The sequence below is a fragment of the Myotis lucifugus genome, unplaced genomic scaffold, assembly GCF_000147115.1.
Source record: "Myotis lucifugus unplaced genomic scaffold, Myoluc2.0 scaffold_539, whole genome shotgun sequence".
Lineage (NCBI taxonomy): Eukaryota > Metazoa > Chordata > Mammalia > Chiroptera > Vespertilionidae > Myotis > Myotis lucifugus.
Window position 1 is genome coordinate 97,909 of NW_005871587.1, and position 69,007 is coordinate 166,915.

At 52.4% G+C, this 69,007-nt stretch overlaps 4 protein-coding genes and 1 pseudogene across 15 annotated transcripts in view; all 5 read left to right on the top strand.

Moving 5' to 3' along the window:
• Positions 1-7,677: 7,677 nt before the first annotated feature.
• Positions 7,678-18,439, top strand: CDC37 (cell division cycle 37). The gene is made up of 8 exons (XM_006104048.2): positions 7,678-7,906; positions 13,837-14,118; positions 14,472-14,580; positions 14,689-14,804; positions 14,887-15,009; positions 16,069-16,251; positions 16,335-16,406; positions 17,909-18,439. The coding sequence occupies exons 1-8, from the start codon at positions 7,805-7,807 to the stop codon at positions 18,056-18,058; spliced, it is 1,137 nt and encodes a 378-aa protein (XP_006104110.2). The 5' UTR covers positions 7,678-7,804; the 3' UTR covers positions 18,059-18,439.
• A 15,417-nt stretch (positions 18,440-33,856) lies between these two features.
• TYK2 (tyrosine kinase 2) lies at positions 33,857-53,951 on the top strand. 12 transcript variants are annotated; one of them, XM_014446433.2, is made up of 26 exons: positions 33,875-34,099; positions 34,783-34,956; positions 35,278-35,493; positions 38,593-38,716; positions 38,837-38,984; positions 39,329-39,492; positions 41,354-41,720; positions 42,161-42,379; positions 42,465-42,622; positions 44,623-44,731; positions 44,821-45,010; positions 45,091-45,194; positions 45,290-45,472; positions 45,542-45,629; positions 46,504-46,631; positions 47,685-47,820; positions 47,904-48,058; positions 49,182-49,332; positions 50,020-50,117; positions 50,225-50,417; positions 50,674-50,792; positions 51,211-51,383; positions 51,577-51,694; positions 52,567-52,677; positions 52,768-52,938; positions 53,124-53,951. In XM_014446433.2, the coding sequence occupies exons 3-25, from the start codon at positions 35,298-35,300 to the stop codon at positions 52,900-52,902; spliced, it is 3,567 nt and encodes a 1,188-aa protein (XP_014301919.1). In that variant the 5' UTR covers positions 33,875-34,099; positions 34,783-34,956; positions 35,278-35,297; the 3' UTR covers positions 52,903-52,938; positions 53,124-53,951. The 12 variants fall into 12 exon arrangements, with proteins under 12 accessions (XP_014301917.1, XP_014301919.1, XP_014301920.1 ...); XM_014446434.2 differs by having other exon boundaries at positions 53,579-53,951; XM_014446431.2 differs by having other exon boundaries at positions 33,857-33,961; positions 52,768-53,951.
• Positions 53,952-54,867: 916 nt separating this feature from the next.
• Positions 54,868-56,788, top strand: LOC102434138 (annotated as a pseudogene).
• Positions 56,789-61,281: 4,493 nt separating this feature from the next.
• Positions 61,282-67,929, top strand: ICAM3 (intercellular adhesion molecule 3). Its single transcript, XM_006104050.3, is given in 9 exon segments — positions 61,282-61,570; positions 62,167-62,433; positions 65,807-65,847; positions 65,850-65,900; positions 65,903-66,104; positions 66,436-66,723; positions 67,015-67,269; positions 67,381-67,629; positions 67,713-67,929. Coding segments are annotated over 9 exon segments (1,632 nt in total). The 5' UTR covers positions 61,282-61,485; the 3' UTR covers positions 67,907-67,929.
• Positions 67,930-68,430: 501 nt separating this feature from the next.
• The window catches only part of RAVER1 (ribonucleoprotein, PTB binding 1), a 16,553-nt gene continuing 15,976 nt past the window's right edge, over positions 68,431-69,007 (top strand). The window contains exon 1 of the mRNA XM_006104052.3: positions 68,431-68,715. Coding sequence (XP_006104114.1) covers positions 68,446-68,715 — 270 coding nt within the window. The 5' untranslated portion in view covers positions 68,431-68,445. The remainder of the gene's footprint in view (positions 68,716-69,007) is intronic.

Below are 69,007 nucleotides of genomic sequence, written 5' to 3' on the forward strand. Positions count from 1 at the left end.
GAGTAAGTGCGGGGGTAATTGCTGAGACCACAAACAAGAGAGGACGCATGGAAATTTGTAAAAAGACATCCCCAGCTCTCGAAAAAGACAAAAAAAAAAAACATTCATCATCATTCCTATTTAAAAAAAAAAAAAAAAAAAAAAAAAAAAAAAAAAAATTGACGATATAGCTTCATTTTTTTTTTTTTTTTTTTTTTATTTTGGTGGGAGAGGAAAGGCTGGCGGAAGCGTCGCCTCCGAGCTGTTGGGCCTTTAAGCCTAAACCCGAAATAGCTCCGATGTGCGGGGGCCGGGCGCAGAGAGACGCCGGCTTGGGCACAGATGGGGGACGCGCAGGCAGAGGCGCACGGAGACAGACAGGGACGCGTGGAAATAGAAACAGACAGGGACACAGACGCAGCTCCGGATGCTGAGTGAGCTCTGCTGCAGGCGATCCTTGGCTAAAAGCTTGGGGGAGGGAAAGGCTAGCTCATTTCTTACCCGAAGGCTGCAAATTGCTGCTGGGTGTGTGGCTATGGCTCAGTGACTTAAACACTCAGAGCCTCACTTTCTCCTCTGTGAAATGGAATGATAACTTCTACGGGGTCCATGTGAGAATGAAATGAGATCAGACTATATTGAATTCTCAGAAAACAGTGTCTGCACCCAGTAGGTGCTTAATAAATGCTGGCAACATCTGAACTTGTGGGAGCATGTTAGAACCCAAATCAGATCATGTCCCACTCTGCTCAGAGCTCTCCATGGCTTTCACCTCACTCAGGGGAAAAAGGCCAAGTTCTCACTCAACAGGAGGCCCGCGAAGTCCTGTAGGATGTGCCCAATCCCCTTCCTGCCCTCACACTCCTCCCACTCTCCCTCTGGCTCACTCTCATCCGTCCACCCTGGCCTCTTGGCTATTTCTGGACACACCAGACACTGTCCAGCTTCAGGGCCTTTGCACTTACTGTTTCCTCTGCCTGGAACTCTCTACCCTTGAATAATCACAGGCCCCTCACATCCTTCAGGTCTTTGTTCATAGCTCACCTTTTCAGGCGTCTCTCTACTGCACCTCTGTTTAAAGTTGCTCTGCCCTCGGGATTCCTAACCCCCTTATCTTGCTCTATTTTCCACAGCACTGTCACCTCACAACATACTATGTAATTAATTTATTACATCTATTGTCTGTCTCTTCCCAAAATAGAATATCAGCTGCAATAGGACAAGAATATTTTCTTTTGCCTGGCTGGTGGGGCTCGGTGGTTAGGCGTCGACCTGTGAACCAGGAGGTCGTGGTTAATTCCGGGTCAGGGCACATGCCTGGGTTACAGGCTCCATCCCCATTGTGGGGCGTGCATGAGGCAGCCAATCAATGATTCTCTCTCATCATTGATGTTTCTCTCTCTCCCTCTCCCTTCCTCTCTGAAATCAATAAAGATATGTTTTTTAAAGAATGTTTTATTTTATTCATTACTGTATCCCCAGTGCCTCGAACTGAATCTGGAACATAGTGGGCTCTTGGTAAGTATTTGTTCAATGTCTGGTTGTTACTTGAGGACTCAGTAACATATTTATAAAGCTCCTAGTATACCTATTAGGACTAGCTACTTACCCCCTATTTTGGCTCTCATTTCTTTTTTCTTACTTTATTGCATTAGCTAGCATTTCAGTTCAATGTGAACTAGTAGAAGTGAATGTAAACATCATCTCACCGGCCCAGTATTTAGCATGAGGCAAGCCTGCAACGGACAGTTGTTGAACAAATAAACTAATGTATAAAGATAGCTTAAAGGTACCCCCCCCCCTTCTCAGCCAGACTGAATCAGTCCCCATTCTGGGTTCCCATTGCTGCCTATTCTGCCCCTATTAAAGCACTCATCATTTTGGGGTCATTATCTATAGTCCCTATTAGAACTTTGTGAGAGCAAGAAATGCTACCTATTTCATCATCTAGCTCCCCACACAGAGTCTCAATGAAAGCTGGATGAATAAGAGACACAGGAAGAGAAAGGCGCCCTCTCTATATGCGGTCAGTTAGATGTGCAGAGACAGGCAGAGAAAGGGCTATGCAGCAAGGGCCATGCTCAGGTTCCAGAATTACACTGACGGAGCTGCATTCAAATGCCGGCGCTGCTACTTATTAGATGGATACCCTTGGGAAGGTTGCCCAGCCTGAGTCCCACTTACCTACTTGAGGGGGTTGTTGTGAAGATGAAGTGAAGCCATGCATAGGAGGCTCTGAACACAGTGCCTGGTAAACAGTAGGCTCTCACAAAACAGTAGCCACTGTTTCATATAGTAATAACAACAACTAGCACTGTTGTTGAATCCCATGAGGCTAACATGGGAGACGGCAACACATTCACAGAGACCTCACTTCCTCCCCTCCTCCCCTCCCCACACCAGTCTCCTTGCTGTTTCTCAAACACTCCAAGCATATTCAGACTGGAGGGCTGTTGCCTCCATCCAGAAAACCATCCTCAGATAGCCTGCGCTCCTCCCACCGCCCCGGTCTCCCTGACTCTTGTTTTAAATGTGTATTTTGATTTCAGAGAGAAAAGGAGAGAGAAAAACAAAGACCCATCAATGATGAGAATCATTAATTGGCTGCCTCCCGCAAGCCCTCTCCTGGGGATTGAAGCCCTCTACTGGGAATTGAGCTCACAACCCAAGCATGTGCCCTGACCAGGAATCAAACTGTGACCTCCTGGTTCAGAGGCCCACGCTCAACCACTGAGCCACACCGGCTGGGCTTATTTTGCTTGTTTTAGGCTTATAACATTCTAACAAGACATCGAATTTACCTCCTATGTATTTTTTTAATTTACCTTCTATTTTTATTAGCTTTTGCCTGTCCTTTGATTAGTGCATGAGGTCAGATGTTGGTCAGATGCTGCTAGGACAATACTAGCATACAGTAGGTACTCAACAAATAGCACCTGAGCCCTAGACGGTGTTTCTAAGTGGTTGGAGCATAGGCCCACACACCGAAGCATCACAGGTTCCATACCCTGTGATGTACCCTTGCAGCTTCACTCCCCGGCCACAGCCAGGGTACATGCAGGAGACAACTGATCAATGTCTCTCTCCTACAGACATTGATTCCCCCCCTCTCTCCCCCCCTTCCCTCCCTCCCACTCTCTCAAAAAATCAATTGAAAAATATCCTCGCATGAGGATTGACAAAAAAAAATAACTCTTAAATGAATGAATCTGGTTGATTCCATCTTCTTTGGGTCTCTGCTCAAAGTCATCTCCTTCCAGACCCTTCCCTGACAGATGCCTCCCTCAAAACCATTGCTCTTTTGCCCCTCGCTCAGCCTTTTCTTCTTGGCTCTCATCATCCCTGACATCTCTTCATGTTTCTGCTTTCCCCAACCCCTGAGTTTCACGAGGGCAGGGGATTTTTCTGTCTTGTTACAGCTTTATCGAATATCAGTCCATGGACATGTAAACTGTGCAGTCCCACGAGGCCTTACACTTAGAACGTTTAAGGCTCTGCTGGCATCTTGACATTCTTCATAATTTTGAACAGGGACCCTGCATTTTCATTTTTCCCTGGGCTCTGCAAATTTTGTAGCCAGTCCTGGAAATATCCCCAGTGCAAGGAACAGCCCATGGTAGGTGCTCAAGGACTTGTGGAATGAAGGAAGGAAAGGAGGAGTGGACAGCCAGAGGAGCCCCACAGGCCAGGGACGAGAGGGGAAGACATTCAGGCCACCATTGTCTGGATACCTGTGCCCATTTGAAGAAACCAGTCCTGGCAGAAAGCTGGACATGGGAGGCAGGACCTCAGCCTCTAAGCCTGCTTTCCCCTCCCCCGGGCAGCAGGCAGTCTGGGGATGGGGCGGGAGGGGGAGGCCAGATGGCAGAGCAGGCCACTCTGGGCCGCTGGCACCAGGCTCAGGCTGAGAGGCCTTTTCCCCCACCTGACCTGTCAGCGCCAATCAGCAGCAGTCCAGCCTGGGAGAAGAGAGCTGGCTCCACCCAGCCTGATATCCCACCCCCACCCCCACCCCCACCTCCCTCCCTCGGCAGGATATGGGGATGGTGGCCAACCAGGAGGGAAGGCAGTGAGGATCAAGGCCTTGTCCAAACCTTGGCCTGAGCATCCGGGCCAGACAAGCTCTATGCTTGGTGTGGAAGTGGGGCTGGGAAAAACTTAGAGGCCATGAGTATGTGTGTGCATGAGACTTTGTGCACAGCGGTGCCTGAGCAACTAGATGGGCGGGATTTTTTACGAGTTTGAGATTGTGTAGTTGAGACCAGACCATACCTGCAGGAGTGTTGGTGACCAGGTGGTGCCACATCAGTCTATGTGGGCATGAGGTTGGATGTATATCTGTGTGATTGTGATGAGTGCATGTGTGTGGGGGTGGGTGGGAGGTGGGGAGTACGTGCATGTGGATGCAACAGGAAGCAGCTTTTCACAGTGGCTTGAAATCTAGAATTTGGGTTCAAATCTTTGCTCAGCCACTCACCAGCTATGTGGCCTCAGGCACATTATTCAGGTTCTCAGTCTAGGGTGTTAGTACGACTACGTTTGTCTGGGGGTGTGTGTATGTGTACAGAGTAATTCTATTATCTTCATGGATATCCAACCTGAAGGGGACTCTTTCGTTTTTCTTTCCTGTCCCAAGCTGTCCTAATCACAATTTGTGGTTATCCATTTATTTCTGTTTCTCCCACTAAACGTGAGCTCATAGAGGCAGGGAGCTTTGTTCTGTTCACTACTGTGTCCCAGCACCTGACATACAATAGGCGCTGAATAATTGTTGGATAAATGCAGGGCTGTGTCTGTGTAGTACGGAGAGAGAGGTGGATGCTGGCTGGGCATCATGGGTTCCTAGAGGGCCCTGTGCCCAAGTCTGATCTCTGTCTTCCTTTCTCAGCTATTGACAACCATCCTTTCAGCCATCCTCACGTTTATGGGAATGATGACACGTCATCAACTCCCTATATCACCTTTGACAACATCTTTCCCTTCTCTGGGCCTTAGGGACTTCATTCACCTCATTTGTAAAATGGGAGGGTGGATGGACTGACGGGTTCATGTTAAGCCTCCTTCCTGACCTAAATTGCTATGGGAATAGTCTCAGTCTAATTTCCTCTTTAATTCATTCAATATTTATTGAGCACTGATCTGAAGCTGGACCTGCCCTCATACGTAGAGCTGAAGTGAAAAAGGAAAGAAGATACAAACCAGAAATCTCGTATATCTCCAGCACCACCCCACCTCAGCCACGCTCTCCGCCTGATGGAATTTTAGTCTTCGCAGTCTGAAATCACGGTGGGGATTTCTGTTGACACAGTGATCTTGCTCCCTTACCAGTCTTGAGAGTCAGTAGAGCAGGGACCCAGCTAGTCTCGTTGCTACAGCCCCACAGGCTGATTGCAGTGCCCTGGCACATAGTAAGCACTTGGAAAATAGCTGTGAAATGAGCTAATAAATGATGGAGCAGGAGCAGGCTCGCATGCATGACCTAGCGGATACCTCGATGTGTCGTTACCCATTTTGCAGATGGGAAAACTGAGGCTCAGGAAGGCAAGCCATTTGCTGGGTCCCACTGCAGCTAAGAGTGTGTGGCTGTGGGATGCAGCAAAGGAAACTTGGATAGCCCAGAGGGGCATTCCCAATCCCCCCTCCCCATCCCGGTCTTTCCTCATAGGTACAAGACACAGACCCCGGGATTGCGCTGATTTGGGGGGAGGGGAGAGGGCAGGACAGTGCAAAACACTATCTCCAGAGCTGGCGATGCTATGTTGGCAGATTAGAAACAGCTTGGCGCTGATGGGGGAGCTTCCGGCGCCCGCTCCCCAATTCTATGAGCAGGGGCACCTGGGACCCTATTTAACTGGGGCCAGTCAGCCACAGTTTCCGCAGCCAGGGAGAGATCCCCGCACCTACCCGGGAATCCCCAGCGTAAGGGGACCTCCCCACACAGCTCCAGCCCGAAGGCAGGCCTGAAGCCCTCAAAGGGCGTACTGGGGGCCCTGACTTTCCGGTGGGACCGGGGAAGCCCCCAACATCCTGGCCCCCTCCCTCGGGGCGCCTGGTACCCCTCTCCGCCGCAGCACGCAGCAGGAAGCTTACCTTGTAGGAGGGGTCTGGGGAAGGGATGCCCGCCCTCTCCAGCCAGGAGGTGGGGTGGCGGGGGGGAAACGGGGATGTCCACACCTTTTGTTTGCGTGTGTGTGTGTGTGTGTGTGTGTGTGTGTGTGTGTGTGTGTGAGCGATTAGGAGACCCGCTGGGGTATGAGTCCGTGCGCGCGCGTGCCCGGGCGGTGGCGGCCGAAGAGATGCTGGACTGCCCCAGCTGAGGGGGGAGGGGAAGGAGAGGGGGACTCCCGCGCCCGCCCGCCCGCCCTCCCACTCCCGGGTTGAATGGAGCTCGAGGTGGAGGGGCGGTAGCTTTCGTCTGGATGGCTCCACCCCCTCCCGAGCCGGGGAATCCCCCCAATTTGGAGACCCTTATTCCATTCCCTCCAGCTTCCTCGCTCCAAAAGCTCGATCTGGGGGAGTCTGGGAAGAGGCGCCTTGCATCCGAGGGGCTGGCGCTCCTCCCACCCCACCGGTCCCCACGAAGTGCCCTTTAATCGGAGATAATCCTGGCCTTAGGCTACAGCACGACCTTTTATCCCGGTTTCAAAGCGAGGGTTGGGATTGACGAAGGTGTGCGGCTGAGGTCGCCCAAGCGCAGAGTAATGGAGTCCTTGGAGCTGGCAGAGGAAGAGGGCCCCCACGCGAAGGGGAGAGGCTATGAGCGGTCCTTGAGTACCCGGCGAGGAAAGCCCATGCACACCTCCACCACTCCCCCCGCCCCATCACCACCGGCGTGGGGCCTGGGGCACTGGCCGCTGGACAGACACTAGCGACACCCAGCGGCCGCACAGGGACACGCCGCCGCGTACCCGCTCGGCAGACACGCGGTGGGGTTGGGGCGGGAGGCGTCCGGGTGATTCTACAGTGGGTGCACGCGAGTCCCGCTCCTAAGCGGCAGAAGATAGGAGTGGGACCAGGAGGCTCTGATCCGAACCGGGAAACACCAGCCCCCAAAGCAGGGCCACATCACGGCCAGCCAAGGGCAGGGTCATAGCCCTCCTCCCAGCGGTTCTCAACCTGTGGGTCGCGACCCCTTTGGCGGGCAAACGACCCTTTCACAGGGGTCGCCTAAGAGCATCCTGCATATCAGATATTTACATTACGATTCATCACAGTAGCATCATTACAGTTATGAAGTAGCACCGAAAATAATTTTATGGTTGGGTCACAACATGAAATGTATTTAAAGGGCCAGAAGGTTGAGAACCTTAGACCCTCCCAAGGCAAGATCCTGCACCCCTCGTTTTGGTAAGTCCCCTCAGATCACACCTCACCCCGATTCACAATGGACAGGGGGCAGGTCTCCTCGCCGAGGCCCCGCCCCTGCAGTGGGTTCAGGCGGTCACTGTGGGTGGCTAGGAGGACAATTCTCTCGCTCAGTCTCACCAACTGCCCCCGACCTGCGGCTGCCGTAAATTCCCACTGTGAGGCAGCGGGAGATGAGGGGGGCGCGAGGTTGGGGCGCCCTCAGGTATACCCCTCGGAGGTGCCTAGCGGGGACCCCGGAGGCCGGAACACGCGCTCAAGTCCCTTTAAGACCAGCTCGGTCGCCAGCGCCGCCGCCGCAGTTACTAGAGATATGGCGTCATCTGCGGGTGGGGCTTACGCGCCCGACCGGAAGCGGAAGGGGCGGGGCTCCGCGGACCCAAGTTCCCGTGCTGTCGCTGTCGCTGCCGCCACCGCCAGTGCCCCTTCGGAACCGGAGCGGGCTGGGCCACAGCGCAAGATGGTGGACTACAGCGTGTGGGACCACATCGAGGTGTCTGACGATGAAGATGAGACGCACCCCAACATCGACACGGCCAGTCTCTTCCGCTGGCGGCACCAGGTAGAGCGCGCGTGCCCAGCACCTTCCCCCCTCCCGGGACTCCGCTCCAGAGTTCTGATCCCCTATACCTCCGGGGACCCGCCATTGACACCTGGGATCCCACCGCACAGTCTGGGCCTTTAATATCTTCCGGGGCTCAATTTCGTGACCCCAGAACTGCCGGGACCCCTAGGGCACCTTCCTCATAGTCTAGACTCCCAAGACAAGCTTTGGGGGTGCCCCCTAGCCCTGTCTGGGACCTTCGACTTATACCCAGAACTCTGCCACAGAGTCTGGACCCTGATCCTATTCCGGTACCCACTTCTGATCTTGGATATCCCATTCGCCCCTCCCCTCCCCAGTTCCTAGAGTCCCTAATCCTTGAATGAATCTATTCTGTGATATGACTCCCTGGGTTTGAGGATGATTCCCATTCAGATCCAGAGATCCCACGCCTCCAAATAGAACAGGGAACTCTGCTTCCCCTGGGATTTCTGTTCCTGGCCTGGACGCCAACCCACACCCGGGGCCCCTTCCCTATCATTCTGTCCTTTGCCCTACCGGGGTCCTCAGTCCCATCTAGACTGGAGTTTGGGAACCCGGTTCCCCTCCAGACGGAATTACCAGCTCTACCCTGCTGGAGCCTCCAATTCTGTCTGCTCCGCTTTAGTCTCACCTGCTGTAGACCGCATATCCCACGACATCAGGAAACCCTACCTTAGTAGCTTCCCTCCCAGAGCCCCTGCTGCTTGCTTGGTATTGCAGACCCAGGCACCACCCACACCCCAAGACCAGCTTCCTGTAGCACCTCTGCCAGCATTGGAACACCTCATCCAAACCCACCCTGTCTTCCTCCTAACCCCAGCGTAGTCTGCTGCTCTCAGACACCCAAATTGTCTCTACTCTCACCAGGAACCCTCCCCCAGCCTGATTCCAATTTTATCTATTTGCCCCTAAATCCAGATCCCAGAATCCCAAGTCTGAGAGTACCCCTGCCTTTCTCCCTGTCCAACAGTGCTCAAAGACCAATAGAATAGCTCTCATAAGACCTAATGTTCTAGCCCTAGCTGGTGGCTCAGTGGATAGAGCATCAGCCTGCGGACTGAAGGGTCCCAGGTTCAATTCCAGTCAAGGGCACATGCCTGGGTTTCGGGCTCCATCCCCAGTGGGGGGCATGCAGGAGGCAGCCCATCGATGATTCTCTCTCATCATTGATGTTTCTCTCTCTCCCTCTCCCTTCCTCTCTGAAACAATAAAAACATATTTAAAAATAAAAGACCTAATGTTCTAACCTCCTGCTCCCCCATATCATAGCTACTGTATCCACATGCCTGTGCCTGTTACACTTTTAAACTGAGGGTGTGTACCTGTCAGAACCTTCCAGTTACGAATGCTTCACCCCACCCTCCCTTATGGCAACTCCCAATCACTTATCCAGAAACTCCTAGAAGGCCCCTTCCCATCCTGCCAAGGCATTATTAGTTCCTACATCTGGCCCCCGTCCCATTTTCAGCCCATTCCTTAAAACAGCAGGCTCTTACGGTGTATCTGCTGGGCAAGCTGCTAGAGAGCAGGGGTGGGGAACGTCCGGCCTGTGGGCCATATAAGGTCCGTGAAGTCATTTGGTCTGGCCCTGCCAAGGCATTAGGGGTGAGTTAATTAAATGTTTGACCAAATATAGCAGGCTAATTTTTAAGTTGATAATTTTGAATGCCCCTCGACTGATGTTATAAATATCCAAATGGCCCTTGAAAAAAGGTTCCCCACCCCTGTCCTAGAGTGTAAGAAAGTTCTAGCACCTCCATTTCCTGTTGTGTGTAACATTTATTATTTTGACATATTTAAGACACCCACAGAGCTCTAAAGACAATAAACTTGGGAACGCCAGTTTCTGTCACACAAAGAGGTTAATCTGTACTGCTGTATGGAGACCGCTTTGGTCCTGCTGGGTGGGACGACCCCTCTATCCTGTAGCGGCTTCCTCCCGCCACGCCCTCTGCCTCCCCCCTCCCCCCACCTCCCACAGAACCTTTTCCTGTCCTGCCGCAAGAGCCCTGAGGCTGTAGTGGAGACAGGGGGCCTCAGTGTCTCCTGCACTGGGCAAGCTTGGGTTCTATCCCAGTCAGTTGAAATGAGATTAGATCTGAAAAGAACTTGGCTCAGGCCCTGGGAGGAGAGGTGGGATTGGTAGAATGGTAGCCTGGTGAGCTTCTTCTTTTTTTTTTTTTAAATATATTTTATTGATTTTTTACAGAGAGGAAGGGAGAGGGATAGAGAGTTAGAAACATCGATGAGAGAGAAACATGGATCAGCTGCCTCCTGCACACCTCCCACTGGGGATGTGCCCGCAACCAAGGTACATGCCCTTGACCGGAATCGAACCTGGGACCTTTCAGTCTGCAGGCTGACGCTCTATCCACTGAGCCAAACCGGTCAGGGCGCCTGGTGAGCTTCTGAACACAGACTTCCCCACCTGGGTTCAAATCTTGGCTCCTGAATCACTAACTTGCTGCATGGCCTCCAGCAAAGGGTTTGATCTCTCGGTGCCTCAGTTTCCCCAGTTGGGACTATTAATAGTATCCACTCCGTAGGGTTGTTATGAAGGTTGCTTTATTTACTTAATGGATGTAATGCTTTTGGGACAGCACCTGGCATGTAATAGCTCTTTTTAAACTTTAGCCACTACTTTCATCCTTATTATTTAGGTAACTCGCTCACATGGTAAAAAACAAAAAAACCTCCAAAGATTCCAGAAGGGGACAGGCGAGGCTCCCTTGCTCAGACAGCCACCACTGGTTTCCTGCGGCTCCTTCCAGTGAGTTGTGCCACCTTAAGATGCCATGAGCCTTGGTTTCCCTCTCTGGAAGGCAGGAGGGCAGCCCCACCCACTGCCTTGGCTTCTGCCCTGCCCAGCCCCTCATGGAGGTGGAAAGCCAGGCCTGGCGGGCAGCCACCCCTGCCAGTTCTGGGAGGCCTTTATTTAGCTTTGGCCTCCCTGGCGGCCACTCAAAGGACACTGGGAAAAGCTTGGTAGCTGCCCAGCAGGGTGGTAGGTTTCTGCTGCCACCCAAGGCCAGCGTGATGCCCACCTGGGAGAGAGCCCCTCACACGTCAGCAAGAAGGCTCCAGGGTGACACAGGCCCTTGTGGAGAAAGGGAGGTTGCAGAGGCCAGGCCTGTGTTGTTTTTTCATCCCTCCGTGAGGCAAGGGCCTTCTCGATCCCTGTCCACGTGGTGGAAGTGAGGCTCAGGACTGGTGTGTCAATCCAGGGGAGCGCCAGTCCTTTCGAGGCCCAGGGCTCTCGATTCTCACCCACTGTGCGCCTGGCCCTGTGCTTGAACCTGAACAGACAGCCCCAAATAAGGCATAAAAGCAAGTTAACAGACCAGTCTGGTGGTGGTAGTTATGACAGTGATGATAACAGTAAGATACTGAGTGCTGTGTTGCAAGCAGTTGCCATGGAATCATATTTGGTCCTCACAGCAACCCTGTGAGGCCTCATTTCACAGAGGGGAAAACCAAGGCAGGGAGCAGGTTAAGGGACTTGGCCAAGGACACGTCACCAGTAAGTGGTGGAGCTGGGTGCTGTGATGATGCAGTAACAACCATTCCCAGTCAGTGAGCCCTAACTCAGGGGCAGAAATAAAACTGAGCCCCCAAAGTGCATTTCCTTGTTTGAGCCCGAAAATGTTCCCCAGAGAGAGCGATTGTCCCCTTGGACAGACAGTAACGACAGGAACCAGTGTGGGGATGGTGCTTGCTGGGCGCCCATGCCCTGGACCGTCTGCTTTACTTTATAACCTTCTTTGCTTCTCCTAGTGCAATCCCATGAGTTTGGTGGTGGTGTCTGCATTTGACAGACGAGGAAACAGATTGGGAGAGGTTAGGGGATCGGCCCCGGGGCCCCCAGGCAGTACACCGTGACCATGGAATGTGACCCCAGCTCTGGGGCCTGAGGCTGCCCTCCAGCATCTTCTCACATTATCTGATGATCACAGAGGGGCTTTGGGGACGCAGTGACGCTTAGGAGGACACTGGGGAAGGCTCTGTTGAAACTGAGACTTGGCAAATCAAATGGAGTAAGAGGAAGAGAATTCCAGGTGGAAGGAACAGCATGTGCAGAAGCTAAGAGGCAGGAGAACTGGTGTATTCGGGGAACCACAAGGGCCAACATCTGCCTGGGACCCAGAGTTGGCAGAGGAGGGCAGGACCCAGCCCTACACAGGGCCTTGGCGCCCGGTTGGCAGCTGGGGGCAGGGTCAGAGGGTCCCATCTGAACCCACACACTAGGATGGAGTAGTGGGAAAAGATGTATATGTTCCAAAGACTCCTCTGTCAGCGTCTGAGCCTGGATTGGAGAGAGCAGCCGTTGAAGGCAATGACATCTCTTGGGGTTTTGTCAATGGCTCTGGATTGAATGGGCACAGCCAGGAGCCAGGGAAGATGATGGTGGAGCCCAGCAGGGCTGGAGAGCAGACAGGGCCGAGCAATCTGATAGGGGTCTGAATGGGGGGACTGAGCGAGGGGGACGGTGAGATGGGCACCATCACTGAGCTTAGGGCACAGTGGAAGTGGACATTTGGGGTGTAACACCCAGGAGGCTACTGGGCACGAAGCTGGGGGCCTTGGCAATGGTCCAGGCTCAAAGACTTGCAGTGGAGTGAATTAGAGAATCATTTAATAGTGAAAACCGTCAGGACCTGGTGCCAGAGCAGGAGGGCAGGGCAGGATCAGTGAGCAGGCCTCAACTGGGGGCAGGAGGTGGGGTAGGGTGGCTTCACTGAGGGAGGACACGGCAGGAGACTGGGTTTTGGGGGGTAAATGGTGGGTTCAGTTTTGGACATGGAGTTGGAGATGCCTACAGGACACCCAGGCAGAGGTGGATTGAGAGGGTTGCTGGGCAGAGGATGGTGCTCTGGTGTTGCAGAGAGACTCTGAGGGAGAAGGGGAGCCTATGACCTTGGTGAGGGGTGTCTTTTTATTTTATTTCATTTTTTTTTGTTAATCCTCACCCAAGGATATTTTTTTCCATTGATTTTTAGAGAGAGTGGGAGGAGGGGGGTGGAGAGAAACATCGATGTGAGAGAGACACATCGATTGGTTGTCTCCTGCACACACCCAGACCGGAACTAGGGATTGAACCTGCAACCTAGGTACATGGCCTTGACTGGGAATCAAACCCGAGACCCTTTGTTCTTTGGGCCGACACTCTATCCACTGAGCTACACCAGCCAGGGTAGGGGGTGTCCTGACTCATCCAGCTTGCAATTCCTGAGCCCCTGCTATGTGCCAGTGTGTGTGTGACCCCAGTAAACAGATGTATCCCCACTTCTGGGGAGCCAGTATCCTTGGAGAGGGACAGTGCCCAAAACATGGTAAATAATTGTCACTGGATGTTAGCAGGTGACGTGTGCTGAGGAGGAAGATAATGCAGGACAGGAGTGAGGGGAGGTCCTGCTCTTCAGTGAGGTGCTCGGGGAAGGCTTCACCTATAAGTCAACATGTGAGCCAAGATGCTAGGGATGCGAGAGAGTAACCTGGGGGGAGGAGGATCCGGGCACAGAGCCTTCCAGGCCGAGGGAACAGCCAGTGCAAAGCCTCTGAGGTTGGAGCGCATTCAGGAAAGGTTGAGGCAGCCAGGTGGCTGTGGGGCAGGGGAGTTGGAGGAGGTGAAGGCATGGAGGTAGCAGGGCCTTGTGGACTATGGGGAGGACTTGGGCTTTTGCTGTGAGTGAGGTGGGAGCCATGAGGAGTTCTGAGCAGAGGAGGGACCTGACTCAAGTGTGTGTAGGTATCTCGGGGTGAGGGTAGAAGCTGGGCACCCAGGACACATGTTGGTGCAGACATTCCTTGTGACCATCCCAGGTATATCCCGGAAGCCCTTGGCTGGGATGGGGCCAGGGTCAAGGGGCAGGCTGTTCCCCAGAGTGATGGGCCATCTCTGCCCACAGGCCCGGGTGGAGCGCATGGAACAGTTCCAGAAGGAGAAAGAGGAGCTGGACAGGAGCTGCCGCGAGTGCAAGCGCAAGGTGGTGGAGTGCCAGCGGAAGCTGAAGGAGCTGGAGGTGGCTGAGGACGAGGGCAGCAAGGTGGAGCTGGAGCGGCTGCAGGCCGAGGCTCAGCAGCTGCGCAAGGAGGAGCGGAGCTGGGAGCAGAAGCTGGAGGAGATGCGCAAGAAGGAGAAGAGCATGCCCTGGAATGTGGACACGCTCAGCAAGGACGGCTTCAGCAAGGTCTGCGGGGGCTGGCGGGCACTCGCACCCCCTGGATGGGCTCCGTGGCCATTGGAGGTTGGGGGGGGGGGTGAGGGCTGCACAGGTTAAGGGAGAGATGGATGGGGGCAGCGGGGGGAACAGGGACGCCAAGTGGATGGAGCACCCCACTGGTCCCCTCCTGATCGGCCCGAAGGCCCTCGTCCGAGGCCACAGGTGCCATGCTCATGCTCCTGCCACATTGATGTTCATGGCGCCATCCCTGCCTCCGCGGTGGATGGGATGGGCACGGCGGCCTCGGCCCACCGGCCATGTTCGAGGCACTCCGAGGCCTCACCCCAGCCCACTCCCTCTCCCCCTCCCCCCACACACAGAGCATGGTCAATACCAAGCCCGAGCAGGTGGAGGAGGAGTCAGAAGAGGTGAGAGAACAGAAACACAAGACCTTTGTGGAGAAGTATGAGAAACAGATAAAGCACTTTGGTGAGTTGGGTGCGGGGCGCCAGCAGTGGGGGCCTGAGGGGGTTGCGTGTGACGGGGGCTGGCCCTGCCTCTGGGTCCGTCCAGCACCCTGCCAACACCTTGTCGTAGGCATGCTCCACCGCTGGGATGACAGTCAGAAGTACCTGTCAGACAACGCCCACCTGGTGTGCGAGGAGACAGCCAACTACCTGGTCATCTGGTGCATTGACCTAGAGGTGGAGGAGGTGAGTGGAGCAGGCCCTGGGCTGGGGAAAGGCTCTACCCTCAGGCTGCCACTTGGTGACACTGCTGGTTCTCCTTGGGCAGAAATGTGCACTCATGGAGCAGGTGGCGCACCAGACCATTGTCATGCAGTTCATCCTGGAGCTGGCCAAGAGCCTGAAGGTGGACCCCCGTGCCTGCTTCCGGCAGTTCTTCACTAAGATCAAGGTAGGGGCCCTGAGCAGCTGGGGCAAGGTGGGGGTGGTCCTCAGGGAACCAGCCTACGGTCGTCGGTGGGAGGCAAACACATGTCCACTGGGGCCCGGGCCTCTATGATTAGAACCTTATACATCAGGAGAGGGCTGAGCCATGGAGGAGGTGAGAATTTGTTGGCTTCCAGACAGATTTTGAAAAGAGGGTGAGGGACAGAGTCAAGGACACCTCCAGGTTTCTTACCTTGAGCACCTGGAAGAACAAAGCTCCGTGTGCTGAGCTGGGGAGCTTGAGGGCAGGGCAGATTTGGGGGCGGGGCTGTGTGATCCAGAGCTCAGGTGTGGCCGTGTGGAGTTGGAGGTGTCTACGAAAATCCCCGCAGGGGGACGTCAAGGAGTGGCTGAGGGGTCTGTGGTGCAGGGGGCGTGCAGGCAGGTGGCATCAGCGTACAGGCACACTTCGTTTGATTGCACTTCACCTTATTGAACTTCGCAGGTGTTGTGTGTTTTTACAAATTGAAGGTTTTTGACAACCCTGTGCTAAAGTCTATCGGCATCATTTTTCATGTCTCTGTGTCACATTTTGGTAATATTTTCAGTTTTTCAGACTTTTTCGTTATTACTATATTCATTGTGGTGATCTGTGATCAGTGATCTTTGATGTTACTAGGGCAAGACCAGCAAAAAGATTACGACTCGCTGAAGGCTCAGATGATGGTTAGCATTTTTTAGCAATAAAGTATCTTTTAATTAAGGTAGGTACATTTTTTAGACATAATGCTATTGCATACTTAGACTACAGTATATTGTAAACATAACTTTTATGTGCACTGAGGAACCAGATATTCGTGTGACTTGCTTTATTGCGATGTTTACTTGCTTGCGGTGGTCTGGAACCGACCCGCAGTACCTTCGAGGTTTGCCTGTGTAGGTGGTACAGTCTGAGCTTAGAGGCGGAGACTAGATGGAATAGAGAAGAGGCTCAGCCCCAGGGTGTCTCTGAGGACTGGCACAGGAGGGTCTTGGATCCCTCAGTCCTGCCTGGCAAACCCCTCTTGCCTCCCGCTCCCCACAGACAGCCGACCGCCAGTACATGGAGGGTTTCAACGATGAGCTGGAGGCCTTCAAGGAGCGCGTGCGGGGCCGCGCCAAGCTGCGCATCGAGAAGGCCATGAAGGAGTACGAGGAGGAGGAACGCAAGAAGCGGCTTGGCCCTGGTGGCCTGGACCCCGTGGAAGTCTACGAGTCTCTCCCTGAGGTCCGGAGCCCCAGCCCCAGGCGGGCAGGACTTGCGGAGTCCCAGGGGCCCAAGCCCTGACCTCAGCCCCTCTGCCTCCACAGGAACTCCAGAAATGCTTCGACGTGAAGGACGTGCAGATGCTCCAAGACGCCATTAGCAAGATGGACCCCAGTGTAAGTAACTGCATCCCCGGCCCACCCGCTAGCCAGCAGTGTGTCCCTCAGCTCCCCTGCCCCCAGCTCTCCATGTTGCTGATAGAAGGGTCTCCTGGGCTTCTGGGAGGAATACGGAGGCTGGGTCACTGTGGCCAGGGCAGCCAGGTTTTTGTACCACAGGCACCTACTGTGTCCTCGGCATCCAGACTGAGTATCACTTCACTGTGGGCTGTTTGTGAGCACAGCCAGCACACCCCACTGACCCCAGCTGGCCAGTGATTCAAGGTGGCCCAAGGAGGGGGTTCCTCCCCAGCGTCAGATACCCCATCAAACCACAGCTTCTCTCTCTCTCTCTTTTTTAAATATATATATATATTTATCTATTTCAGAGAGGAAGGGACAGAGAGAGAAAGAAACATCAATGATGAGAGAGAATCACTGATCGGCCACCTCCTGCACACCCCCCACTGGGGTTTGAGCCCGCAACCCTGGCATGTGCCCTTGACCGGAATCGAACCCGGAACCCTTCAGTCCATAGGCCAACGCTCTACCCACTGAGCCAAACCAGCTAGGGCCACAGATTCTCTTTTGATATAAACTGGCCAAATGCATGGGAATGGCTGGGCACATGGTAGATGCTGGTAAACCTCAGCTGTCATTATTGTTAGGAGCAGTAGCAGTGCTGAGAGATGAGTCTTAATAGAGCTTGGTTTGACCCCATTTCTGACAGCTGGCTTAATGGTTGGCCATACTGGTTTCCTCATATGTAAATTGGGTCCATTCAGAGGATCTGTGCTGGGGTTTCTAGATCTTCAAACTCCGGCTTGAGGTTCACTGCCTGTCTTTGGTACACAGAGGTCATGCTCTTTTTTTTTTTTTTTTTTTTTTTTTAATATATTTTATTGATTTTTCACAGAGAGGAAGGGAGAGGGATAGAGAGTTAGAAACATTGATGAGAGAGAAACATCGATCAGCTGCCTCCTGCACATCTCCTACTGGGTATGTGCCCGCAACCAAGGTACATGCCCTTGGCCAGAATCGAACCCGGGACCCTTCAGTCCGCAGGCCGACGCTATCCACTGAGACAAACCAGTTAGGGCTTTTTTTTTTTTTTTTAATTTTATTGATTTAAGAGAGGAAGGGAGAGAGGGATAGAAACATCGATGATGAGAGAGAACCATTTATCAGCTGCCTCCTGCATGCCCAGTATTGGGGATGGAGCCCACAACCTGGGCATGTGCCCTGACTGGGAATCGAACGATGACCTCCTGTTTCATAGGTCAACACTCAACCACTGAGCCGGGCTGCACTAGCCACATTGGACTTACTTGATAGCCACATGTGGCTGGTGGCCACCATGTTGGACAGCACAGATTATGGCTCCTTTCCATCACTGCAGACAGCCCTTTGGATAGCTCTGCTCTAGAGTGAGCAGTAAGCAGGCTTTAGGATGTGCAGGAGACAGGTGCTCCTCCTGGAGGGGGCAGCTTGGCCTCACCTGTCTGTCTTTCTCCCCACAGGATGCAAAGTACCACATGCAGCGCTGCATCGATTCAGGCCTCTGGGTCCCCAACTCCAAGTCCAGTGAGGCCAAGGAGGGAGAGGAGGCAGGGCCCGGGGACCCTTTGCTGGAAGCTGTCAAGCCAGATGAGAAGGATGTCAGCGCGTGACCCGCCCAGCTGCCGCCCGCCTGCCTGCAGGCTTCCGTGCCCCCCTTTTCAGAAAATGAAAATAGATGCCATTGCCCTAGCTCCTGGCTTCCTTCACTTCCCCCCACCCTCCAGCCTGGGAGACCTGCCCATGCCCTACCCCCCGCACTCATCCAAGTCTTGCTTTGAGTCAAGGGCCTTCACTGCCTGAGCTCCCCCATCAGCATTATGCCAAAGGCCCTGGGGTGCAGGAAGGAGCAGAGGTGGTTAAGCCGATCCACAGGAGCGGGGGAGGGTCCCCAGCCGAGGGGCCTGCTCCAGGCAGTGTCCACTGTCAGCTGTCGAGTCTCCTCTATGGTAAACAGCAGTGATCTTCCAATAAAGGATTTCAGATGCTCTGTACAGCGTCGCGCGGGCTGTTGGCACAGCTCTTCTCGGGGGTGGGAAGGGGGAGCCTGGTGAGTGTTGGTGACCAGACCTGTGAGTCCCACGCTTTGCCCTCCATCTGTCTGGGCAACTCTTGTACTCACTCCAGACACACTGTTCCATCTCTCCCATCAAGGTTCTCACCTGCCTCTCGCCTCTCAGGCTTTGACTTGTCTTATTCCTCTAAGTCTCCTGCACCATGTCTCGCCTTCCATGTGGGCAGCTCTGCCTCCAAAACATCTTTTTATTCACAGGCCTCCACCCTGGTCCAGGTCCCCAGCACCTGTGGCCTGGACACCGGCCCCACACCAGACCCCAACGGCCAGTGGCCAGAAGATGCACATGAACACGAGTCAGGGCACGCTCCTCCCTCAGAGCAGTGGCTAAAGCCCTCCCGAGGCTCACCAGGCCCAGAACCATCACCCAGTCACCTCCCTGCCCTCACCTTGTGGCCCTTTGCCCACTCCCTCTATGCCAGGAGTCCTCAAACTTTTTAAACAGGGGGCCAGTTCACTGTCCCTCAGACCGTTGGAGGGCCGGACTATAGTTTAAAAAAAAACTATGAACAAATTCCTATGCACACTGCACATATCTTATTTTGAAGTAAAAAACACAAAACGGGAACAAATACAATATTTGTATTTGCATGTGGCCCACGGGCTGTAGTTTGAGGACCCCTGCTCTATGCCCTGTTGATCTGAGAGCACTTGAAATTTTACATCAGTGTGAGTTTGGACAACTTAGTGTCCCCCTCTGTACAATGAGAATAATGGTAATGCCCTCCTCCCACAGTTGTGAAAGGAGATAATGCTACTGGCAAGCAGGTGCCTGGCACGTGCTCAGGATGTGGGCCTTGGTGCATGCCTGCCCCTCTGCCTGAACACCCCTATAGGTCCTCAAGTGGGGCTCCTGTTAAAAAGTAACGAAATATTTGGGCCCCAGAAAGGGCTTTAAAGAATAGTATAATAAGCATGGACACATTAGCCTAAGAGATGAAATATCAAACCAGTGGAGCCCTCTGCCCGCCCCTTTTGGGGGATACCACCCCAGCATGCTTGTCACTAAGACCAGAGCTCAGTGCCACCTCCCAGAGGCCCTCCACCAGCCTTCTGAGTTGCCCCTCCTGACCCCAGGCAGCTTGCCTCACCTACCCAAGTGCCTGGCTTTGCCGACCTGTGTATTGTCTCTGTTATGCTGTGAGTGCCAGCAGGGCACAGATGGAGTCTTACCTGGTCCTGAGATATTCACAGCGCCACAGGGGGTCCTAGCATACAGGGGGCTCTAAGCAAACATTTGCCAAAACTAAGGGTTCCAGAATTCTGTTGTGCACAAGCTGATCACCACCAGGGGGCAATAGTGAGCTCCATCTCCTAGTGCTTTTCATATAGATGAGAAAGACAGGTGGTGGATCTGGAGGGCAGGGTGGGGGAAGGCAGCCTAAGGCCCTGGGTAAACTTCACTCATCCAGGGTTGTCAACTGCTTAATTCTTTTTTTAAAAAAATATTTTTTTTTTGTTGATTTCCAAGAGGAAGGGAGAGGGAAAGATAGAAACATAAATGATGAGAGAGAACCTTTGATTGGCTGTCTCCTGCACGCCCCCTACTGGGGAAGGAGCTGGAAACCCAGGCATGTGCCTTGACTGGAATTGAACCCCAGGTCTCCATAGGCCGAAGTTCCATCCACTGAGTCACACCGGCTAGGGCAACTTCTTTTTTTTTTTTTTTAAATATATTTTATTGATTTTTTAAAGAGAGGAAGGGAGAGGAATAGAGTTAGAAACATCGATGAGAGAGAAACATCCATCAGCTGCCTCCTGCACACCCCCTACTGGGGATGTTCCCGAAACCAAGGTACATGCCCTTGACCAAATCAAACCTGGGACCCTTTAGTCCGCAGGCCGACGCTCTATCCACTGAGCCAAACCGGTTAGGGCAGGGCAACTTCTTAATTCTTTACTGTGAAAACTTTCAAAGACAATCCATATTCCTGATTTTTCCTTTTGCCTCAGGCTCCACTATAACTGAGCACTCTAGTTCCTAAAATTTCGATATTTTGTTTATCATGGGCATTTTTTTATGTTCATTGTGCTGTTTGAAAATATTGCACTAAAGTATTTTTTTTAAATATATTTTATTGATTTCTTACAGAGAGGAAGGGAGAGGGATAGAGAGTTAGAAACATCGATGAGAGAGAAACATCGATCAGCTGCCTCCTGCACACCCCCTACTGGGTATGTGCCTGTAACCAAGGTACATGCCCTTGACTGGAATCGAACCTGGGACCCTTGAGTCTGCAGGCCGACGCTTTATCCATTGAGCCAAACCAGCTAGGGCTGCACTAAAGTATTTAAGTATTTATCTTAGTTACAGAGTTTTTGTCTTGTTTCTTGTTAATCTTAATCCAGTATATATTTTTTCCTTTTTTTATAGAAAGTGAAAAGGAGAGGGAGAGCCGAAACCGGTTTGGCTCAGTGGATAGAGCGTCAGCCTGCGGACTGAAGGGTCCCAGGTTCGATTCCGGTCAGGGGCATGTGCCTGGGTTGCGGGCACAGGAGAGGGAGAGACAGAGAGAAACATTTGTGTAAGAGAGACACATTGGTTGCCTCCTGCACGCACCCCTTCCAGGCCAGGGATTGAGCCTGCAACCGAGATATGTGCCCTTCACTGGAATCGAACCCATGGTCCTTCAGTCCGTGGGCCAATGTTCTAAGCCAGAGGTTCTCAACCTGTGGGTCGCGACCCCTTTGGCGGTCGAACGACCCTTTCACAGGGGTCGCCTAAGACCATCCTGCATATCAGATATTTACATTATGATTCATAACAGTAGCAACATTACAGTTATGAAGTAGCAACGAAAATAATTTTATGGTTAGGTCACAGCATGAAGAACTGTATTTAAAGGGCCAGAAGGTTGAGAACCACTGCCGCCCTAAGCCAATGTGAGCCAAGCCGACTAGGGCAGTTACAGAGGGTTTTGTTTTGTTTAATATATTTTTTAATTGATTTCAGAGAGGAAGAGAGAGGAAAAGAGGGATAGAAACATCAATGATGAGAAAGAATCATTGATTGGCTGCCTCCTGCACGCCCCACACTGGGAATCAAACCCGTGACCCAGGTATGTGCCCTGACCCGGAATCAAACCCTGACCTGGTTCATAGGTTGGCGCTCAACCACTGAGCCACGCTGGCTGGGCCACTTCCCTTTCTTTTTACACAAAACGTAGCCCACTCTACAGTCTGAAACATCTTGCTTTTTTCAATGAACAATATGATCTGCAGATCTTTCCTTAACGGTCCGTCAGCACTTCCTCATTCTGTCTCCCCAGCCTGGAAAGCACCAGTATGTGCACATCTCAGCATTTACTTCACCAGTCCTTTTTTTTTTTTTTAATTACAGATTAGAATTTTAAAAAAATATATTTTATTGATTTTTTACAGAGAGGAATAGAGTTAGAAACATCGATGAGAGAGAAACATCAATCAGTTGCCTCCTGCACACTCCCTACTGGGGATGTGCCCGCGACCGGAATCGAACCTGGGACCCTTCAGTTCTCAGGCCAACGCTCTATCCACTGAGCCAAACCGGGTAGGGCTCACCAGTCCTTTTTGACAAACACTTGGTTTTTTCTAATCTCCACTTTTTCAAGCACTGCCTCAAGAAATACCCTTGGATGCCATTTACTATGAGTACAGGCTGCCCACCGGTGGGAAAAATTCCCAGAAGCAGGACTGCTTAGTGGGAAACACTAAGAATTCCACTCAGAAGAGTGGAGGGACTGGTATCGGTGATGTGAGCGGGGTTGGAAAACAAACACACATATGTTGAGTGTATTAGTTCTCTATGGCCGCTGTAACAAAGTGCCACAAACTCAGTAGCTACAAATGCATTATCTTCTAGTTCTGCAGGTCAGAAGTCTTACCGAAATGAAGACATTGGCCAGGCCGTGATCCTTCTGGAAGCTACTCTGGGTGGGACCACTTCCTTGCCTTTTCCAGCTTCTAGGGAAGGCCTGCATTCCTTGGCTTGTGGCCCCTTCCTCCATCTTCAAAGATGGTAAATATGAGTCCTTGAATCGCATCACTCCTATCTCTTTTCCCCCCTCTCACTTCCACTTTTTTTAAAATAAATTTTTTAAAAATATTTTTATTGATTTCAGAGAGGAAGTGAGGAGAGAGAGATATTAACATCACTCATGAGAGAGAATCATTGATCAGCTGCCTCCTGCATGCCCCCCACACTGGGGATCGAGTCCACACCCGGGGCATGTGCCCTGACCGGGAATCAAACTATGACCTCCTGGGTCATAGGTCAACGCTCAACCACTGAGCCATGCTGGCCAGGCTCCCTTCCACTTTTAAGCACCACTGTGACAACATTGAGCCCCCCAGACTCATCTCCCTATTTTAAATATATATTTTATTGATCTTTTACAGAGAGGAAGGGAGAGGGATAGAGAGTTAGAAACATTGATGAGAGAGAAACATCAATCAGCTGCCTCTTGCACACCCCCTACTGGGGATGTGCCCGCAACCAAGGTACATGCTCTTGACCAGAATCGAACCTGGGACTTTTTAGTCCGCAGACCAAAGCTCTATCCACTGAGCCAAACCGGTTAGGGCTCATCTCCCTATTTTAAAATCAGCTGATTAGCATCCATTCCCCCTCTTTTATTGATTGATTGATTGATTGATTGATTAGCACCCTTGATTCCATCTGCAACCTTAATTCTCCCTTGCTCTGTAGCATAACATATTCACAGGTTCTTTGGGGATGGGGTATGTTATTCTGCTAAGGGAGGCGCCCCAGAACTAGCAGCATCAGAGAGCTATGAATAAGTCCAGGACTAAGGGGTGTGGGGAGGGAACTCCCTGCAGGATGTGTGGTCATAGAGAGACACAGCCACTGCCTGAACTGTGGCCGAGTCAGGAGGTGGTGGGGGAACAGATACCCCTTGTTGCTTTGTCTCCCACCTCTGGTCCGCCAGGCTTCCCACCGGCAGAACCCAACAGAAACCAGGACATGGAAGCTAGGCAATACAACTTGCTTATTTTGTGGCCACCAGAGGGAGCCCTCAATCCATAGCTACTCATTGGCAACAAATATTTGGGACTCCTGCTAGGTGCCTGGAATGGTGCTGGGTGCATAGAACAGGGTAGACTCTGTACCAAGTACCCCTATGTGCCCAGCTTCTTTCATTCCTAGCACTTAAAATCATCCAACCCCACACCCTAAATCCCATTTCTTAGCATTTATTTGGTTTATGTCGGATCCTCCAAGGCAGGGATTCCTGTTTTATTCATGGCCAGATTCCAGGGCCTAGAACTCAGCACACAGTAGAAAGTGCATAAGTCTGTTTTTTTTTTTTGTGGTAAAATGTATATACCATACAATTGACCATTTTAACCACTTTGTAAAATCCTCACCAGAGGTTATTTTTTCCATTGCTTTTTCAGAGAGAGCGGAAGGGAAAGAGAAAGGGGAGAGAGAGAGCGGAAGGGGGGGGGGGGGAAGAGAGAGAGAGAGAGAGAGAGAGAGAGAGAGAGAGAGACATCAACTGGCTGCCTCCTGCACCAGCCCCAACTGGGCAGGGAGCGAACCTGCAACCCAGGTATGTGCCCTTGACTGTGAATTGAGCCTGAGACCCTTCAGTGTGTGGGCCAACCTCTAACTACTGAACTATGCTGGCCAAATCTATTTTTAATTTTTTGAGGAATCACTAAACCATAAGCATTTTAAAAATTGATTTGAGAGAGAGAGAAAAACATTGATTTGTTATTCCACTCCACTTATTTATGCATTCATTGGTTGTTTCTTGTATGTGCCCTGACCAGGGATTGAACCTACGACCTTAGTGTACGGGGACGATGCTCTAACCAACTGAGCTACCTGGCCAGGGCCCATAAGTGTGTTTTGAATTCAGTAATTCAATGTCAGAGGCAGAGTGGAGGCTTGTCCTCAAAACCCTTTTGTGCCTTTTCAATTTGAAATCATGTGAATGAATTACTTATTTAAAAATAAATATAAGAAAATAACATTAAAAAGAAAAGAATGGTGGTAGAAGGATGCTTCTTGGAGCCACTGAAGCCATAAAACTGGAAACCACATAACCGTCTACCCTGGGGATAAGGGACAAGTAAATTGTAACGTATTGATGTGTAAGATGCTGCACAATAGAGCCACGAAACCAAGTGAATTCGCGCAATTTGCATCCATATGGATACAATTCGTGAACAGAAATATGGACGGCATATCTCAATTTTTAAAAAAGGCAAATCCACCCATGTTTTCCAGTGTGACTTCACTTTTTACACTTACGCTCATGGGGAACTTCTAATCACATGAAAAAAATGCTCAGGTGAATGTTAATTAGTAAGGAAACAAAACTGTATGTTCTGTATGATGTCAAATTTCTGAAAATAGAATGTTATATATTTAAAGAGAAACAAGCCTGGACAGAGCTGGCAAGTTGCAGAGTCCAGCAGGTGGGTGGGAATGACAAAAAGTCCCAGACAGGCTCTCCCTCGGGGCCTTCTCCCGGGCAGTGCCCCCGGCTTGGCGCACCCTTCCCCGCACATCCCTGTGGCTTCACCTCCGGCCAGGAAGGCGGCTCGGGCGACTCAGTCTCATCTCCTGGCTTTGCTTTTTCCATATTGTGTCGCCGTCTGCTGCCCTAGATATGTAAACGGTTTCTCAGCTGTCTTTCCACCTAGAAGGTCCACGTCACTAGGGGAGGGCGTTTTATCTGTCTTCTCGGCTGTGCCCCAGGGCCACGCGCACCACAGGTGTTCAAGGGATGTGTACTTATTGACTAGGGCCGTGGTCGGCAAACTGCGGCTCGCGAGCCACATGCGGCTCTTTGGCCCCTTGAGTGTGGCTCTTCCTAAGCCTTAGGAGCACCCTAATTAAGTGAATAACAATGGACCTACCTATATAGTTTAAGTTTAAAAAATTTGGCTCTCAAAAGAAATTTCAATCGTTGTACTGTTGATATTTGGCTCTGTTGACTAATGAGTTTGCCAACCACTGGGATAGATGGTTAGAAACATCAATGAGAGTGAAACATCGATCAGCTGCCTCCTGCACGCCCCCTACTGGGGATCGAGCCCACAACCAAGGTACATGACCTTGACCCAAGACCCTTCAGTCCGCAGGCCAACGCTCTATCCACTGAGCCAAACCGGTTAGGGCCCCTTGATTTTTTTTTTTTACGTGTGATAAAATACACATAATATAAATAAAATTACCCATTTCTACTAGTTTTTAAGTGTCCAGGTCTGTGGCATTCACACTGTTGTGCAACCATCCCCACCATCCATCTCCAGAACTTTCCCATCTTCCCAAAGTGACACTCTGTGCCTATTACTTACTCACTCCCCACCCCTCTCCCCCAGCCCCTGGCAGCCACCATCTACTTTCTCTCTATGAATGTCACGCCTCCAGAGATCTCATGTCAGTGGGATCACATATATTTGTCCTTATGGCTTCTTGCACTTAATGTTTTCAAGGTTCATCCACTTTGTAGCATGTGTCAGAACTCCATTCCTTGTTATGACTGACTAGTATTCCCTTGTGTGTGTGTGTGTGTGTGTGTGTGTGTGTGTGTATATATTTAATATTTTGTTTATTCCTTCGTCTCTTGATGAACACCTGGGTTGTTTCCACCTTTTGCCTAGATGATGTTTTTATTTATTTCTGCACCTTTCTGAATGCCTGGAGTACTTCATCATAAAACATTCCCACAAAATAGATCTATACAGAGTGGAAAGGAAAGATTGCCAGGAAATGTCATTAAATGAAAAAGATAGGCCCTGGCCGGTTAGCCCAGTTGGTTAGAGCATTGTCCCGATATGCCAAGGTTTTGGTTTCCATCTCTGGTCAGGGCACATAGAGGAAGCAACCAATGAATGCATAAGTAAGTGGAACAACAGCCCTACCCGGTTTGGCTCAATGGATAGAGCGTAGGCCTGTGGACTGAAAGGTCCCAGGTTCTCTTCTGGTCAAGGGCACATGCCCAGGTTGTGGGCTTGATCCCCAGTAGGGGGCGTGCAGGAGACAGCCAATCAATGATTCTCTTTCATCATTGATGTTTCTATCTCTCCCTCTCCCTTCTTCTCTGAAATCAATAAAAATATATTTTAAAAAATAAGTGGAACAACAAATCAATGTCTGTCTCTCTCTCTCTCTCTCTCTCTCTCTCTCTCTCTCCACCCCGCCCCCCCAACCCCTCAGCCTCTCAAAAAAAAAAAAAATCAAGCCCAGCCAGCGTGGCTCAGTGGTTGAGCATCGACCTGTGAACCAGGAAGTCACAGTTTGATTCTTGGTCAGGGCACATGCCCGGGTTGCGAGCTCCATCTCCAGTGGGGGGCATGCAGGAGGCAGCTGATCAATGATTCTCCCTCTCCCTTCTTCTCTGAAATCAATAAAAATATATTTTAAAAAATCAATAAAAGTAAAAAAGATAATAGCACTCAGTTCACTCCAGGTTCTGTTCTAAACTCTTTACATGGTTTGGGACTCTCATTACCTCTGAGTTTGGGGCTCTGACTAGCCCCATTTTGCAGAGGAGTAAACTGAGGCACAGCAAGATTCAAGGACTGTCCAGGATCACACAGTGCTGAGCAGGGATTTGAACCCAGACCTCTGGCTCCAGTCTTTGTGTGTGTGTGATACCTCTGTTTCCTCCCGAGTGTGGGGGAGCACAGAAGACTTGGCTGGAAAGTTTGTAAGGAGGAAATTCTGGCCTAGGGGAGTTGGCTGAAGGCGGTCGCCCCTAATTGTTCCTTGACCTTTCCAAACAAGTCTGTACATGCAGACCCTGGGTGTTTACCGTAATCTTTATGCTTAATCTTTAGACATCCTTGCTTAAAGGACACTGCAGACGCATGTGTCCTCCCAAGAATGCTTACCTTATTGATGGTATCTAAATGTTAAACCTTATCTCAAACTGCTGTTACAATAAAAGCCTGAAGAGGCTGTCTGGTTCCTATAGCGAGGCAGTCCCTTAGCCCTCTCTTTCACAGAAACCTGTGTCAGAGTAATCCTTCATCGGTCCCTCAGGGTCTGCTGGTCAGCCCTGGCACCTGAGACCAGCCCCAGTGTCCAAGCTGGGCCTGCTCCTGGGAACTTTCCAGAGGTTGTGTGTTCACACACGTGCCCATGTGCCCACAGGGTGTGGCACTTTCTTGGAAGGATTCCCAGGCAACCTCATGGCTGTTTTGGGGAGGGGCTATTTCCTGAACCTTCCAATTCAAAATGGTGCCAAGGGATTTTCATTTTAATTCACCAACTCCTGGCCTTTCCCTGGTCTCCTGGGAGCTCTGGGGAAGCCACTTCCTGCAGGCCTCTGGAATCCGGGGAAAACCCTGATTCTAGCTTCCTCCTGGAAACCCACTGGGGAAGGGTGGCTAATCATCCTAGTTTGCCCAGCTGTCCCAATTTTCACCCCAAAGTCCCTTGTGTGGGAATCCCCTGCAGTCCTGGGCAAACCGGACCATTGTTGGGGTGACCTGTAGCCTTCCTGCTGGGCTCCACTCCGTGATGTAGGGTGCAGCACGCCAACCTTCCCAGCAGCTCCCGTGACCTCTGTTTTCTTCAGCTGTCAGATAGGGGGGCTGGTCCCACTTTAAAAGAACTGGAGAGCTGGCCGGCGCGGCTCAGTGGCTGAGTGTTGCCTGGGTTTCAGGCTCGATTCCCAGCACGGGGCGTGCAGGAGGCAGCTTATGGATGCCTCTCCCTTTCCCTTCCTCTCTCTAAAATCAATAAAAATAGTCCTAGCCGGTTTAGCTCAGTGGTTGGAGTGTCGCCGGACTGAAGGGTCCCGGGTTCAGTTCCGGTCAAGGGCATGTACATAGGTAGCAGGATGAATCCTGGTGCCCTTGGGGTGAGTGTGGGAGGCAGCCAATCAATGTGTCTCTCTCACACATACTGATGTTTCTCTCCCTTTCTGTCTCTCTCCCTCCCTCCCACACTCTCTAAAAAAATCCTCGGTTGAGGAAAAAATATCCTTGGGTGAGGATTAACAATAAATAAATAAATTAATTAATTAATTAAAAAATTAAGAATCCATAAAAACATATTTTTAAAAAGAAAGAAAGAACGGAAGAGTTCTAAGCACCCAGCCCTGGTCCAGCATCCAGGGTAGGACAATGGAGCTATTATTATAATTTATTATTATTACTGGGATTATTACCATTAGTGTTAAAATTATTAGTCACTTTATCATTTCCTGTCAGTCCCTCCTGAAGTAGTAGACACCAGGTCCCAGCTACATCCTGTCCTCTGTAGCGGCCGCAGCCTGCAGCCTCCGGGCCCAGCAGAGGCCGCCCCACCTCCCCTCCGCTGGCTGTTAAAGAATCTGGCACCCTCAGCTTCCTGCTGCTACACTCCCAGTGGCAGAGAGGAAGCTGAGGTCAGAAGGCCATGGCCAGCTCTTCAAAGCAGACAGGACAGTAGCTTGGTTCCACAGAGCTCCCCAGGCCATTCACTCCACCAGCATATATATATATATATATATATATATATAAAATAAAAGCATAATATGCTAATTAGAAATTAGACCGGATGTCCTTCCCGACTACCTTCTGGACAAAGCCGGGGCTGTGAGGGTGTTGTGGAGCGCGAGTGACAGAATGACCAGAACTCCAGCTGATTAAAATTTAGAGAGCCTTTATTGACCGGCCAGTGTCCGCTCCTCCACTCGGGAAGCCCAAGAGAGAAGCGGCCCCGACCATCTGCAGAGTCCAATATTTAAAGGGGACGACTGCATCGGTGTTCAGGTTCCCATAGCAAGCAAAGCCAAGTTACAAAAGCTCACTGCGTAGTTTTAGTCAAGCTATTCATCATCCTCCTGTTAGTGATTTCTGGGTAACTTAAAGTCAGGACTATTCTTAATTTTGATCTGTTTGTTCTTTGTGGGCTGTTGTTCAGTTGTGTTGATCTGTTTGTTCTTTGTGGGCCGTTGCTCAGGTGTGGGAGCTCAGTTCCCAGAAATTTTGCACAGGCTGTCAAGCTGCTGAGGTGGCTGGGTAATTAAGCAGGCCTAAAATTTTTCCTACTCTGTAACAAGGGAAGCCCGGGTCCCGGGTGCCAGAGGGAAGCCGGTGCTGGCAGCCAGGGGAAGGAAGGCCTACTCTTGCACGAATTTTGTGCATTGGGCCTCTAATATATATATGTTTTTATTGATTTTTATTTATATTTCTTTCCTTTATATATGTGTGTGTATGTATGTAATTTTAGTTGATTTCAGAAAGGAAGGGAGAGGGAAAGAGAGATAGAAACATCAATGATGAGAGAGAATCATTGATTGGCTGCCTCCTGCAGAACCATGACCTCCTGGTTCACAGGTCGATGCCCAACCACTGACCCACACCAGCCGGGCATGTTTTTATTGGTTTTTAAATTGAGCGGAAGGGAGAAAGAGATAGAAACATTGCCGATGGGTGCCCTGACTGGGAATTGAACCTGGGACCTCTTGGTCCACGGGACGATGCTCAATCCACTGACCCACACCAGCCCAGCTCTTTTTTTTAAATTGTTGTGTGTATTTCTTTTTTTTAATTGAAGTTCCCTGACTCTTACTGGTCCTGCTTGCATGAGTGGCCACGACTAAGTGGAAAAGGGGAGGGGACCCAGGCGGCGGGGGAGGGGTCGTCTCCACAACATCCCGTTTGTACACAGAACTAAACAGACACACGCAGAGTCATTACTGAGGTTAGAAGTTGGCAGCCCGGGAAAGGGGAGAAACAGGTGGGGGCTTGGGGTGTCTTTAAAAAAGAAAACACCCAGATGTCCTCTCACACACAAGAATGCTTCTGGTGCCCTGGCCGTTGTGGTTCAGTGGTTCGGAGTGTATACCAAAAAGGTGGCAGGTTCAATTCCTGATCAGGCACTGTACCTAAGCTGCTGGTTCAGTCCCCGGTTGAGTGCATGCAAGAGGCAGCCTGTCCATGTTCCTCTCTCACATTGATGTTTCTCTCTCCCTACCCCATCCTCTCTCTAAAATAAATTTAAAAAGAGAAATAAACTCTGATCTTTCCCTTCTTATCTTAAAAAAAGAAAAAGAAAAAAAAATGTTCCTTATAACAACAAAATTGGAAACCACAGGACTTCACCAGGAGAATGGACAATTCAGTTTTGAGCTATGGATCTGTATGTTGGAATATGATAAGGCAGAGGAAAGGAATGTTCTAGAACCATTTGCATTAACATGGATGACTCTTAAGAATGTCATTTAGTAAATAGAATCAAGTAACAGAACATGAACAGTGGAATATATTTTTATAAAGTTGAAAATCTTGCACAAAACAGCAATTTAGTATTTGAAAATCTAAGTAAAGTGAGGGGAAGAGTCATAAAGAATCTGAGGAAGTGTATTCCAGGGAGAGGGAACAGCCAGTGCAAAGGCCCTGAGGCCAGACCGTGCCTGGCGTGTTGGAGGAATTGCGAGGAGGCCCCTGTGGTTGAAGCAGAGTGAATGGGGGTGGGGGGTGGTGGGCAGAGAATGAGAGGAGGTGAGGGCAGAAAAGGAATGGGCAGGTCACGCAGGGCCTATGAGCCACGGGAAGGAGTTGGGCTTTTCCTCTGAGTGAGGTAGGAGCCAAGGAGGGTTCTGAGTAGAGGAGAGACATGGTCTGACTCAAGTGCTCACAGGGCCCCCTGGGCAATGAAGGGAGGACAGACTGTGAGGGGTGAGGGCAGGAGCCCTGGAACAGACCAGAAGCAACTGCGTTGGTCCAGGTGTGTGACGATGGGGAATAGGGAAACAGCCCACTTTTGCTTATGAGCCAGAGGTGGGTGTGAGAGAAATGGGGGAATCAGGAAGGACCCTAAGATTTCTCTTTCTGAGCTACCCAATAGTTCCGTTTTTCTCTTGAGTCCTTACATAGGTGGGCTGAGCAGGCACAGTAAAATACAACTGCTCGTTTGTAAACTGGCCCCCACACAGAGGGCAACGAGAGACCGCAGAGAGGCAGATCACCCAGATCAACGGGGCGGGTTTTTAATAAGCAAAGGAACTTACATGCGTGGCTTGTCTGGGACGACCACCAGATGGGTAGGCCCCGCCCCTGCCCACCAGAATCTTAAACGTTTATATAGAGGCCTTAACGGGGTCCAGTCACGTATTCAAGCATGTCAGACTCTCAGCAACACCTTCCTCTCCAAGGCTGTGTCCTTGGCACAGACCCCACTGAGGGGACAGTAGGTGAAGTGTACATTCCAAAGACAGGGCAGAGGTGAGGAGCCTCCAGTTTGTCCAGGTCCAGCTCCAGGGCCAACTGGTAGTCATGCCTTCTTGATGATCTCCTCCAACAACAATACATCCCTTTTATTCCACTCCTTTTTAAACAAAACATATTTTTATTGATTTCAGAAAGAGGAAGGAAGAGGGGGAGGGAGAGAGATAGAAACATCAATGATGAAAGAGAATCACTGATCAGCTGCCTCCTGTATGCCCCCTACTGGGGATGGAGGCCACCACCCAGGCATGTGCCCTGACCGGTATCGTACCGTGACCTCCTGGCTCATAGGTCGACACTCAACCACTGAGCCACACTGGCTGGGCCCTCTCCTTTATTATAGACACTCTGGCGATGCCTCCATGTCAGCACAAGTCCCCCGATTTCCCTCCAGCTGCATATTATGCCCTCAGCAGGATAAATCCCTCAGCCCAGTTTCCCAGGTACCAGGCTGTCTCTACTATCTCACACTGCCCCCCATAGCTGCCCTGTGAGGGAGAATCTATCTTTCCTCATACGTTCTCAGACTCAGAAAGGCGTAGCCATGTGCCCCTGGCCACAGCAGTTAGGGCTCCGACTCCAGAAATAAACCTGTCTCTGCCCTTTTGTGCCGTGACCTGAAAAAGTTACTCAACCCCTGTTAAAGAAAAAATTATTCTGACGCTTGTTAAAACGGCAAGGAAGACTTGAGCCGGGTCTATTGCAATAGGGGATTGTAACAGGGTTGAGAGTTCAGGCTCCTCGCCGAATACAGCAAAGACAGCTGGGGATTGTGAGCCAAGGGAGAGGGTGTTGTCTATGGATGGAAAATGACTACATCGAGGGTAGAGGGACTCTTGCTAAACTGAACTGAGAATTCTTGCTAAAGAGAGGCCAAGGACTTATATGCATCAAAGATGAGGGACGAGGAACTTGTTGAGATATCAAGGGTGGTGAGATGGCTTAGAACAGTGGCTCCCAACCTTTTTTTGGCCATGCCCCACTTAAGCATCTCTAGAATCCTGATGCCCCCCTGTGACATATAATTCTTATTATTCAAAAAGTGAACTCCTATTCACGTGGAGGGAGCCTAAAAGGCCGTTAACTTGGTCTAAACAAGCTTCCAAAGACCATGGCATCCATGAAAGAGAAAAATAAAAGAACTAAAGGACAGTTGAAGTACTGAGGAAGAAACCACTAAGAAATTGTTTTAAAAATAATATTAAGTGATATAAAAAATAGCAAATAAAGCTTCAAAACATGTAAGAGAACTGAAAAGCATAAATATGTCACAATATATTTATATACTGTATATGAGGCCCCTAGAACCATAAGAAATGCAAAAAAATTCACTGTTAATAACTCATTCTCGAATTGCCCCCCTTAAAAATCAAATTGACCCCCCCTGGGGGGCGTGTGCCCCACGATGGGAACCACTAACGTAGAAGGAGTCTTTGCTCAGACTGGACTGGACAAAGACAGAACAGAGGCCAAGGTCGCAGGCTAGTGGAAAAGAAGGCTCAGAGACTACAATTTGGTTCAGGGAAGGGTCTCTGGCACCCTCTGTGCCTGTTTCTCTCTGAGAAATGGGTGTAAGAGCCGCCACTCAGGACTGCGGCCAGGATCTCCTTCTCTGGCAAGGACAGCGACTGGGAGTGGGGAGGATTAGAACTCAAATCTGGAGGGACATCCACGCTGCTACTGGCAGCAAGGGGGCCTCCGAGGACAGGGTGAAGGAGACGTGAGCAGCGGGGAGGGAAACGCCTCCGGTATCCGAGGAGGGGGTCTCAGCCGGCGAGGTGGGGTTGGCCAGGCAGACGCGAGGCGGTGGAAGGTGGAGTCATATGGCGGGGCTGGAGGCTGGAGGGCCCGCAGCTGCAGCCCTGACCTCGGAAAAGAGGATCTGGGCTCGCGGCGGTCAGGCCGGAAGTCTAGGGTAAACAGAGCCCGAAGAACCCCGAATCCCCAGAAACCCGCACTCTTCCGCCCGCCGGCGCGGACTGCCCTCTGCGTCCTCCCTCCAGTCAGCCAATCGCTGACGCTGCGGCACTTCCGGCAGCCGATTAAGCCAATCGCGGTTGAGCGAAAGGCGAACCAGGGACCAATAGGAGCGCCTCTGTCGCAGCGTAAGGACCAATGGTTACGTGTGACGGAAAGGGAGGCAGCCAATGAGGGTGGCCTTTTCAGGTGGCCCAGGGGAGGCGGCATCTCGGCGGCGAGCAGTCGGCGGCTGCCCGTGGTGGCAGGACCGGGTCCCGGGTTCGAGCCGGAGCCCCGGGAGAGGGTGAGTGTGGCGGAGGCCGCGGGAGGGTGCCCTCCCGGAAGTCATCTGGAAGGATGCGGCCGCGGGCGGCGCGGGACTGGCCGCGCGCTGCAGGAGGTGAATAGGAGCGCCCGCTGCCTCCGGACCGGTCGATGCCCGGTGGGTGCCCGTCACATTTCCTCCCCCTGCCGGCAGGGTTGGGGGCTTGGATGTGTAGTGTGCACGCTTCCTGAGTGCAGACCTCATCCCGACCCCATCGTCACAGCTGGGTCTGGGCTCAATGGGGGCGAGGAAGGATGGGCACCCCAAAAGCCCCGTCCCCACGATCTTATTTTAAATGTTAATAGACAGTAATAGTAGACATTGATCTAGGGCCCGGGCCCTGTGCACAGCCTTTTCCTGCCTCATCTCCGTGAATCCTCCCCGCAGTCTTCGAGGGAGCGACCTTTATATGCCCATCTTCCAAATGAGGAAACAGGCTCAGAGAGAGCAGCTGATTCCTGGAATCCGACATTATGCTATGACAACATTCTCCTCTTCCCACCACCGTTGGTCTTAAATCAGTCAGATCGGTGGCGCGACAGCCCCTCCCTGGAGGTACTGGAGACCTCAGGGGGCCTGGGGCCTGGGCCTGGCCTTCAAAAGTCTGGGAGCTAGTTCGGGAGGAGCCAGCAAAACTAAACCCCTCCTAGGATTGGGCAAGTCACAAGGGCCAGGGGTCACTCATGGGGGTGGATGTGGGAGGCAAGGGATCTTGGCTTGAGGAGAAAAGGCCATCATGAGGATGAAACCAATAATAATGATTTTACTCTTGTTTTTGTCATATTTGTTATTTTCTTCAGGCCTATATCAAGGTCTGTGCTGAACATAGGAACATGCAGAATTGTGGTGAATTGGCACGACCATCTTTTGATGGCAACCGTCTCAGCATCTCCATTCTCCAGATGGGGAAACTGAGGCCCGGGAGTAGCTAAGTGACTTGCTGGACACAGGGAGCGTCCAGATTCAACCCCCAGGTTCGTTTGTCCACACCTGCCTGCCTGGTTATTTTGGGAATAATGTGTTGAGAACAGATTTTCGTATTGGTGCTAGTTAGTCCAGAAAAGAGGTGGATGTTGCTATTGTTCATGACAGGTCTAAAAGGTGGGAATGCATTCCCCAACTCCCTCAAACTTGTGGAAACTGCGGCTCAGGGAGGGGAATTGGGTGCCCGAGGTTGCACAGCAAGGGGAGTTCAGAATATCCCCTCGGGCCTCAGTCTAAATGGGCAGCAGGTTGAGGTGCTAACAGGAGCCTTTAGGCTGAGGCCTGGGGGCTAATGGGTTGTCCCTTCCCAGCCAAGCCAGCTGTCAAGAGCATGCCTCTGTGCCATGGGGGGGCCACCGCCGGGGGCAGCAAGCCCGATGGGGACGAAACTCAGCTCACAGCCATCACAGGAGGCCTGAAGGTGTTCCTGCACTGGGCTGGCCCTGGCAACAGGGAGCCCTGGGTCACTTTCAGCGAGGCCACACTGACCGCAGAGGAGGTCTGCATTCACATCGCACACAAAGTCGGTGAGTCCCATGGCAGGGGTGGAGGTTTGGGCAATGGCTAAACCCCATCCATCGTCTGCCTGTTCATTCAGAAGTCATTGAGTGAGTGCCTACTATGTGCCAGAGGAAAGGAAAGGGAGGAGGAGAAAGAGAGAAAGGGAGAGAGAAAATCATCGATCAGCTGCCTCCTGCATGCACCCCGACCCACCTTTGTAGTGCTGATATTCTCATAGGGAGATCATAATAAATAAGAAAACTGTGTAGGAGGGCAGAGATAGATCATAGAGGAAATTTAAAACTTAAGGAGATAAGAGAGGGAGCCATGGGGTTATCTGGGGGAAGATGAGTACCAGGCTCAGGGAACAGCATGTGCAAAGGCCCTGAGGTGGGAACTTGTCAGCAACAGCTAGATCTGAATGAGAGGAGACAGGAGTAAGTGAGGGAAAGCGGGGGAACAGTGAAGGTCATGCAGGGCCTTGTGGGCCTCAGGGAGGACTTTGGATTTTACTCCAAGTGAGGTGGGACTATGAGCAAAGGAGGGACGTGACTGGACTCAGGTGTTCACGGGTCTTCTCTGGTTGCTGTAGGGGGAACATACTAGTGGGTGAGGGTGGAAGTAGGGAGGCCATGGCAGAGGTGATTTCCACGTGGGAGATTATGGGGGAGAGGTCAGTCAGGGCCAGATCTTAGAATGCCTTAAACGCCAGAGGGAGGAATTGCGAGTTTAGGCTTTTTCTTGAGAGCAGTAAGGAACCAGAGAATAGCTGGAAGAGCCTGTAGTAGATGTGCTCAAAAGTATCCTTTCTTCTGCCAGAGGAGGAGGAGGTCTCTCCAAGGGGACTTTGCTTACATGCCCCTTCCTCCAGGAAGTCCTCTCAAACTCCCTCCCCCATAACTGGATGGGGGGCCTTCTGGAGGATTTCTACAACACCTTGTACTTTTCAACCAGTGGCTGGTTCTTTTTTTTTTTTTTTTTTTAATTTTTTATTGATTTTTTACAGAGAGGAAGGGAGAGAGATAGATAGTTAGAAACATCGATGAAGAGAAACATCGAGGAGGAGGTCTCTCCAAGGGGACTTTGCTTACATGCCCCTTCCTCCAGGAAGTCCTCTCAAACTCCCTCCCCCATAACTGGATGGGGGGCCTTCTGGAGGATTTCTACAACACCTTGTACTTTTCAACCAGTGGCTGATTCTTAAAAGAACTCAGATGGATGCGCTGGGTGATGTGAAACACGTCCGTCAGAGGGAATAGCCTGTGTGAGGAGAGCCTGCTCAATTTGAGGAAGCAAAAGTAAGAGTAACTGGAGTGTCAGTTTCAAGAATTTGGAAGAGAAAGTAGGAATTGAAATCAGGCCATAATTGTAAGGTCCAGGTCATGGTTGTTCTGTGACGAGGGGCAATAGGGAGCCACGGAATGTTTAAGCCAGAGAATGAAGCAGTCAGATGGGCTTTAGGAAGTTGTCTCACAGGGAGGCATTCTCCTGCGGGAGGCAGTACACCGGGATGCAGTGACAGAGCAATTTGGCATCATCTAACACGGTTGGAATGTGCATTCTCTGAGGCCACACAGCTCTGCTCCTGGATATTCACCATCCAGACACTCAGCTCATGTGTTCCTGGAGACGCACATGAGAATGTTTAGAGCTGCCTCGTTTATCTTAGTGAAAAATGGGAGGCCATCTTAAAGTCCCTCTGCAGGAGAATGCACAAATAAACAGCCGTATAGTTGAACACTGGAATACTATAGAGCCACGAAAAGGGAATTTAACCAATGTTACAAGTATCATCAGGTAGCATGAAAAAGCAAATTGCGGGGTATTGGTGATATAATACCACATTTTCGGTTTATAATATTCAAGACTAGATCATAGAGGGTATGAAAATAATAAATTCGACTTCAGGAATATGGTTACCTCTTTGTGGGAGGAAAAAGGAAGTGGATGTGGATGGGGGCTTCAATTGTACTTTCTAAGTTTTACTTCTTTATCTGGCGGCTGGTACTTAGGTGATTATGAATTATTCTGAAAGGACTCTTTTATATAAAAAAATTAAGTGATGTGTAGTTAAAAAATGCCTCAGATGGTCAGTGTGGGGAATGACAGTAAGTCCGGAGGCTGGACTCGGCCTGGGCTTTGGATTTGAAGGAAGTGGCTGGATCCTAGAGAGATGGTGGATATAGAAAGAGCAGGACTTTTACCCACCTGAAGTGAAAAGGATGGGAGGAGTTGAGAACAAGGACCAAGTCCTGGCTTAGGAACTGGAGAGAGGCCCTGGCTGGTGTGGCTCAGTTGGTTGAGTGTCGTCCTGGGCACTGAAAGGTTGCCAGTTCGATTCCTGGTCAGAGCACATGCCCAGGTTGTGGGCTTGATCCTCGGTCCAGGTGGGTCGGGGTGCATGCAGGAGGCAGCTGATCGATGATTTTCTCTCTCCCTTTCTCTCTTTCTCCTCCTCCCTTTCCTTTCCTCTCCCTCTCCTTTCCTCTCTGTTAAAAAAAAAAAGTCAATGAAAACGTATTTAAAAAAGAACTGGGCACAAGAGGGGCAGGTGTGGGGAGCTTGGATGAGATCTGTTTGGAACAAGCACCTCTAAGGGAGCTTGTGACATCCAGGAAGAGACAGCCAGGAGTAGTTAGGTATGTTTTCCTGGAAGAGATAGCCAGGAGGTAGTTAGGTATGTTTTCCTGGCTGCAGTTCAGAGAGAGATCAGAATAGCGTTGTGTTAGTCAGTCTAGGTTAGGTTTAGCTGCACTAACAAGCAATCCCCCCACCTCCAACCTGTGATTTTGCTGGGTTAAACAGTAAAGGTACCTAAAATCAAATGCAGGTCAGATGGGGCAGGGAAGATGGCAGGAGAGTTTATTTCCAGGCCTGGAAGTATGCATATCTGTCTGCTCACATCCCATTGGCCAGAAACCAATCCAGTGGCTCCATCCAAGCTGCAAGGGAGGCTGGAAAATGTGGTCTGCTGTGAGGCCACAGCATGGTCAACATATTGCATTATTCTCTGTCAGCAGGGGAGGAGGCCTAGGGAAGGCTTGTGAAAGGGGATAGCCGTCTGGGGGCCCGTAGGGTCATGGCCGCAGACGCTGACACCAGATGTTCTTACTTCCCTGTTCCAGGCATCACTCCACCCTGTTTCAATCTCTTTGCCCTCTTTGATGCCCAGGCCCAGGTCTGGCTGCCCCCAAACCACATTTTTGAGGTCTCCAGAGACACAAACTTGACGCTGCACTTCCGCATGAGGTGGGTGAAGGCCTGTGGGAAGGCTTGTCCCCTTTGTTCTGTCTCTTCTCTCCCCATGAATCCCATCTTCCTAGAGCGGAATTGGTACTCAGCCCTAGCTGTACCCCTCCCTTCCTGTAGGTTTTATTTCCGCAACTGGCATGGCACAAATCCTCAGGAGCCAGCTGTGTACCGCTGCAGGCCCCCAGGGGCCGAGGCTTCGTCAGAACAGGCAGAGCAGGGGGTGCAACTCCTGGACCCAGCCTCCTTTGAGTACCTCTTTGAGCAGGTAGGAGCAGGGCTGGGAAGTGGGATTATTTATGGGGGACTGAGGGGCAGTTGAGGCAGCGCCTTTTCTTTCTACAATTATAGCTAGCAGGTTTCAACTCACACAACCTGGGGTCCTTTTTCTACGTGAACCAAAGGGTTCTGAGAGTCTTAGGATTGCGTGGGAAAGAGTGCTGTGATCGATTAGTGATGTCTGCCACAGGCATGGTCATAGGAGGCATGCATGCTGTATATTTAGCCTTTGCAGAAAATGGGAAGTCCCTCTTTCTTCTCCCAAAGTGGCCAGAAGCTGAGGAGTGAACAGGTTTTCGGGCCTCCCTTTCAATCCGATTTCCCCACCCCTAGGGCAAGCACGAGTTTGTGAATGATGTGGCATCGCTGTGGGAGCTGTCGAGTGAGGAGGAGATCCACCACTTTAAGAACGAGAGCCTGGGCATGGCCTTTCTGCACCTCTGTCACCTTGCTCTCTGCCGCGGTGTTCCCCTGGAGAAGGTGGCCAAGAAGACCAGGTGCCTGGGCATGGGGCAGAGACACTGCAGAGGTGGATGGATATATGTGGGCATCCGGGGGCCAAGGCAGAGACCTTGTATACTGCCATGCCTTCATTTATTGAGCACCTTCTGTATGCTGGCACTAGGTGTGGTTGTTGAGGACACAATAGTGAACAAGTCAGACAAAAATCCCTGCCCTCTTGGCTCTCACATCTGGTGAAAAAGACAGGCCATAAAAAACCCCACAAAAGTAAAATGTATAGTGTTACAGATGGTGATAAAGTGCAATGGGGGGAAATTAAGTAGGAAAAGAGAAAGAAGGGGAATGTCGGGATGAGGGGTATATCATTTAAAATTGAGTAGTTGGGGAGTTTCTCACTGAGCAGGCGATGGTCACATTCAAAGATTTGAAGGAAGTGAAGGAGGAAGCCATATGGATGTCTGGGAGAAGAGAATTCTGTACAGAGGGACAGCCAGTGCAAAGGCCCTGAGGCCGACTGTGCCTGATATGTTGGAGGAGGTGTGGCTAGAGTAGGGTGAGCGTGGAGAACTTCCTAGAATTCAAGGGCAGGAAGGAGTTAGCTATGTTTACCTCCAGCCAAGGGCTAGAGTAATCGGGGCACACTGCCTGGACAAGGCAGCAGGAAAGCCGGGTCTTTCAGGACCAGCAGTTCTCCTTAAAGCACATATTTTTCAGTCCCTGTCCTGTTATCACTCTGGAGGACTAGGGCTGTGGCAGCAAACGAAGCCCAGGGTGCTAGCAAACCCAGAGGAGGCAGTCTATCCAGCCTGGAGACCAGAGAACACTTCTCAGGGGAGGTGATATTTCTGCTGAGACCTAAAGGTCGAGCCCTAGCCAGTTTGGCTCAGTGGATAGAGCGTTGGTCTACAGACTGAAGGGTCCCAGGTTCAATTCAGGTCAAGGGCACGTGCCTGGGTTGCGGGCTCGATCCCCAGTGAAGGGCATGCAGAAGGCAAGCCAATCAGTGGTTCTCTCTTATCGTTGAAGTGTCTATCTCTTTCTCTCCCTTCCTCTCTGAAATCAATAATAATATATTTAAAATAAAAATTAAAAAAGACCTAAAGGTTGAGTCGTCTTTATCCAGATATGGACTATCTTGGTGCAAAGCATTCTAGGCAGACGGAATAGCATATACAAAGGCCCAGAGGCAGAAGGTGGCAAAAGCCTATTTCCAGGGGAACTGGATGTAGAATATGATTGCTCAAGTGCAGGCGTTGGCAAGACACTAGTCAACTACTTCCAGTCGGGAGCCCTGGAAGGCTTGGAAGTGGGGGTGGGAGGTAGCTAGAACCTCAAGCTTTAGGGTCCCTCTGGTCAAGGGGTGGGAGAGAAGGCTAAGGACATAGAGACTGAGGCTTGGAAACATGTGATCTAGGGGGGCTCTACTGGTAGGTGATGGGGAGATGGCTTAATGGGGCAGGGCTTTGTGAGGAGCAGAGCGGCTCCCAGAGCTGTTCTTTTTATTGATGATCATAATATTAGTGACAGATACAATAGCGACTTCAGTGATAACAGCTGACACTGACATAGTCCTTCCTATTCTGTCATCAGCCCTATAGTGGGCACTGTTGGCACCCATTTTTCGGATGAGCAGACACAGCCTTATAGAGCTGAAGTTAGTTATCTAAGAACCGGGATTTCCGCCCCATAGTCCCCTCCTGAGTCCTGTGCCCTGGTCCCCGCCACCATCCAGCCTCCCTGTGCTGGCCCTTTATTCTCTCTTTCCACCTCACAACAGCCTGCCTATTTTCTAAACAAGGCAGCTGTGGTTCAGGGAAGTTGAGTCATGTACCACATGTCATCCAGCCAGGCCTGCAACCCAGGCCCCTAACCAGCCCCTCTCGGTCATTTCCACAGCTTCAAGGACTGTATCCCGCGCTCTTTCCGGCAACAGATCCGGCAGTACAATGCGTTCACACGGCTGCGCCTGCGGATCATCTTCCGCAGGTTCCTGCACGCCTTCCAGCCGGACAGCCTTTCCCAGCACGTCGTCATGGTCAAGTACCTGGCCACACTCGAGCGGCTGGCACCCCGCTTCGGCACGGAGCGTGTGCCTGTGTGCCACCTGGAGCTGCTAGCCCAGGCCGAGGGGGAGCCCTGCTATATCCAGGACAGTGCGCAGGCCCCTGGAGATCCCAAGCCCAAGTCTGCGGTCGAACCGCCCACCCACGAGGTGCTGGTGACCGGCACTGGCGGCATCCAGTGGCGGCCAATACAGGCAGAGGTGAGCAGGGTCCCTCTTCCACCTGGGGGTCCAGGTGGGGTCGGGCGGGAGCTCCTGTTCAACCTTGGCCATGGTCTCTGAGGGGGACTATGGTGAGCCCTTTCCCCTCATGGCTCTGGGGTCTGTCCTTCTGTTCCCTGGGGTCTGTGTCCTCTGCCTGCCCCTGGGGACCTGATTTCTGGGGTCTGTACCTCTGGGAACCCCTTTGGACTTGGGGGTGAGAGGGGTAGGCTCCTCCTCTCTGCCCTCCCTGAGGTTCCTGCTTCTGGCATGTGTCTCTCTTGGGGGTGGGTCCCCGGTCCCACCTGTGACACCATGACTTAGGAAGAGATACTTGAGACTTCCTGGTCCCTCCAGCTCCAGCTCCAGCTCAGCCTGCCCCCATGGGGAATGTGGGGGGGACTAAACAGGCATAGCCCTGCTCAAATCAACCTCCCTAGGTGCTGGGTTTCCAGGGTCCCGGTGGTGGTGACGGTGGCAGCAGCAGGAATCCTCATGCTGGCTTATCTGGGAAGAAAGCCAAGGCCCAGCAGCGGGGCGGCCAGCCCGTGGACAGGCCGCGGGAGGCGCCGTGGGCCTACTTCTGTGACTTCCGGGACATCACCCATGTGGTGCTGAGAGAACGCCACGTCAGCATCCACTGTCAGGACAAGCGCCTGGTGGGGCCCGGGACGGGGCTGGGCTGAGGGCCGGGTGTGGGCACCCCCAGCTGTGACGCCTGCCTGACATCCCCGTGGCCCGTAGGAGCTGACCCTGCCGTCCCCGGCCAGCGCCCTGTCCTTGGTGTCACTGGTGGACGGCTATTTCCGCCTGACGGCCGACTCGAACCACTACCTGTGCCACGAGGTGGCTCCTCCACGGCTGGTGATGAGCATCCAGGACGGTGTCCACGGGCCCCTGCTGTGAGTGCCCGCAGGGAGGCTGGACTGTGGTGGTGGCAGCTGCCAACTGGACCCTGCGTTCTGAAGGACTGTGGGGCTCAAGTGAGATGTGTGCAGATGTTTGTGTGCCTGCGCTTGTGTGAGTGCGTGTGTGTGAGCACGTGTGTGCAAGCATTTGTGTCTGGTCTGTACCTGTGAGTGTGAGCACGTGTTTGCATGCACAAGCATGCATTATGTGTTTAAGTATTCACGCATACCTCCGTGTGCATCCATTCATATCCGTGAGTGCATACGTGTGCTCACTCATGTATGCTTATGTGCAGGTGCACCCACATGTGTGCTTGTCCGTGCGTGTGCGTGCATGCGAGTGTGGCACTTGTCCGTGCGTGTGCGTGCATGCGAGTGCGGCACTTGTCCGTGCGTGTGCGTGCATGCGAGTGCGGCACTTGTCCGTGCGTGTGCGTGCATGCGAGTGCGGCACTTGTTCATATCCGTGAGTGCATACGTGTGCTCGCTCATGTATGCTTATGTGCAGGTGCACCCACATGTGTGCTTGTCCGTGCGTGTGCGTGCATGCGAGTGCGGCACCAGGGATTGTAGAGGGGGAGAGAACACCTGCCACGGGGTGGGCGGCATGGCGTGCTGAGGGGGCCTGGGTTTAGGACTGTCGCTGTGCGTGTCCGGATGTTTGACAGCCCATGTGGTGTGCGGCAGTGTCACTGCTCCAGTGGCTGCACATAAAATTGTCATCACACATTTTCGTGTGCGATGTGATGGGTGATTTTAGGGGGCTGTGTTGTACAAATATTGGTGGCCATTCAGAAATATGTGTGGGTGTGTACAGCCCCACAGGTGTGTTGTTCTGGTAATTGTGGGTCACTGAGCGATTCTGTGTGGACCTGTGGGGTAGAGGCTATGAAGTGACAGTGCTTATGGGGCAATCAGATGCCTGTGTGGCCGTTCTGCATGCTGCCAGGTCGTGGTCAGTGACTGTCAGCTTATCTGGTCATTGGCCTTGTGCCTGGGTGTCCTTTGTCCTACCTGTAGCCCTGGGACTTGCCCCTGAGGGTTTCTGAGAGGTCTGAGCCTAGTCTATGCAGAGGAGGGTGCAGTGGCCGTGTTCCCTCCGGAGACTGTGTCCTGTCACGGCTAGGTGTATGCCGCTCTTACAGCGTCCGTGGCCACGTCAGTGTGTCTTAGTCTGTGCCGGTTGCTCTAACAGACTACCACAGACCAGCTGGCTTAGAAACAACAGACATTTATTTCTCACAGTCCTGGAGGCCAGGTCTGGTGCCAAGTTCAAGGTACCAGTAAGCCCAGTGTCTGCTGAGGGCCCACTTCCTAGTTCAAGACAGCTTTCTCCTTGCTGTGTCCTCCAATGGTGGGAAGGGGCACGGAGCTCTTTGGGGTCCATTTCATGAGGCATTAATCCCATTCATGAGCGCTCCAGCATCATGACATCATCACCCTGCCAAGTCCCCACCTCCCATACCATCACATTGGGGGTTAGGGCTTCAACATGGGAACTTCATGGGGGCACCAACATTCAGTCTGTAGCAGTGTGTGCGCCGCACATGCAGGTGTCTGGGCCTGTGTAGCGGTGTCACTTGTAGTGTCTCTGCTCATGGCGGCTGTCACCTCTGGGTCTGGGCTGTTGAGGCCCTGCATTGCCTTGTTATGCTGGGTAAGCAGCTGTGTCTAGGGTCAGCTGTGGGACAGGCTGTTCATTGTGTGTCACCCGGTGAGTGTACGGCTGGGTGTGTGCCCATCAGCATTTGACAGCTGATTCCTAGCTGTATGTGAGTGTCACTATGTCAGTGATGGTGTCTGACAGGCACGCACAAGTGTGCCTGTGTCTCTGTGAGTTGTCATGTGTGACTGTTCTAGCTGTGTGTGTGTGTGTGTCCCAGACTCTGTCACCACATAAGCAGATGTGTCTGACATTTGTCCCAGCTGGGAGTGTGCCTCTCCGGGCAGGTGGGCCCAGCAGTGCCCCCTGACGCCGCCCTTGTCCTCCACAGGGATCCATTTGTGCTGGCCAAGATGCAGCGCGAGGATGGCCTCTACCTTATCCACTGGAGCACCAGCCACTTCAACCGCCTCATCCTCACGGTGGCCCAGCAGGACCAGGTGGGCCTGGGGCGGGGGTTCTGGGCTGGGCTGGGTGTACTCCCTGCCTAGACCCCTGCTCACCGCCCTCGTCCTGCCGCCCACCCCAGGCACCTGGCACGCCGCGTTTGCGCCTGTGGAAGTTCCCCATTGAGCTGTGCGAGGGCACCTTCCGGCTGCAGAGCTGGGACCGGTCCTTCCCCAGCGTGCGGGAGCTGCGGGCTGCCCTGCAGGGCTGCTCACTGCGGGCCGGTGACCACTGCTTCTCCCTGCGCCACTGCTGCCTGCCGCAGCCCGGAGGTCTGATGACAGGGGGCCACAGGGTGTGGGGGTAGCTCCCCCCACGCCAGCCCTCAGTGACTTTGCTCCCGCCCCCCCAGAGATCTCCAACCTCATCATCACGCGGGGGCCTCAAGCCAGCGCCAGGTCTCTCAACCTCAGCCAGCTCAGCTTCCACCGGGTCTGCCAGGATGACCTCACCCAGGTGTGTGTGGGTGTGGGGCCCCTGGGGCACAGGGGGGACGGGGAGGGCCGTCACCAGCTGTTGTCATGGAGATGTTCCCTGCCGTGTTCCCCCAGCTGTCCCACTTGGGCCAGGGCACGAGGACCAATGTGTATGAGGGCCTCTTGCGAGTTGGGGGCGGAGGCCCTGAGGAAGACGAAGCATATGTTGGGGACCCCACCTTGCCCGGCGGGGGCCATGGGCAGGAGCTGCGAGTGGTGCTGAAGGTGTTAGACACTAGTCACCATGACATCGCCCTGGTAAGTCAGAGTGATGGGGGTCGGGAGAGCGGCAGGGTCGGCGCCACCTGACCTGCCCTGCCCTCACAGGCTTTCTACGAGACGGCCAGCCTCATGAGCCAGGTGTCCCACGTGCACCTGACCTTCGTCCACGGTGTCTGCGTGCACGGCTCTCAAAGTGAGTGGACCCCAACACACGCCCTGCTATTTATAGGCCGACTCCCCTCACTTGTACCCACTACCAGGGCTGTACCCCAACCCTTGACCTGCATCCCGATCCCTGACTCCACACCGACCCTTGACCAACATCCTGACTATACCGCAATCTGTGACTAACCAATGCTCACCTGTACCCCAACCCCTGACTGTATGCCAACCCACTGCAGCTCAGCCTCTGACTGTACCATGGCCATTACCTGCACCCCAACCCTCAACCACACCCCGACTCCTGACTGCATCCCATCCTTCATCCACCACCCAGATGCCTCTGCAGACCAGCCCCCATCTGTCCTCTGACCCCAGCAGGACTGTGACCCCATGCTGACCCCAGCCATGTTGGGCACTCCAGGCCTCCAAGACCTCAGGCCCTGCCCCACCCCTGTGTAACTCAAACTCCTTGCCCAGGGCACCAAAGAACCTGAACCCCGTGTGTCCATCTCTCTCTTTCCCCTAACACCGGCCTGCACCCGACTCTACATACTTTCCACCCCGAGCACTTCCACCCTGTGGGATCCTAGCATCACTGATGCCCCCGTCTCAAGCCCTGTACCTGCACTCTGCACCCGCCTCCAGGTCCTCGGGCCCACCCTCACCTTCTCACTGACATGCAGCTGTTCTCTACCCGGACTCTCCCTGGACCCAAATGACACCCTTCGCCTCTGCCTCACCCTGCACCCACCTCAACCTATGCTCCATCCTGCATTTCTTCTCTCCCCAAAGTCACTCGCAAGCCCCAGACCCCCTCCCCCCCCAGTCCCAGCCCCCATGTTCCTTCCCCGGCGCCCTGGAGGGTGGAGCAGGTGGGCAGCCCCTGCAGCAGCTGGCCTTTGCAGATATCATGGTGACAGAGTACGTGGAGCATGGACCCCTGGACGTGTGGCTGCGGCGGGAGAGGGGCCGTGTGCCCGTGGCCTGGAAGGTGGCAGTGGCCCAGCAGCTGGCCAGTGCCCTCAGCTACCTGGTGTGTGGCCTGTGGGCGGGGCCTGGGTCAGCAGGGTGGGCCAGTTCTGGGTGGTGAGGCCTCAACACATCCTTCAATCCACACACTGGCCCCAGGAGGTCTTTCCACAACCTCCTCTGCTCACACCCCCCCGTGGCTCCCTTCTCCCCTGAGAGAACACCTAACTCCTCCACTTGGTGTCCTGTGAGGCCTGGCCTCGGCCGCCTCTGTCACTCTCTCTTGCCATTCATCCCCGGCCCTGCCTGGTTCTCTCACCCTGGGTTCCAGAGCACCCACTGTGTGCCACGCTCTGCCATAGGCCTTGGGAACACACAAAGAACAAAACAGACAGAAGCCTCTATCCTTTGGGGAGCCAGTGTTTTTAGTTAAAGAGATAAACAAGAAATAATAATTCAGTGTTACATAATATGTTAGGAAGTAGTAAGCACCATTCTGGGAGAGTAGGGGTGGAGTTAAGGAGGTGCTACAAGTTGGGGAAGAGGTGAAGTTTTAAATAGAAGGGATGGAGAAGGATTCCCCAGGTGCGGCCCAGGCAGAAGGAACAGCAGTGCAGAGGCGTGCCTGGCGTGGGTCTGAGGACAGCGGTGGGGTCCTCTGGCCTTTTGTTCCAGGCCAAGCGTCTTACCCACCAGCTCTGGGAGGACAGGAAGGACCCACTGGGCAGCCCGTGGTGTCCGGTCACAATGACATGGGTTGGGATCCCAGTAATGACCCTGGTTGTCTTTTTCACACGGGCTGTCCCTGTGGGATGGGGTGGGGACAGGGCCTAGAGCAGTGATGGCGAACCTATGACACGCGTGTCAGAGGTGACACTCGAACTCATTTTTTTGGTTGATTTTTCTTTGTTAAATGGCATTTAAATATATAAAATAAATATCAAAAATATAAGTCTTTGTTTTACTACGGTTGCAAATATCAAAAAATTTCTATATGTGACACGGCACCAGAGTTAAGTTAGGGTTTTTCAAAATGCTGACACGCCGAGCTCAAAAGGTTCGCCATCACTGGCCTAGAGGCCCCTAGTGGTCATGCCCCCTCTCCTTCCTTCCCCAGGAGGACAAGCGCCTGGCTCATGGTAACGTGTGTGGCCGGAACATCCTGCTGGCACGTCTAGGGCTGGCGGAGGGCACCAGCCCATTCATCAAACTGAGCGACCCTGGCATGGGCCTGGGCGCCCTCTCCAGGGAGGGTGAGGACTGGGACCGGGCTGGGCATGGGGACTGGTTTACCCCACTCCTTTCACCCTTGGTGACCTCTGGCCCTGGCCCCCAGAGCGGGTAGAGCGGATCCCCTGGATGGCCCCCGAGTGCCTGTTTGGTGGGGCCAACAGCCTCAGCACCGCCGCTGACAAGTGGGGCTTCGGTGCCACCCTCCTGGAGATCTGCTTCGATGGGGAGGCCCCCCTGCAGGACCGCAGCCCCGCCGAGGTACATGTGGGTGACCCTGGGGCCCTCTCACAAAGGGGCCAGCACCTCCAAGGGGTCGAGCGGTCTGGCTCCAGAGCTGCCCCCTCTGGCCTGTGGCCTCACATATGTCGCCTCATCTCTTTGAGGCTTCATCAGGTTATCTGTCAGTCGGGGTGATCCATAGTCCCGACCTCAAAGGTCATTGTGACACACAGCAAGGGAGGGACTGCTGCCCTGGCCGGTTGCTCAGTGGTTAGTGTCAGTCAGCTCAAGGATTCTAGGGTCGAGGGTTCGATTCCTGATCAAGGACACGTACCTCAGTTGCAGGCTCAATCCTCGGCCTGATCGGTGTGCAGGAGGCATCCAATCAGTGTGTCTCTCACATCGATGTTTCTCTCTCTAGCTCTCCCCTTCCCTTCCACTCTCTAAAAATCAATGGGAAAATATCTTTGGGTGAGAATAAAAAATAATAAAATAAGTGACTGCTTCGGTTTTAGATACAGTGACCAGGCCAGTGATGGGGGAGCACAGGCTGGAGGGGAGGTCCCAGAGGATAGCCCTGACCTAGCGGAGGCATCCGGCAAGGCTTCCCAGAGGAAGGGAGAGAGAGAGAGAGACAGAGACACATCAGTTTGTTGTTCTGCTTATTTATAAATTCATTGGTTGATTCTTGTATGTGCTCTGACCAGAGATCGAACCTGCAACTTTGGCTTATCGGATGATGCTCTAACCAACTGAGCTGGCCGGCCAGGGCCAGGAAGTTTTAGTCTAAGTACAGAAATAGCGCAGTGGCCCAGGCTAGGGAAGGGTAGCCTCAGCACAACTTATTCAAAGACCCAGAGGCTTTGGTGCATTCTGGGAGCTGCGTCTGCAGAGCTGGGAGCAAAGGTGGGTGGCAGCCAGGACAGGAAGGGCCAAGTGTGAGGTGCTCCGCATAGCAGAGTCTGCTGGACTTGGGTTCAAGTCCTGGCTCTGCTGCGGCAGGCAAGTTGGCCGAGCTCGGTTGCCTCATCTGTAAGTTGGGGATGACGGGACAAGGACCTGGCTGGTCTAGCCCTGCCGCTCTGGGGATTTAGCTCTGCCCCTTGGGTAAGGGGCCTCGGGAGGGTGGGGTCACTCACTCTTCAGGTCCCCGTCTCCACAGAAGGAGTACTTCTACCAGAAGCAGCACCAGCTGCCTGAACCCTCATGCCCGGAGCTAGCCACGCTCACCAGCCAGTGCCTGACCTATGAGCCGGCTCAGCGGCCTTCCTTCCGCACCATCCTTCGTGACCTCACTCACCTTCAGCCCCAAAGTGAGCCCCAAACCAGTGCTGGGACCTTGGGCGGGGGGAGGGGCTAGGAACCCTGTTGACACAGGCTCAGTGCACCCAGGATCTCTGCACAGTGGCTCAGGGTGTGTGCTGGCTCCTAAGTCACTTACGGGGGTGATGAGAATGACCCGAGTTCTTAATGTTTTGTTTGGGGACAGCCACACATTTTTTGGGTGAATTAGACCCTCAAAATTTTTTGGTTTTGCTTTCTCTCTTAAAAAAAAAATTTTTTTTTAAATTTATTTCAGAGAGGAAGGGAGAGGGAGAGAGAGAGAGAAACATCAATGATGAAAGAGAATCATTGCTTGGCTGCCTCCTGCACGCCCCCCACTGGGGATGGAGCCCTCAACCCAGGCATGTGCCCTGACCGGGAATCGAACCGTGACCTCCTGGTTCCTAAGTTGACACTCAACCACGCTGGTCGGGCTTGCTTTCTCTCTTGATGAAGAGTTTGTGCCCTTTACCCAGTCATTGGACATCCCAGGTGTCAGTTGGATGCAGCCAACTCTGCATTTTGGACTAGAAGTGGAATTTTCCAGCTGTTGCAGAAGCTTTCCTGATCTCTGGGTTGGATGCTGGGGGAAGCCGTCACTTGCCCTCTGTGCCCTGGAGTGTGGGCCTGCCGGGTAAAGGGTCAGGGTCCGGCCTCACCCACTGTGGCTCTTTCAGATCTTGTTGAAATCTTGTGTGTGAATCCAACCTCGCCAGCATCAGACCCCACAGTTTTCCACAAGCGCTACTTGAAGAAGATCCGGGATCTGGGTGAGGTGAGGGCCAGTGGAGGGGTCTGGCTGTTAGAAAGAGACCTGCATGTTGGCAAAGCCGGGGGTGGGGGTGGGGCAACGGGGCGCTGACCCTCCTGTGTCTGGGCCAGGGTCACTTCGGCAAGGTCAGCCTGTACTGCTATGACCCGACCAACGAAGGCACCGGCGAGATGGTGGCCGTGAAGGCTCTCAAGGCGGACTGCGGCCCTCAGCTCCGCACCAGCTGGAGGCGGGAGATCGACATCCTGCGCACGCTCTACCACGAGCACATTGTCAAGTACAAGGGCTGCTGTGAGGACCAAGGTGGGCGGCCATGAGGGCCTGAGGGCCTGGCCGATTTGAGCCTCTCAGCCCCAGGCTGGAGGACGTAGCTCGTAGGCCAAGGGGGGGCGACTTCCTTTCCACCCCCCGGCTCTGCTCCCTCCCTCTAGGATGGACCCATTCTACCTGAGGACTAAGCCTAGTGTGGGCAGGTGTTGGCTTTCCCCCCCACCACCCTGGGGTGGGAACTGCAGGGTTCAGGGGAGCGGCCCCCAGCCCCTGCCTCTATCACCCTTAGGCGAGAAATCGGTCCAGCTCGTCATGGAGTACGTGCCTCTGGGCAGCCTCCGAGACTACCTGCCCCGGCACCGCGTAGGGCTGGCCCAGCTGCTGCTGTTCGCCCAGCAGATCTGCGAGGTAGGCCCACCACGCCTGCTCACAGAGCTGCCCCTTCCTTTTGGCCTGGCCTGAGTGTCCCAGCCCTTTGCTTGCCAGGCTCTGCCCCTGGGCGCCCCTGGTCCGGCTCGCCTCTGTACTTACCCCTTCAACCCATCACCTGGCCACAACCCCAGGGCTGGGTCACCAACCCGCCTAGTTTCCACTTTGGAGACTCCCTCTGCTCACTGGGCCACGCTCAGCAGCCCAACCCCTCCTAGTTCGCCCCTCTGTGGCCCTGCCCCTGCTGTCCTGCTGGGCTCCACCTGCCATACTGCCCGCTTTTGCTCCAGAGCCCTGCAAGCCTGCCCTGACTGTCCCCCACCATCCTGGTCACAGCTCCTCAGGCCCCCACCTTGCCCCACTGGTCATGACCCGCCCTGCCCCGCCTCGCCCCTAGGGCATGGCCTACCTGCACACCCAGCACTATGTCCACCGAGACCTGGCTGCCCGCAACGTGCTGCTGGACAACGACAGGCTGGTCAAGATCGGGGACTTTGGCCTCGCCAAGGCCGTGCCCGAAGGCCACGACTACTACCGCGTGCGCGAGGATGGGGACAGCCCCGTGTTCTGGTGACCAGGCGAGACCCAGCCAGAGGGGGTGCCAGGGTGGAGGTGGATGCTGGGGTCTCAGCTGACAAGACCTTATCTCAGGGAAACTGCTCTCTCTTAAGGATGGGGCCCTAACAGGGGCCAAGAGGCTCCCAAGCCCCAGATAAGGACTCCATCCTGGTCTGGCCAAGGCTTGACGGCCCGCTCCCCGCAGGTACGCTCCTGAGTGTCTGAAGGAGTGTAAGTTCTACTACGCGTCCGATGTCTGGTCCTTTGGAGTCACCATGTATGAACTGCTGACCTACTGTGACTCCAGCCAAAGCCCCCCCTCGGTGAGAGCCAGGCCCACACGGCCACCTCGTACCAGAGGAGTCAGAAAGCCGTGGGTTCGATTCCCAACTCCGCCAGCTTAGCCAGTGCTTAATCCACCAGAGCCTCAGGGTCCCCCGGTCCGTAAAATGGGACTGTGAGGCTCGGCTTGCGACAGAAACCCACTCAGATAGGAACAGCTTATTCTGCTATTTGCACTCGAGGGAGCAGTCGGGGCACAGCTTGATCTAGACCCTCATGTCATCATGAATCCCATTTTCTCCGTCTCAGCTCTGCTGTTCTCTGTGGTAGCATCTCTTAGGCAGGCCCTCTCTCTTGTGGCAACAGCTCCCCACCCACCCTGCCTTCCAGGCACCCATTTCCCTCAGGTGAGGGGTTAAAAGGGGTCCTCTTCCCCGCTTAATTCTCAGGACTCTCATTGGCCCAGCTTGGCTCATGTGTCCTCCAGGGAGCCAATCACTGTGTATCCACGGGCCATAATAATTGGCCAGGCCTGGGCTGGGGGAGGAGCAAAGAATATGTTAAATGTTTATTCCCAAAGTCAATGATAGTGCCTATATAGGAAGGGGAAATAAAGATCCTATCCGGGCAAAAACAACTTGCCGGGAGGTTTAATAACACCGCAGTCACCTGACTCAGACTTACTGTATGAATATGAGTTTATTTAACTTTCACAGTCATCCCAGGTAGTTGATGTTTTTACCCCATTTTACAGATGGGAAAACTGAGCCTAAGGAAGTGAGATCCTAAGTCCAAAGTTATGCAGTTGAGAAGTGATAGAGACAGGACTAGGACCCCTGTGGTCCCACCGGAAGCTCCTGGCCTCTGCCTCGGCGGTCCTGCCTGTTGAAGACTTGTCTTGTTTCTTCTGTAGAAATTCATCGAGCTCATAGGCCTCACCCAGGGGCAGATGACGGTACTGAGGCTCACTGAGCTGCTGGAACGAGGGGAGAGGCTGCCACGGCCAGAGAAATGTCCCCATGAGGTGAGACACCCCCCCCCCCACTTTTCCCCTGTCCCTGTCGTCAGACTGTGGACAGAACAGCGACCACAGCCCCCGTTTTTCCTCCCCCAGATATATGTCCTCATGAAGAACTGCTGGGAGGCAGAGGCCTCATTTCGCCCAACCTTCCAGAACCTCATACCCATCCTGAAAACGGCCCACGAGAAGTACCAGGGCCAGGCCCCCTCGGTGTTCAGTGTCGGCTAAAGCCCGCCAGCAGCTCTGCTTCCGGGAGTCGAGCAGGTAGTACCCACTGAGAGGGCCTCCCCCTTCTGCCCAGGGAGACTTTGGCTTCACCCACTGCCCATGTGTTACCCCCTGAGACCCCAGGTCTGGGACCTGACTCTCCTTGTCTTCATCCATCCACACTGTCCTAACAGTGCCATAGGCTGGGTGGCCTATACACAACAGAAATTCATTTCTCACAGTTCTGGGCTCTGGGAAGTCAACGCTGAAGATGCCAGCATTGTTACACGTGGGCGAAGGCCCTCCTCCCGGTTCCTAGCCTGCGCCTTCGCACTGCGCCCTCTCCAGGTGGGAGGGGCGAGGGGTCTTTCTGGAGCCTGTTGTATATGGGCACTAATCCCACTCATGAGGGACCTTCGCACCTCCCGAAGACCCGCCTCCTAGTACCATCTCATCGGGCATTGGGGTTTCAGCACCTGAATCTTGAAGGGACTTAAACATTCAAGCCATAGGATCCTCCACAGCCACAGCCTTCCACAGGCTCTGGAGAGACCCAGGACCAACAAGGAGCTAATCAGTCCCTTGAATCCAACCCTCATGCCTTCCCCAGCCCCGCCCTGGGAGCCCACCATCTCCACTAGCGAGTAATAAACTCGTTTCCTCTGCCGGGGACTCTGGTCTTTGGGTCCTTCTTCAGCAAGTGCCTGCTCTTCTGGGGACCGCAGCTGCAGCGAGACACGACGGGAGAAGCCACATGCGACTGTTCAACCTCTGCTCACCTCTAGATCCCCAGTGCCAGGGACGCAGAAGGCGCCCAATAACTACTTGTTATATATCCCAACAAAGGATTGGGGGCCACATGCCACGTCGGTAAGACTGCCAGTCTCACCCTTTCCTCCCTGTGCGACCTCAGGCGAGTGACCTTCCTTATCTGGGCCTCCGTTCTCAACTGTGAGCTGGGGATGGTCACGCCTGCTGTCTCGGAGGACAAATGTAAAGAGATTGTGTATGTCGAGTGCTTAGCTGAGAGATATGCAAACAACTACTTAATAAACAGTTGATCTTGTTAATCTGGTGTTGGCCAAAGTGTTTCTCCTTCAGAGGTATCCTTGAGGCGGGTTATGTGTCAGCCACGTTGTGAAAAGCATTTGAGTAATTTGCTTTCCCATAGGACTTCTCAAGACCTTACGCCTTCAAGCTCTCCTGAATGGACAATTACACAGGATTCTAGCGGCATTTGCTTTTTATAACAGTTTTCAGAATTAAATTTTCCTTGTAATTATTTTCCCCCCGATATTGACATAAGCAGTGACATGTCTCTCTCCTGCCCATCAGCCACCGCTATCACCTCCCTGGAGGCAACTAGTGCCATCTGGTTTCCTGTTTTTGCTTCCAGAGATGTTTAATCCAGATACAAGGAAACCCGTACACATATTATACTTTCCGATCTTTTGCAAAAATGGTAGCATGTGCAAGGATACACAACTCTAGTCTGGATTCTTGCTTCTTTTTTTCCCTTTGTCTTGGAGGTGGTCCCATACATCCAGGCCTACAGTATTTGCTTGTGCTATTTGTGGTTGTATTATAGTCCTCGCTGGGGGACATGTAGTTATCGCTCAGCCTTTGCTCTTCATGTAGTTATCTCGAGTCCTTTGCTATATCCATGACGCTGCTGCAGTGAGTAGCCATGGGTGCATATCGTTCCACCCACATTCAAGGGTATCTGTAGGGCAAATTCCCAGCAGGAATAGCTGCTTGCAGGATGTAACTTGGTAATTGGGAAAGACATTGCCACTAGAAAACGTTTTGATACTTGATAGGATTGATCTCCTTTTTCTTCTTCAAAATTATCTTGGCTTATTTTTGTGCAGCTGCTTTTTAAAAAACTTTTATATGATATGTAATACTTTCACCAATAATTATTTTTAAAAAACTTTTATATGGACAATTTAAAGCATATGCAGAACAAGGGAGAATAATGTCATGAACAGGCAGCACCAACAGTTTCCAACGTCCGGGGCCAGTTATGTTTCGACTCTACTCCCACCCCTACCTCTATCATTGGATCATTTTGAAACAAATCCCAGATATATTATTTGATCTGTAAAAGCTTCCATATATATCTCAAAAAGATGTAACCGCAAACAATCACTACAATATCATCCCCACACCTAAAAAGTTTAACAATTCCTGAGTCTGCGCCGCACTCAGAACCGCCACCATGGCTGCCTACAAGCTGGTGCTGATCCGGCCTGGCGAAAGCGCGTGGAACCTGGAGAACCGCTTCAGCGGCTGGTACCATGCGGACCTGAGCCCAGCTGGATACGAGAAGGCAAAGCGAGGCGGGCAGGCGCTACGAGATGCCGGCTGAGTTTGACATCTGCTTTACCTCAGTGCAGAAGAGAGCAATTTGGACCCTCTGGATGGTGCTGGATGCCTTAGACCACATGTGGCTGCCTGTAGTGAGGGCTTGGCGTCTCAGTGAGCGGCACTATGTGGGTCTGACTGGTCTTAAAGCAGAAACTGCTGCCAAGCATGGCGAGGCCCAGGTAAACATCTGGAGGCGCTCTTATGATATCCCACCACCACCGATGGAGCCCCACCATCCCTTCTACAGCAACATCAGTAAGGATCGCAGGTATGCAGACCTCACTGAAATCAGCTACCCTCCTGTGAGAGTCTGAAGGACACCATTGCCAGAGCTCTGCCCTTTTGGAATGAAGAAATAGCGCCCTAGATCAAGGAGGGGAAACGGGTACTGATTGCAGCCCATGGCAACAGCCTTCGGGGCATTGTCAGACATCCGGAGGGTCGTTCTGAAGGGGCTATCATGGAGCTGAACCTGCCGACGGTATTCCCATTGTCTATGAATTGGACAAGAACTTGAAGCCCATCAAACCCATGCAGTTCCTGGGGGATGAAGAGACCGTGCATAAAGCCATGGAGGCTGTGGCTGCCCAGGGCAAGGCCAAGAAGTGAAGGCGAGCAGGCAGACGACTTTCCCAAGGACACCCTCCCTCCCATCCATTCCTCTGCATCTCTCCCGTGCACATGCCACACTGACCACATCTGTAGGCATCTTAGGTTGTAGCTGCAGATGGGGACTGGTGGCTCCCAATTTTGCTTTAGCCATTTTGTCTCCTGCACCCACTCCCTTCATGCAATCTAGTCAGAATGGCCCTTCTGGGGCCTGGGTCCTCCGTCCAGGCCGAGGGAGACTCTTATATAAGAGAGTCCAGGGGTAATAACTCTGGTTTTTTTTGCTGGTGTTTTGTTTATGACTAAGGACCTGCTTGAGAGTAGGGGGCTAGGGAGGAGCCATATTAAGGTGTGACCAATGAGGAGAGGCAAGAGAGGCTGTTTGTGTTCCTGAGAGCAGTCCTGTGCTACTCTGCAGTCAGGTGAACTGACTGGGGGCTCTGGTCATTCCAGCGGAAGATGAACACCTGGTGATTCCAACAAACATTTCCTCCTTGACCCCCGAAAAGCTGGCTCCAGAAGATCGGGATCAATCCTGAATGTTTACGTGTTGTATGGACTTTTACAAAAAGAAAGCATATCTATATAAAATAATACAAAACAAAAACCCTTCTGGGGTTTTTAGTGGCGGTTGAACTCTTCCCACATGGGGTCATCACCAAATAAGCCATTCCTCACACCAAGGTGGGAGAGCTCCTTGGCCGGTAGGAGTCATCCCGCTGTGTTTTAGAATCCCTCCCCTGCCTCAGTGTCTCATGGCAGTGAAATGTCACTTGATCATGTCCAGCTGTGTCTTTCACTGTGTGCGTTCTGAATCATGTTCCAGTTGCTGGTCTTGTCACGTGGGCCCAGTAAGCATTTTGAGCATAACTACTAAATCTTTTTCAGATCAGTATGATAAAGGAGTGATGTACAATAAAAAAAAAAAGGTTTAACAATTCCTTGATATCATTGGGTAGCCTGTGAGATTTCCCCAATTGTCTCCCAAACATTTGGTATTTGTTGGTTCAAATAAAAATCCAAACAAGGTCACACACTGCACTTGGCTGGGGGCTGGTTTGTCTTCCTCTTTTTTCCCCCCTTGCCACATATTCGTGGAGGAAATGGGGTTGTCCTTTAGGCTTTACCAATCTGATGTCATCCTTGTGGTGTGGTTTCAGTGCATTTCTCTGTCCTTATCTTGACCAACAGATGAACCAGTTCAGCTTCCTTTAAAAAAGAAAAATGTTTTCATTGATTTTCTTTTTTAGAGAGAGAGGAAGGGAGAGGGATTAGAGAGATAGAAACATCAATGATAGACAGTAGGGTGTGCCTTCTGTACACACCCTACTAGGGATTGAGCCTGCAACCCAGGCATGTGCCCTGACCGGGAATCAAACTGGGGACCCCTTGGTTCATGGGTGGATGCTCAGCCACTGAGTCACACCGGCTGGTCTAGTTTCCATTTTTTTGGCAAGTCTTTCCTAGAGGCCATTGTGCCCTCTTAGCAGGAGATACTCAAGGTCTGCTTGTCCCTCCTTTTGTGACATGAGTAGCCACCTAGACCCATCAGGGATGCAGTTTTTACTTCATTCTGGACAATTACAAACACACAGAAAAGTTGGAAGAATGGTACAGTGAACACCCCTAGATTTCACAATTGCCATGTTGTTAAATATACTTTATCATACTGTATCTATTTATCTATTTATTCATTCCTGAGCCATCAATCCATCTCACGTTTTGGACACAAATCAAAATAAGTAAATGCTGTGTGTGTGTGTGTGTGTGTGTGTGTGTGTGTGTTGAAATGTACATAAATTTTACCATTTTAACCATTTTTAAGTGTAGTATTCAGTGGCATTAAATACAGTCACAATGTTGTATAACCAACTCCACTGGATTTATAGAATGTTGTCATTTTTCCAAACAGAAACTGCCCCCATCCCACACTAACTCCCCATTTCCCTCCTCCACCAGCCCCTGGGAACCATCATTCTACCTTCTCTATGAATTTTCCTCTTTTAGGGACCTCGTATAAGTGGAATATTTGTTTGGCTGTGCCCAGCTTATTTCACTTAGCATAATGTTTTCAAAGTTCACCCATGTTGTAGCATGTATCAAAATTTCCTTTTTTAAATTTATTTTTTGTTGACAGTATTCCAGATGTCTCCCCATTTCCCCCTGCTTTGCCCCCCTCCACCCAGCCCCCAGGCCTTCACCACACTATTTCTGTGTCCATGGACTGGAAATCAAACCAGCAAACTCTCAGTGCATGGGTCAACACCCAACCACTGAACCACACCAGCAGGGTGAATTTTCTTTCCTTTGAAGGATTAATAATATTCCATTGTATGTATACAACACAGTTTGTTTATTCATTCATCTGTTGATGGGATTTGGGTTGTTTTCACCTTTGAGCTATTGTAAATAATGCTGCTATGAATATTGGTGTGTAAGTATCTGTTTGAGTCCCAGCTCTTTTTTTATTTTTATTTTTTAAATATATTTTATTGATATTTTACAGAGAGGAAGGGAGAGGGATAGAGAGTTAGAAAATTCAATGAGAGAGAAACATCAATCAGCTGCTTCCTGCACACTCCCCACTGAGGATGTGCCCACAACCAAGGTACATGCCCTTGACTGGAATCGAACCAGGGGCCTTTCAGTCCGCAGGCTCTATCTACTGAGCCAAACCGGTTAGGGCTCTTTTTTATTTTTATTTATTTATTCTTGAGAAAGAAAGAGACAGACAGAGAGAGAGAGGCATTGATTTATTGTCCCACTTATTTATGCATTCATTGGTTGATTCTGTGTGTGCCCTGACTGAGGACCAAACTCCCAGCCTAGACATATTGGGATGATGCTCTAACTGAGCTACCGAGCCAGCGTCTGAGTCCTTGCTTTCAATTCTGTTAGGAGAGAAATTGCTGGATCATTCTGTTTAACTTTTGGAGGAACAAAGTTTTATATTCCTACCAGCAAAGTGTGTGTGTTCCAGTTTCTGCACATCCTCATGAACACTTGCTATTTTCTGTGGGTGTTTTGTTGTTGTTGTTGTTTTAATGGGAGCCATCCTAATAGGTGTGAAGCACTATCTCGTTGTGGTTTTGATTTGCATTCCCCTAATGACTGATGATGTTGAGCACCTTTTCATGTATTTATTGGTCATTTGAACAGCTTCTCTGGAGAAATGTCTATTCAACTTTGCCCACTTTTTAATTGGGTTTTGGCTGCTGTTGTTGAGTTGTAAGAATTCTTTACAATCTGGATAGAATCTCTTATCAGATATATTATTTACAAATACTTTTGAGTTTTAGTTGCCCTCTCAGCACCATCTGGGAACTAAATGGGGAGCAGGGCAGCAGAGGAGACCCCTGATTGAGGGAGTGGTGCTCAGGTGAGAGAGGAGAGGGCATGGTCTCAGTGGTGGGGAGAGTGGATGATTGCTAGTACCGTCAAGGCCCTCAACAAGGTCCCTCACTGGCGCTCAGATCAGAGGAACAAGAGGTGGACTGGAGGCCTGAGAGATGGAGCAGATGGAGGTGGGAGTGGCCACCTGACGCCTAGTCCTTTCCTGGATGAAAAGACCAACTGCCTGGAGGGGCAGGCAAGGGAGAGATGAGGACAGGGGCAGGGGCAAGTTACAAGTAGCATCCTTGCCCTGGCCAGTGTGGCTCAGTGATGTCCCATACACTGAAAGTTGCCAGTTAGATTCCCGGTCAGAGCACATGCCAGGGCTGCTAGCATGTGGGAGGCAGCTGATCAATGTTTTGCTCTCACATTGTTTCTCTCTCTCTCTTTTTTTTTTTTATATATATATTTTATTGATTTTTTTTACAGAGAGGAAGGGAGAGAGAGAGAGAGTTAGAAACATCGATGAGAGAGAAACATCGATCAGCTGCCTCCTGCACATCTCCTACTGGGGATGCGCCCGCAACCCAGGTACATGCCCTTGACCGGAATCGAACCCGGGACCTTTCAGTCCGCAGGCCGACGCTCTATCCACTGAGCCAAACCGGTTTTGGCTGTTTCTCTCTCTTACTATCCTTTCCTCTCTCTCTAAAAATCAATTTTAAAAGTTAAACAAAAACAAGTAGCATCCTTGACAGATGGTGGCTCAGGATTCAGCTGTCCCCTAACAATTCCACCTCAGCACTGTGCATAGGGAATTCGGGGATCCCCCAAAACCTCCAAAGGTGGCAGGACCCGCCACAATCTTCAAAGGTGGCTCCCCCAACAGGAGCCACTCCAGTGGCCAACACAGAGCCTGGCACAGGAGCCCAATAAATGTGGGCTCTGTTCATTTTCATGGCTTTACTCATCTTAGGGGACCCCTCTTTATCACCTCCAAATCTCTTATTTGTCCCCTAAGAATGTTGGATCTCACGTTAATCCCTGAGGCCCTGCCTAGAAGTCCCTCATTGTTCTCTTGAAATGTTGCCTTGAAATCCCACCTTATCACTTCAAGGACACAGGCAGGTGGTCTCCCGTTACCTTTTTTTAAAAAATATTTTTTATTGATTTCTTTGAGTTAGTGAGATAGATAGATAGATAGATAGATCAATGATGAGAGAGATTGATCGGCTGCCTCCTGCACACCCCCCACTGGGGATCCAGTCCCCAACACAGGCATGTGCCCTAACCCGGAATTGAACCATAACCTCCTGGTTCATGGGTTGGCACTCAACCACTGAGCCACGCCAGCCGGACTCCCATTACCTTTCTCTCTAGGAACAGAACACCTTCGCCTTTGTTACTAAACTAAAGGAGTTTGGTCACCTGCTCGTGTCAAAGCAAACGTGAGTTCGCAGCCAAGAAAGTACCGGTTTGTTAAGGGAATGGTGCTACGCCTGGAGCTTGTGTGCAAAGACCTGGCTCCTCCATGGCTTCTGGGGATGGGCTACATAGGGGAATGTTGCTGGTGGGCCAGGGTAAGGAAGGGGTAGCTGATCATTGCATCTGGTCCTCACGTCAGCCATGGCTCCATTCTGTCTGGTTTTGCAAGGATTTGGTGGGTGGTATCGGTCCATTTTCTTGGGTCTAGAGCTGAAATACAACTGAGGCCTAGATGTTATCTTCCTCTGTGGTCACTAGACCCGAGGCTTTGTTCCTAAGATTATTTGATGCCGACCAGAACCTCATTGTCCTGAAGGCTTAGTGATTAAGGGAGTGGACCAGCAAGGGAGAGGTGAAAGGGAGTGGGATGAGGCCGATTTGATCACAAGGAAAGAAAGGAGAGAAGGTCATATGAAAGAAATGAAGTGTCTGCGCAATTTCACACTTACCTAAGTTCAGCAGGAAGGAGGTGTCTTCCCCCCCTCCAACCCCCCCACCCCTACCGAGAACAAAGGAAGAGGATTGAGTTCTCATTTCCTGTGCATTCATTTGGGAGCCAGAAGTATAACTGAGGCCCCCCCAGTGGGCGATTCATTAGAGCCCTCCACCTCCCTGGACCCTAGCTGGGTTCGCACTCTGGACCTCCGGGGCCACAGAACATCCCCCCCGCCCTTCCCCAGGCCTGGGCAAGGTGCCGCCCCTGAACTTCTGCAATCTTATCCGCTGTGCTTCCTGGGTGGCCCCGCCTGCTCCCCTCTGCCCTGCCCAGTGCCACATTAAGGCACTGTCCTCCATAGGCTGGCCACCATGGTGCCTTTGGGGCCACTGCCCAGGGCCTGCTGGACTCTGCTCATCTCTCTGTTTCTGGTCTGCTGCCTGCTGCTGGCTCCAGGTAAGGCCAGTCAACTTCGGGGGGGCTAGAATTGGGGGCTGGTAGAGAATGGGGGACCGGAGAAAGCGAAACTTCCCACATCCTGCTGCAAACACTTCCTTAAACTCAAATCTGACTGGGGGCTTACCAGTGTCCTGGAGAGAAAGTTGTGGGACCTTAAGTTGTGGGACCTTAACTCAGCCAGGGCTTCCTGAGGCCCAGTCCCTGCATGTGATTATGTGATTTGTCCTCCCCACCCAACTCTCTCCTCTCTCTCTCTCTCTCAGCTCCATCTGAAACTTTGACTTCAGGATCACTCTTCCCTTTCACTTGGCTGACTCCTACTCACCCTTTAAAACTGTCTGTACCCTTTAAAACTGTCTGTACTGTCTCGTCCGGGAAGCTTCCCTCATTCACTTCCTCCTATAGCTCCTTCCTATAGGCCTCCCCCTGAGCTCTCCTGTCTCTGATCCATCACCTGTCTTCCCCACTGAATTGGAGGCACCATGGAGGCAAAGACCGTATCTCAGGTTGAGGAGGTGTTGGATGGTAGGGCCTCAAGATGCAGGGGCTGGGGGGGCGCTGGGTCCAGCAGCGGAGCTTCCGTGTTCCCGCAGGTGCCCAGGGGCAGGCGTTCCGGCTTCGGGTGGAGCCCCAGAACCCGGTGGTGCCTGCTGGAGGGTCCCTCTTGGTAAACTGCAGTACAGATTGCCCCCAACCGGAACTCATCAGCCTGGAGACATCCCTGTTCAAGGAGGAAGCGGGCGAAGGCCTGGGCTGGAAGGCCTACCGGCTCAGCAGTGTGACCAGTGACAGTGAGATCTTCTGCTCCGGCATCTGCAACGGCTCGCAGATGTCAGACTCCTCTGACATCACAGTGTACCGTGAGTGGATGTGCCTGAGGCGGGGACTGGCCTCAGGCAGTGGGGGGGAGTGGGCCTGGAGTTTGCAGGAATGGACCAGGACTCTGACCCAGAGTTTGGACCTGGACATGTGTGAGTGTGTGAGTGTGAGTGTGAGTGTGAGTGTGTGTGTGTGTGTGTGTGTGAAAGAGACAGAGACAGATGCATCTCAAGCATATGACAGAGCAGCAGTGTAAAATCAATTTATTTGGGTCCCAGGAGGCATTTAAAAATGATAGTACATGTCTTTTATTGATTACTTATATTTTTATGGCAGGTAATAAATTAATGGGGTTCCAAAATAAAAAAGTATAAAAGCATATCAATGTCAAATCTCCATTTACCTAGCACTGCTGGCAGTGACCACTGTTTTAAGTGTATACACCCACTTTAGCCCTCACTCAATCCTTACAAAGATCCCAGGGCGAGGGGTGGGAAGGGGGAGCGCTGCACTTATGAGCCTCATTTCACAGCTAAGGAAACGGAGGTTCAGTGGGGTGGAGTCATTTGTCGGGTTCACAGCCCCTGAGCAGCGAAGCTGGCAGTCTGGCTCCCAAGACTTATTAACAGGTGAAGCCTTCCTTTCCAGACTGGGAATCCCCCTGGCACTGGTTTCTTGTGGATCCTCCCAAGAGTTTCTCTGCATTTATTTATTTGTTTTTTTATTTAGAATTAGAGGCCCGGTGCACGAAACTCATGCACGGGGGGGGGGGGGTCCCCTCAGCCCAGCCTGCACCCTCTCCAATACAGGACCTCTTGGACATCCCTCTCACAATCCTGGACCGCTGGCTCCTAACCACTCACATGCCTGCCTGCCTGATCACCCCTAACTGCCCCCCCTTCTGGCCTGGTCGCCCCTAATTGCCCCCTTGCCAGCCTGGTCACCCCACGCAGCCTGCTGCTCAGTCGTTTGGTCATCTTTCCCTAAACCCCCTGCCGGCCTGGTTGCCCCACACAGCCTGCTGCTCAGTTGTTTGGTCGCCCCTCACTAACCCCCCTGCTGGCCTGGTCACCCCACGCAGTCTGTTCAGTTGTCCCTTCGGTTGCGACGGTCACTTAGGCTTTTATATAGATAGTTTATTGCCCTACCCGGTTTCTCAGTGGTTAGAGCATTGGCCTGCAGACTGAAGATATCAGGTTCAATTCTGGTCAAGGGCATGTTCCTTGGTTGCAAACTGAGTCTTGGCCAGTCAGGGCGTGTGCGTGAGGCAACCAATTGATGTGTCTCCCTCACATAGATGTTTCTCTCTCTGTGTGTCTCTCCCCCTCCCTTCTATCTAAAAATCAATGAAGATCCGGCCGACATGGCTCAGTGGTTGAGTGTGGACCCGTGGACCCATGAACCAGGAGGTCCCGGTTCGATTTCTGGTCAGGGCACATGACCTGGTTGTGGGCTTGTTCTCCAGTAGGGGGGCGTACAGGAGGCAGCAGATTGGTGTTTCTATCTCTCTCTCCCTTCCTCTCTCTGAAATTAATAAAAACATATTTTTTAAAAAGGCATACAACAGACTAGATCACTCACGGTGCCTACTGTTTTGTGAAGCCTTCGTGGATAAGTATAGTAGCCATGTGTATGCTCTTATGTGGGTGCCAGTGTCTATACGTATTTGTGTACCTACATGTGTGTCCATAGCATATGTATCTGTTATTGTCTATGTCTGTGGGAGTGTACATGTGTGTATGTGTTAGTGCTTGTGTGTGTGTGTGTGTGTGCCTGTGTCTGTCTGTCTGTCTCTCAGTGTGTATCTCCATGATTGTATCTATATCTCCATGTGTGACTGCCTGTGTTATCTCTGTGTGGGGGCAAGTGTGTTTGTTTCAATATCTGTGTGTCTGTGGATGTCTGTGTCTACATGTCTACATATGTTTGTATCCACATATATTTCTGTGTAATGTGTACATCTGCATGTGTCTATCTACCCGTATGGATCTGTGTGTCTGTGAGGTGCCTCTGGCCAGTGCTGTGTGGGAGCCTGTTGTTCCTGGCTCATGAGGTCTGACTGTGCTCATCTCTTCCCAACTCTATCTCACTTTGGGTAGCTTGATATCAGCCATGGTGGGGATACTTACACCACAGAAACTGGCAAATGCTCCTTATCCGGGCTCTCCCACCCCACCCCCGAGAGCCCAAGCATAACCAGAATTTACCAGCATAACACTACCCCTGACCAGTGGTGCCCAAGAGTAAGATGGAAGCCTCCTTGTCAAATATTCTAAAATTGTAGTAAGATGTTAAAGATTTTTCATAGCCGCCAGTCCATGGGCCTGACAGCTTGAGATCCAAACTCGAGTTGTCGGAGGTGAGCGTAAGTTGCTTCCCAAGGAGGTTAAGGATGTGGTCTGTGTGCCTGAGAAAGGCACTGCAGCTGTACCTGGGAGAGGACCCAGCCTAGAGGGGTCCGGCCCCCCAAGATTGTGCCAGAGCACCTTGAGAGGCTGCCCCAGGCAAGTAGACTGTGGGAGTCTTGAGCACCTGGGACTGATGGGGAAGGGTTGGGCCAAGCTCTTAGAGAGGCCAAGGCCAGAGTCCAGGCCAGAAGCTGGCAGGAGGGCCAGGGGAATCTCTAGATGTGACACCAAAGAGGCAGGTGGACAGACAGGTCCAAAGTTTGGGAGACCCACATTCTAACCCGGGTTCTGCCCCTTCCTGGATGTGCCTCTCTGGGCAGATCACCTCTCTGGGCTTGTTTCTCCATCTGTAAAAAGAATAATAGAGAACATTTTACTCAGTTGCTATGTGAATGAAGGTGGATGCCTGGATGACATTTGCAAAATCTAAGGAAAGCTCTAAATAGGAACTTTTATAATTGCTGTTAACATCGTAAGTGGTCATAGGCGTTAGTACCCTTTCCCTTTCTTTTTTTCTTTTTGAAATTCACCTCGAGGATATTTTTTCCATTAATTTTCAGAGTGAAAGGGAAGGAGGAGGGAGGGAGAGAGAAAGAAACATCAATGTGAGAGAGACACATCGATTGGTTGCCTCCCGCACACCCCCCAATTGAACTTGCAGAACTTGCAACCGAGGCAGGTGCCCCTGACGGGGAATCAGCTGGAGACCCTTCGGTCCCGAAGCAAAACATGCCAGGGCTCCTTTTTTTTTTTTTTTTTTTTTTACCGTAAGGTCCTTGTAAACAAATCTTTTATTTCCCTGTCTGACAAAACAGGAAATAATCATCTTGGTGCTAAGGACAATAGCAAACACTTCCACTAGCCCATTTCTAAGCCCTCTAGGTTTATCAACTCAAAGTTCACAGTTCTGCACTGGGCCACCCTCGGGTCTCTCCACTCCCTGGGTGGGGGTTGCCAGGCTGACTGGTAAGTTCTGTTCTCCCCTCCCTCTACCACCCACCCGCAGAGTTTCCAGAGCGTGTAGAGCTAGCACCCCTGCCCCCCCTGAGAATCCTGTGGGCAAAAACCTCACCTTGCGCTGCAGGGTGGCAGGCAGAAGCACCCCAGAGCCCAACTCTCCGTGTTGCTGCTCGGGGCAGGAGTGCTGAGCCAGCAGCTGGCGGTTGGAGGGGTCACCACCACGGTGCTAGCCAGCAGAAATGATCACGGTGCCAATTTCTCTTGCCGCTGGGAACTGGACCTGCGGTCCCAAGGGCTGGGACTGTTCCAGAACAGCTCAGTCCCCAGGCAGCTCCGAACCTTCGGTGAGGGAAGGGACTGCAGAGTGTGGGTGATGAGCTGAGCCAGAGCAGGGGTGCCCTGGCCCTGAGGTTCCTGAGAATGGGGTGGCCTGGACCTCAAGGGCTTCCGGGAAGGCCTGCCCTTGGCCATTGGACGGGCGGCCTCAAAAATTCCCATGGTGGCAGGAATTTTTGAGGAGTATGTGCAGATAGATGTGTCCTAGGAAGGGGGTGATCCAGGTTACAGGGTATCCTGGGAAAGAAGAACCCTGGTTGGGGGGTATGAGTGTGTCACAGGGAAAGGGGTGTCCACGGCTGTGTGAGACCTCCAGCTCACTCCCACTCTTCTCCCCAGTCCTGCCAGTGACGCCTCCGCGTCTCTTGGTTCCCCGGTTCTTGGAGGTGGGAACATCCCAGGCCGTGACCTGCACCCTGGACGGGCTGTTCCCGGCCTCAGAGGCCCAGGTCCACCTGGCGCTGGGGGGCCAGATGCTGAATGCCACAGTCGAGAGCAACGGTGACAAGCTGACGGCCAGGGCCACAGCCACAGCGAGCGCGGAGCTGGAGGGGGCTCAGGAGATTGTCTGCAATGTGACCCTGGGAGGCGAGAGCCAGGAGACTCGGGAGAACTTGACCATCTACAGTAAGAGGGGCCGGGGCCAAAACTGCTGCAGAGGTGAGGGCAAGGGGGTTGAGCGTCATTAGCCCAAAGGGCAAGGCACAGGAGAAGCCAAGCCAACGTGGGAGGAGTTGCCGCGCGGGCGGGGCAGGGGCCTTCATTCCAGGACGGCCGAGTGCCCCAACTTAGGGGGGGCCCCAGAGTAGCTAAAAGGCAAGGCCTGGTTACCCCGAGGGGAAAAATTCGGGTGGAGGGCTGGGCTTAGTGGATGTGAGGGAGTGGATAGCAAACGCCCAGGCAATGCTACTCCTTTAGGCTTCTGGGGGCCCGTCATGAACCTGAGCCAGCCCACTGTCCGTCAGGGGACCATAGTGAATGTGACTTGCGCTGCTGGAGCCCGAGTCCAGGTCACGTTGGACGGAGTTCCCGCTGCAGCCCCGGGACAGCCCGCGCTGCTTCAGCTAAATGCCAGTGAGAGGGACGACAGACGCAGCTTCTTCTGCAGTGCCGCCCTTGAGGTGGACGGGGTGGTCCTGCACAAGAACAGGAGCGTCCAGCTGCGTGTACTGTGTGAGTAGGTCACTCTGACCCTGAATTCCTTGCTCTCCTGATTTGGAGAGACTTGATTCTCTCTTGCCCCACTGGACCTTGGGTTTGTCTGATCATTTGGTGGTCCCACAGATGGTCCCAAGATTGACCCAGCCAGATGTCCTCAGCACTTGATGTGGAAAGAAAAAACGACCCAAATCCTTCAGTGCCAAGCCCAGGGCAACCCAGATCCCCAGCTACAGTGTTTTCACGAAGGCTCCATGGCCCAGGTCCCCATTGGGATCCCATTCCGTGTCAGGTTAAACTATAGTGGTACCTACAACTGCCGGGCGGCCAGCTCACAGGGCACACACACTGTCACTGTGGTGATGAAAGTTCAAGGTGAGCTGAGGGGGGCCTGCGGGTCTAAATGGGCAAGCCTAGAGCCAGGGGTACGAGTATTTACTCCTTGCTTCTCTACACAGAGCGGAACCCCGTCACCATTACCATCGTCATAGCGGTGTTGACCATCCTGGGCTTTGTGGCTGCCATCCCGGCCTCAATTTACGTCTTCGGGGTGCACAAGCGTAGAGACATCTACCATGTGAATCAGGGAAACGCTGAGTTTCCCCTCACATCTAAAACGGCTGAGGAGCCTCTGGGGGAACCACCATCTTGAGCCTCCAGCCAAAGACAACGGGGGGGGGGGGGGGGGGGGGGGGGGGTTGGCTTTATCATCAGGTTCTGCAACAATAAAGTGCTCAAAATCCGGAGTCTGTGGCTTTAAAAAATATATATATATATTAATTGACTTCAGAGAGGAAGGGAGAGGGAGAAATAGAAACATCAATGGTGAGTGAGAATCATTGATTGGCTGCCTCCTGCATGCCCTCTACTGGGGATCGAGCTTGAAACCCGGGCATGTGCCCTGACCGCGAATCGAACTGTAACTTCCTGGTTCATAGGTCCATGCTCAACCACTGAACCACACCAGCCCCGCCGGAGTCTAAGGCTGGATTCCACCTGCGCTAAGGGGATCCCCAACAGCGCTGAGCGTCATTGAGTGACATCTCAGCGGTGGAAGGGGCGGAGGCTGTGCGCCGAGAGGGCGTAAACTCTGGGAGGCGGGCTGCGCCCTAGCCAATGGGCTGAGAGATTTGAAGAGAAGGGGAGGAGCTTCTTTCGGCCAATAGGCGGACGCGCCCTCGTTGCCGCTCTATGCCGCTCCGCCCTGGCTCGCTGGTCCCAGAAGGCGCCGGGTTTCCCAAGATGGCGGCCGACGTGTCCGTTACTCACCGGCCCCCGCTGAGTCCGGAGCCTGTGGCCGAGGTTGAAGCTGATGATGCCCTAGAGCGCCGGGCGCCCGAAGAAGAACTGCAGCCGCTAGATCCAGAGGAGATCAGGAAACGCTTGGAACACACCGAGCGCCAGTTCCGTAACCGCCGCAAGATACTGATCCGGGGCCTCCCGGGGGACGTGACCAACCAGGTATGGGGGGGCGGTGTGGGAGCGTGGCGGGAAATACCACCGTGCGCGTGCGCGGGGGGAACCAGGCAACACCGACGCTGGCGTGCTCGGGTGTAGGGGGCGTCGGCGGGAGAGTCCGAACGCAGGATCCATGAGGGTTTGGGAGAGACCAAGGGCGGACTGTTGCGGGGGGGGGGCGGTGATGGAGGGAGAAACCAACTTTGGACTGAGGGAGGATGTTGTAAACGGCGACCACGGGCTTGGAAGAGCGCTAGTGATTGAAGTGGGCGGGCAGCCTTGGCCACGTTGGGGG

What these genes read in the sequence shown, in the direction of transcription:
- CDC37 (XM_006104048.2), top strand. Translation starts at nt 7,805, where the DNA reads ATGGTGGACTACAGCGTGTGGGACCACATCGAGGTGTCTGACGATGAA. An exon ending in TCTTCCGCTGGCGGCACCAG is followed by an intron (nt 7,907 to 13,836) that starts GTAGAGCGCGCG and finishes CTCTGCCCACAG; the next exon opens with GCCCGGGTGGAGCGCATGGA. An exon ending in GCAAGGACGGCTTCAGCAAG is followed by an intron (nt 14,119 to 14,471) that starts GTCTGCGGGGGC and finishes CCCCACACACAG; the next exon opens with AGCATGGTCAATACCAAGCC.
- TYK2 (XM_014446431.2), top strand. Translation starts at nt 35,298, where the DNA reads ATGCCTCTGTGCCATGGGGGGGCCACCGCCGGGGGCAGCAAGCCCGAT. An exon ending in GTCACCATGACATCGCCCTG is followed by an intron (nt 45,473 to 45,541) that starts GTAAGTCAGAGT and finishes CTGCCCTCACAG; the next exon opens with GCTTTCTACGAGACGGCCAG. An exon ending in TCGCCCAGCAGATCTGCGAG is followed by an intron (nt 50,793 to 51,210) that starts GTAGGCCCACCA and finishes CCTCGCCCCTAG; the next exon opens with GGCATGGCCTACCTGCACAC.